General features: G+C 44.6%; 1 protein-coding gene and 1 long non-coding RNA gene across 3 annotated transcripts; one reads left to right on the top strand and one right to left on the bottom strand.

The window, feature by feature from the left end:
* Window positions 1–664: 664 nt before the first annotated feature.
* On the top strand, window positions 665–46,003 carry UPF3A (UPF3A regulator of nonsense mediated mRNA decay). Of its 2 annotated transcripts, none has more exons than XM_075918168.1 (10): window positions 665–916; window positions 2,361–2,467; window positions 10,592–10,698; window positions 16,238–16,336; window positions 16,467–16,577; window positions 22,214–22,269; window positions 22,365–22,523; window positions 27,428–27,588; window positions 41,161–41,455; window positions 44,688–46,003. In XM_075918168.1, the coding sequence occupies exons 1-10, from the start codon at window positions 731–733 to the stop codon at window positions 44,859–44,861; spliced, it is 1,455 nt and encodes a 484-aa protein (XP_075774283.1). In that variant the 5' UTR covers window positions 665–730; the 3' UTR covers window positions 44,862–46,003. The 2 variants fall into 2 exon arrangements, with proteins under 2 accessions (XP_075774283.1, XP_075774293.1); XM_075918178.1 differs by having other exon boundaries at window positions 667–916; window positions 41,161–41,399.
* LOC112544351 (uncharacterized) lies at window positions 36,999–53,598 on the bottom strand. The gene is made up of 4 exons (XR_012900251.1): window positions 51,683–53,598; window positions 44,669–44,791; window positions 39,530–39,678; window positions 36,999–37,358 (listed from the first exon to the last, which is right to left on the bottom strand). It is a non-coding gene; the product is annotated as an uncharacterized LOC112544351 (long non-coding RNA).
* Window positions 53,599–60,948: the final 7,350 nt, after the last annotated feature.

Genomic DNA, 60,948 nt, shown 5'->3' with positions numbered 1-60,948 from the left:
GTTTGCCAGACACAGCAGGGGAAAAATGTCCAGCTGGCCTTACATCCGAGGAAAACAGAAAATAGTGAACATTTTACATGTCTGGTATTTTTTGTTTGTCTGGTTTTTTTTTTACCAGAGGGAAGGTGCAATTACTGAACTGTCTCTGAGTGAAAACCGGACACCTGGCAACCCTACTGATGATATGATTATGAAAACATTGCTGGCCATTTTATGTTTTTACAGTTTGCTTTCTGAATCCGCAAGTGCCGCTGATGATCTATGTAATGAGCTATTTAAAACGGAGAACACTTGGTAGCTTGTGAATCCTCATCCCTGAGGGTGCTGCCATTTACATAATCCCATGCAAGCGAGACAAACAGGTCCATGCCATGGCAGCATTGCTTTGCTTCCTCTGCCACTGGGCTCTGGCTGCGCCAGCCATTGCCCCAGCTGAGAGAAACCAGCCCGGGGAGGACTCCTTCAGCCTGGGGGGCGCGGTGCGGTGCCGCCCCGGCGAGAGGCAGCGTGGCAGACACGTGGAGCAAGGGCCGAGCGGGACAGGTCTGTGGCCGCGCACGCGGCGAAGGCGGCTCGAGGGCGCACAGAACGTGGGAGGACCCGGCTCCGGCGGCCCGCAGCGCTTCTCCAGCCAGGGGGCAAATCTCGCGAGACGCGGCTCGGCGCCGGTGCGGTGGCTGGGCGGGCGCGGGTCTCGCGAGGTGTCGTTGCGCCGGGCGGCGTCGGTTGCATGAGGTCGGAGCGGGAGGCCGGGCCGGGGCTGGCGCGCGGGGGCGGGCGGGAGAAGCGGCCCATGGAGACCCCGCTCCGGCGGGAGTCGCCGCGCCGGGAGCCCGAGACGCCCCCGCCGGCCCCGGGGCCGCCGCACCCGGGCCTGGGCCGGCAGCGGGAGGAGAAGCGAGCGGCGCTGAGCAAGGTGAGCGGCCGGCGCGTCAGCACCAGGGACAGCGCGCGCCGGGGGGGGGGGGGAGGTTTGTCTGAGGGGACGGAGCGGAGGGCGGGGATTCGGCCCTGGGAACGAAGAGTGGAGCGGGGGGGGGGGTGAAGGGGGTTTTCCCTGGGGGAGGGGGAGGGATTTGGGGCCGTGCAGCGGGGGCGCACTATAGCCCGGGGACTCGGGTTTCTACCCAGGGACTTAGCAGCTGTTTACTAGGCAGCGTGGTTTGCGCTTGGAGCTCCCTGCCTCAAGTTGCCCATCGCCAGAACAAGAATAAGGATATTTATCCATCTTCGTAAAATGATGTGAATTGTCAGAGATTATTACTGCAACTCCGCTGGCCAGTTAAAAATCAAGGATGACAAATGCTGTGGCAGAGGACTGGGGAATTTGCCTATGCAGATGTGCCTATGCCACAACATGAACTTTGCTTTTTTATATTTATAGCAAACATCTTTCATCTAAGCATTTTACAAGCAATTCTCACAAAAGTCCTTCCCTATTGGGAAACTGAGGCCCAGACAGGCAGTGTGACTTGCTTAAAGTGAGAGCTGGGAGCAACACAGAAATGCTGACCTCGCGTTTCTCTGCTCTACCATTTGACAGCTCTCCAGCCACATGTTTTCATGCAAATTGTGTTCCTAACTATTTTATGGAATTAAATGGTGCCAGACAGTAGGCCACATATGAATGTATTTATTTTATTCTTTCAACAAAAGTGAGAGAGAGAGAATGTATTTTGTGTATTTAGTCATTTAATTTAATCTTACATAATTTTAACATTTTTATATGCAGTTTAACTATAGTTGCTTCTAAACTCTCTGTTAAAAGATTTGTTATCCTGTAATTATGTTTCACGTGTTAGCTATCATTCCTTCATCTGTATGACAGAAACTGTGTCCCAGTCCCTGACTACAGGTGGCACCTCTATAAACCGAAACTCTCTGGTCTGGCAACATCCGTGGTCTGGAGTCCCTGTATGAGGTGGGGGTGGGGACCAGGAGCCCTGCGCAATGTGGTGGGGGGAGAAGTGTACAGCTCAGGTAGCTGTGGACGTCCGGGAACTTGCACATGACTCAGCTGATCAGTGGGAGAGATAGGGAGTGAGAAGTTTGCAGGAGGGAGGGAGGCGGGGGGCGGAAGGGAGTTGGGAGGGGAGACAGGGCAGGAGGTGGAGCTGGCAGCAGGGGAGCCAGAAATGATCTCCCCTGGTCTGGCAAAATCCCTCATCTGGGACCAGTCAGGTCTCCAGGTTGCAGGACCAGGGAGGTCCAGGCTGTGTTTGGTAAAATTGTATCCCTTAGTTCTAGGGAGTTTTTCAGAAAGATGCAATATAATTTGTTTACTATTTTGACAACATTTAAATATTGAATTAGTACTAAATTAATCTTAAATTTTAAATTTTAACTACGTTGTTTTACAGGTAGTCATTCGCCGGCTTCCTCCTTGTCTAACCAAGGAGCAACTAGAAGAGCAGCTACATCCACTACCTGCACATGATTATTTTGAATTTTGTACTGCTGATCCCAGGTGAGGAGGTGCTGTTTATCTGCACTAAGAAGGAACGAGGTATTTTCTATGCGTTTGTAAGCAACCTACCTCACTAAGATACACTGGGCATAGTCGCATAACAAATTTATATTAGGGATGTAAGCAACTAGTCAACTATCTGATAAGAAAATGCTTATCAGGTAGTTGACTAGGAACTCAACTAGTCACTTCCCCTCCACTCACTTGCTGCCCCCCCGCCCCAAACACCATCTCATACTGGGTCAGACCAAAGGTCCGTCTAGCTCAGTATTCTGTCTGCTGACAGTGGCTAGTACCAGGTGCCCCAGAGGGGGTAGGCCGAAGACAATGATCAAGCAAATTGTTTCCTGCCATCCTTCTCCAGCCTTTGACAAACAGAGGCCAGGGGCATCATTCCTTATGCTCTGACTAATAGCCATTTATGGACCTAACTTCCATGAATTTATCTAGCTCTTTTTTAAACTCTGTTATAGTCCTAGCCTTCACAGCCTCCTCTGTGTGCTGTGTGAAGAAGAACTTTCTTTTATTAGTTGTAACCTGCTACCCATTAATTTCATTTGGGGTGTGTCTAAACTACAAGATTTTTTCAAAAAAAGTGGCCTTTTTTCGAAAAAACTTCCCCTACCTCTAGGCTGCTGCCGCGTTCTTTCGAAATTAAATCAAAAGAACGCAGCAGGTTTTTCGACCACAGTAAACCTCATTTTACCAGGAAGAACACCTTTTTTCGAAAGTACTCTTTCGAAAAAAGGCGTTCTTGAATGCAAACAGGGCTTTTTCAAAAGAGAGCATCCAGACTGCCGCTGCACACTGTGTGGACGTTTTCAGAGAACTATCCACGATAACTCCAAGATCTCTTTCCTGATTAGTTGTATCTAAATTAGCCCCCATCATATTGTATGTATAGTTGGGGTTATTTTTTCCAATGTGCATTACTTTATACTTTTCCACATTCAATTTCATTTGCTATTTTGTTGCCCAATCACTCAGTTTGGTGAGAGCTTTCTGAAGTTCTTCACAGTCTGCTTTGGTCTTGACTATCTTGAACAGTTTAGTATCGTCCACAAACTTAGCCACCTCACTGCTTACCCCTTTTTCTAGATCGTTTATAAATAAGTTGAATAGGATTGGTCCTAGGACTGACCCTTGGGGAACACCTCTAGTTACCCGTCTCCATTCTGAAAATTTACCATTTATTCATACCCTTTGTTTCCTGTCTTTTAACCAGTTTTCAATCCATGAAAGGATCTTCCCTCTTATCCCATGACAACCTAATTTACGCAAGAGCCTTTGGTGAGGGACCTTGTCAAAGACTTTCTGGAAATCTAAGTACACTATATCTACTGGATCCCCTTTGTCCACGTGTTTGTTAACCCCTCCAAAGAACTTGAATAGATTAGTAAGACATGATTTCCCTTTACAGAAACCATGTTGACTTTTGCCCAACAAATTATGTTCTTCTATGTGTCTGACAATTTTATTCTTTACTGTTGTTTCAACTCATTTGCCTGGTACTGACGTTAGACTTACTGGTCTGTAATTGCCAGGGTCACCACTAGAGACCTTTTTAAATATTGGCGTTATATTAATCAGTGGTCCCCAACATTTTGGGGCTGCCGGGGGCGGGGCCGCGCCTGCGCCCGGGGGTGGGGCCACCCATGCGCTGCGCACCTGGGGCCGGCACCACTCCTGTGCCACGTGCCCAGGGCTGGGGACGCCCATACACCGTGCGCCCAGGGCCGGCACAGCCCTTGCTCCATGCACCCAGGGGCGGAGCCACCCATACGCCGCGTGCCTGGTGCTGACACAGCCCTTGCACTGTGCACCCAGGGGTGTGGCCACCCATACGCTGTGCACCCAGGGGCCAGCACCGCCCATGCACCACGTTCCCAGCGGCGGGGACGCCCATACACCGCACGCCCAGGGCCAGCACAGTCCTTGCGCCATGCACCTGGGGGCGGGGCCACCCATACGCCGCACGCCTGGGGCCAGCACAGCCCTTGCGCCATGCACCCAGGGGCGGGGCCACCCAGACACTGCGTGCCCAGGGGCCGACACCGCACATGCACCACTCGGCGGGCGCACAGAAATGGCCTGGCAGGCGCCATGGCGCCTCTGGGCACCGCGTTGGGGACCACTGCTGTTTTCCAGTCCTTGGGTACAGAAGCTGATTTAAAGGATAGGTTACAAACCACAGTTAATAGTTCCACAATTTCCCATTTGAGTTCTTTCAGAACCCTTGGGTGAATGCCATCCGGTCCTGGTGATTTGTTACTGTTAAGTTTTTCAGTTTGTTCCAAAACCTCCTCTAATGACACTTCAATCCGAGACAGTTCCTCAGATTCATCACCCACAAAGGATGGTGCAGGTTTGGGAATCTCCCTAACATCCTCAGCCATGAAGACTGAAGCAAAGAAATCATTTAGTCTCTCCACAATGGCTTCATCATCCTTGATTGCTCCTTTCATATCTCGATCATCCAGGAGCCCCACTGTTTTTTTAGCAGGCTTCCTGCTTCTAATGTACTTAAAAAACATTTTGCTATTATTTTTTGAGTTTTTGGCTAGCTGTTCCTCTACATCTTTTTTGGCTTTTCTGATTACATTTTTACACTTAATTTGGCAGTGTGTATGTTCCTTTCTATTAACCTCACTTGGATTGCTCGCACCGGTCTGACTGCTGTTCCTCTCCCTTTAAAATGTACAAGAGATGCCGGTGGCTCTTGTACATTTCAAAGGAAAAGGCACAGAGGGGAACCCGCACCAGCTTGGATTGTTTTGCTCTTGGGGCAGGTCCCTGCCTCCTCTCTCCCTTTAAAATATACAAGAGCTGTGGGTGGCTCTTGTACATTTCACAGGGAGAGGCACAGTGGGATAACAAGTGCCCCCCTTATTGACTAATCATTTGGGGAACAGCCCTGACAGCAGGATAGCTAATATTGGTACAGTAACTGCTTTATTGTTTCTCTGTTCTCCTAGCAACTGGAATGGCCCACATAAAGAGGAACGTTGTCTGTAGCTGAGTGCCTGGCCAACCTCAGAGGAGAGAGGAAGAGGAAGAGGGAGGAGATGTTTGCTGACCTCATTAATAGGTTCCAGCAGAAAGCAAAAAACCCAAAGGATTGGAGGCGGGGGTGGGGGGCACACTTCCATGACAGCAGCCCCAAGAGTTGATTTTACCAACATTGAGCTAATTAGTTATCGACCAGTAGCAACTGGATTTCCAGACAGCAGTGGCTACATACTTCTCTACACTTAGAGGAATTGTCATATTATTTATTTGGCACTGGTGATCTTAGGTGAAGTCTGTGTAGGTTGCAGGGAACTGACCTTCCACTTCTGGTTATATCAAGACTGCAGCTAGTGCTGGCTGGCCAAGTCCAGAAATGGTGCTCTATTGAGTGAACCAATCCAGTAAAATGTACCGTATTTTCCGGCGTATAGGGCGACTGGGCGTATAAGACGACCCCCTATCTTTTTAATTAAAAGATAGGGTTTCATCTTATACCCCAGCGCCCCTCCGCCTCCTTTGCTCCCGGTGTCCCTGGTCTGCTGGAGATGGTCCCCAGCAGACCAGAGGCACCGGGAGCAAAGCCGCCAGGAGCGCCTGGGCTCCCCCCCCCCCCCCCCGCCGGAGCCCCTCCGCGGCTTTGAAAGCCTCGGGGGAAGCCGGCGGGGGGGCATCCCAGGCGCGCATGGGCTGCCCCCCCGCCGGAGCCCCTCCGCGGCTTTGAAAGCCTCGGGGGAAGCCGGCGGGGGGGCATCCCAGGCGCGCATGGGCTGCCCCCCCGCCGGAGCCCCTCCGCGGCTTTGAAAGCCTCGGGGGAAGCCGGCGGGGGGGCATCCCAGGCGCACATGGGCTGCCCGCCCGCCGGAGCCCCTCCGCGGCTTTGAAAGCCTCGGGGGAAGCCGGCGGCGGGGCATCCCAGGCGCGCATGGGCTGCCCGCCCGCCGGAGCCCCTCCGCGGCTTTGAAAGCCTCGGGGGAAGCCGGCGGCGGGGCATCCCAGGTGCGCATGGGCTGCCCGCCCGGCAGGGGGGCAGCCCATGCGCGCCTGGGATGCCCCCCCGCCGGCTTCCCCCGAGGCTTTCAAAGCCGCGGAGGGGCTCCGGCGGTGGGGCATCCGGCGTACAAGACGACCCCCGATTTTTGGGGGATGTTTTTTAACTTCAGAGGTCGTCTTGTACGCCGGAATATACGGTAATACTGAAGTATCTGCTTGGTTTCATTCTCCTTCTCCTCCTCCTCTGCAGTAGCCAGGTGAAATCTTAGAGGTTATAGAGATAGGTTTCTTCCTTCTCCTAAAATGCTACTTGCCTGTATGATTACCAGTACATCTAAGTACTTTGTTTTTTTATTAATCAGTGTTTGGATCATGGCGTTCCAGTCTCCCTAATAGCAGTTTGAAAATTTGTGTGCAACTGAAACAGTCGAAAATGACCAGCTAGTGAAAACCAGACCAATTTTGGGATACTGTGGAAGCAATCATGGGAATTTGATACCAAGTCCCAGAAGCCCAATAACTGTCCCATAGTGCACTAAGTATAGAACAGTGAATCTTGGGATACTTGCCCAGAATGCTGTTCACTTATTTCAAAATGTCATACTGTGTGGATGCTATATTTCATGAAAGAAGTAGTTTAAATCACTTCACACAAAACAATGTTGATGCACTCCTTTAGTTTAGTTATAACTGTATAATCATGGAGAAAACTATATTGAAAAAACTTCCCCTATACATGGGGCCTAAAGGCTCAATCCTGTGGGATTTTGATTCTCTTGAAAAGCACCTGAGACCCTTAGGCTATGTCTTCACTGCCCCCATTTTGCGTAAAAAATATGCAAATGAGGCATGTGGAATATTGCTGTGCCTCATTTGCATAATTAATTAGGCTCCATTTTTACACAAGAGGCTTTTGCACAAAACCCCCCTCTTGCTTCTGCATTTTTTCAGGAAGAACAGCTTCTGCGCAGGAGGGGAGTTTTGCACAAAAGCCTCTTGCGCAAAAACAGAGCTAATTAATTATGCAAATTAGGTGCAGCAATATTCCACGCTTTGCCTCATTTGCATATTTTTTGAGCAAAACGGGGGCAGTGTAGACATTTTGTAGAGCTTCCAAAGGACAGTGGCTCATATGGAAGTTGATAATATACCTGATTCTTCACTGTCTTTCACCTTGTGTGGTCATTTTTATGTATGTAAAATGAAGGTTGTACAGGTTGTACCTTTAAAATCCAGGACTCTCTGGTCTTGCAATATCCATGGTCCGCAGGACCATGAATATCGTTGGACCAGAGAGCCCCGAGCTGGGCTGGTGGTAAGGTGCCCACCCCCAATAGGGCCAACACGGACAGCACAGCCCTGACCAGGACTGGAGTCAGTGGGGCCAGGATTGCAGTCCTTGATGGGGCTGGCACAGTGGAAACACAGTCCTAGCTGGGGCTGGTGGTGGGAGCACAGTCCAACCAGGGCTGGAGTCAGGTGGGTGCTCATCCTGGGCCTGCACTGTGGTGGGAGTGCAGCCCTGATTGGGGCTGGAGGCAGCGGGGCTGGTTCCTGTCCGGGGCTGACAAAGTAGGAGATGTAGCCCTGGCCAGGCTTGGCGCAGTGGGGGGGTTAGAAGCAACAGGGCAGGCGGCAGGGAGCACAGCTCCAGCTTGGAGAAGAGCCTACAGCTGGGAGGGAGCCTTGACCTCTCCTCATCTGGCCTACTCCATGGTTTGAGACCACTCAGGTCCTGAGGGTACAGAACCAGGGAGGTCCAACCTGTATAAGCTGTATATTGCTATCAATTTTGAATTACCAACATTTTTATCTCCTTTTCACTTAATCACTTTACAGATTATGAATAACCACACAAAGTACAAGGCAGCAGAGAATCCAGTTCAGTATATTTTTGCTTGACCTCAGAGTGTTTGTGCACAATTGTCAAGTTTTGTTCCTCAGCTATATTTAGTATGTGACTAGATGAGGGAATTTATTTCATGCTCTAAAATGTGTATGGGAGGAGTGAGAAAAATGGGGTTCACAAAAGCAGAAATGCAAGAACAATGATAGTTAAATGTTTCTATCAAATCAAGGAACAAGGAGGAACCCTTCATTTTCTGACTAATGTCTGTGGTAAAATTCTTGCAGAAATCTTAGCTGTGAGTCTTTTCACTTCTCACTGGTATTGTATTATTTCACTGTAGGTTGTATGTGTGTTTTTGTTTGGGGGTTGGTGGTAAAATATACAAACCAAATGTTTCCTTTCTCCCACTACTCTTGTAAACACCAATCTGCGATCCTCACAGCAGCCTCATATACTCCATAGTGTCCATCCATCCGTTTCTAATGCCTTCTGAGCTGGCCCCTCATGCACTGTGCGATGAGGAACACAGCCTCTTCTTTTCCCTATCTGCAGCTGGGATTGGCCCTGGAGCAGCTGCTCTCTGTTCTCTTGCCACAGTGGCCGTGATGGGTGAAAGGCATAAGTGCAGCATCTTTCCAGCAGAAATATTTTCTGCAGGGAAAAAAATTCTGCATAGCACATAAATTCTGCATGTGAACTGTGGCACAGAATTTCCACAGTAGTAACCATTAGGTACTTAAAAAAGTGAATATAAAATAGAAACCTTGCTATCTTTCACACCTCTCATATTTCCCAAAGTACAACAGTCATCCAAAACTGGCTGGCCATATCTCTCTGATTCACCTCCTAGAAATTATGTATCTTGGATTTGTCTATGGAACTGGCTTCATCTGAAGGATGAACCCACAATTGCTAAGTACTTCATAGCCATACCTATTTATTGTGATAAATCTAGTACAGCTAGGAGAGAATTCCACTTCAGTAGTGCAACTTTGCACTCACATGTTTTTGCATTTTTGTGTGCTGTAAGTGGTGATTTTGGTCCATCATATTTAAAAAAATTTATTAATGTACATCTTGTGGCTACATTAATGTACATCCCTTCAAAATATACAAGATAATTTTTGAAGACTGTATTTTCCAGAATATACTAGTTGTCTTACATTTAACTGCTGCTAATAACAATAATACATGCTTAATGTAAATAAAATTCACTGCTTTAAGTGTTTTACTTCAGTGTGAAGTGTATTCACTCTTACAAAATATAAATGTAAAAAGGCAGAAAAATATTGCTGTTTATGTGTTGGGGAAAAATAGATTGTGGTGCCAACCCAGGGGTAAAAGATCTGTTATTGAAATATTAGATTTTTAGAAATGTTTCTGAGGAAATAAATCATTTAAATTTTCTTCTCTCTTTTCACATAGTAATTGCTACCTCCATATAGTATACTCAGTGCCATCCACTTGCATAGAAATATTGACACTTTCATGAATATATTCAATTAATGTTTATTTTTATAGATACATATATTTATATCTGTTAAATGTATTATGTCATTAACACAGTTAACTTTAAACTGATGTTTTTGTGAAGTTATATCTATAGCATTTTCATTTTTTAATTTATATATAAATTGAGAAATTTCTCAATTTAAGTTCCCGTATTTGCAAACATGAGTGAATAACTTTCTGCTTGCTTCTACACATTTATTCACTCACGTAAGTATTTACAGAAGCAGAGTTATCTCATTATTTATCACTAACCAATATGCTGTGCTCCGTTCTGCATTCCCACAGTATCTAGTGAAAGAAGGTTTCACCAGGCACTGAGAGACGCACCAGTCTGTCGATGCGAGAGCTAAAAATGTGGCCATGATGTGTCAAATAAGGGAGCCAGTACGCTTTGGCGACTTTTGGGGGGCGATCTTTGTCAACATTAATTTCATCACCAAAACTTTTGAGTGTACATATACCCTAAGGGGGCACAGAATGTAAACATGCATTCCAAGATTTGAAAAAGAGTTAGTTGTCTCCTAATTCAGAATTAAACTCCATAATTGTCAGGATATGGGATACCCTGGCAATAAGTTGCATTTTGCTGGGATGGAGGGAGAGAGAGAGAGAGAGAGAGAAATTGCATTCTGTGATATTCAAGGTTAGAGCAATCATTTCACAAGAGGGATGAGAATGATGATAGGATAATTCTAATTTTGCTTCTTTCTTCATTCCTGAACATGACAATAAATAACAGAAAACAAAATTGTTTCTTGTTGCAGTCTTTATCCTCATCTCTACTCAAGAGCATACATTAATTTTAGAAATCCTGATGACATCCTTCTTTTTAGAGATCGCTTTGATGGCTATGTCTTCATTGATAATAAAGGTTGGACCACTTACATTTTTAAAAAATCTTAGTGCAACCTATTTATTACATGTTTGATTTTTCTGGAATTAACTTTTATAAACCTTTATCTTTTGTAGGACTTCAGAAGAGTAAGTATTTTTGGAAGTCTTTATTTAATATATAGTATTAATGTATTAAAATAGTTAAACTAATAGTACCTTATTAAAATAGTTAAAAGAGCATCAAGACTGTAAAGTCAAGCACTCAAAAGTTAAGATATATCAAATTTAAATATGCCTGGGCAGTCTTCATTTTGCTTCTTTGTGCATTTGATATTGACTTTATTTACAGGGTCACATAGGATGTGTCTGCACTGCAGGGCTTAACTCAAGATAAGCTACACAAATTGAATTACATTAATTGCATAGTTTATTTCAAAATAGCTTATTTCAAAATTGGGAGTGTCTACACAGCACTTATTTCAAAATAGAGCACTCTTCCTCTGACTTCTTCCCTTTACTCCTCGTACAATGAGGGTTACATGAGTCAAAGTAAGAAGTCCTCCAGCTTGACAGTAGTTCAACATTATTTCAAAATAACTGCCTGCTGTGTACACGCGGACTAAGTTCGAAATAACGTTGCTGTGTAGACGTACGCAAACTGTTTTTTCCACATGACTTCTGCCTCATTTGATACTTAAGATGGTGGTGCTCACCGAGTAGTTTTTTGTATCCTTATCATTCAGCATATAGTCACGTGCCTTATTTAACACACCATCCAAACCCATTAATTTCCTGTTGGGCTTGTCTGTGGAGCTCACCACCATACTATGTGAGTGCTTCACAGACACTCATGAATTGATCTTTATAACATGGCTGAGAGAGAAAGTGGTATTGTTTTCCCATTTTATGCATGGAAAATGAAGGCCAAAATTCTCAAGTCTCCACTGTTTTTGGATGCCAAATTGGAGGTGCTTATGGCATTACTTTTCAGAGTACTTAGATTTTATTGTGCTTTATACATCCAGAACACAATTGCTATTGGCTTAAGTTGCAGTTGTAACTGATTAGCACTTTTGCAAGTCAGATCCTATGTGTCTCAAGGTGAGTATCAAGAAAGTGAGGGGCACACAGTGGATACCTGTGAAAAGCTCAGTTTATGTCCGTGGTCACCAACCAGTCGATTGCGATTGACTAGTCAATCACGGGGGCACTGCCAGTCAATCACGAGGCAGTGTTTCCAGCTTCCTCTTTGTTCCCCCCACCCGAAACAAGAAGCCCATGCTGGTGCTACAACCTCCTGCCCCTTGCAAAACTGGAGCTAGATCCAGCTTCCTGTGGTATGAGGGGGAAAGTTTTGAGGCTCCACACCAGAGCTGGCTTCTCAGGAAGCTTGCGCGCTGCTCCTCCCCTCCCCACAGCAGCACGTGCACTTTCTTGTCTTGCCTTCCCTCCCCTGTGCACCAGGGAGGCAGGTTTGGAGGGGGAGTTAAGATAGCAGCAGACAGGAGTGGTCTGAGGTGGGCTGTGGCAGCTGGCGCACCAGGCAGAAAGTGTAATCGGCACCCCTTCCTGCATAGCTGTCAATGGGCCGACATCATCATCGGGCGCCCTGTGACATCATCATTGGGCGCCATTGAAGGTTGGGCCCTAGGCGACGGCCGAGGCGTTCTATAGTCACGGGCCACCCCTGGCGGCAGAGGATCCGGAGTGGCTGGATTTCTTAAAGGAGCTGCATGTGCACTTCTTCCAGCGCTGCCTGCAGAACCTTCCCGAGACATAGTTGTCCCTAGAAACCCCCAGCTACTGGCCAAGCTGACCCTACCCCCTCTCTCCTAGCCAGACCCCGACCAGCACTCTGCCCCCTGGCCAGACACCCACCAGCACCCTGCTCCTGCTCTCTGATCAGACACACCCACCAGTACCCTTCTCCTGCCCCCTTCCTCCTGGCCAGAGACCTACCCCCAGCTTGTTCCCGTACCCTGCTTCCCACCCAGAGTCTGCCCCCTCATCCCTATTCCACTCATTGGCAGTTCTGTCCCACACAAAGAACTCCTCATTTTTGGCCCCACCTCAGATTCTAGGGGACCGCACAAAATCCACTAACCCTGGAATCCCAGAAGAGGTAATCTGGCCTGAGGCCTTGAACCTCAGTCCTACCTACTCTTCCTCCCCCCCCCACCATCAGGCCTGGGGTGCCAGGGGAGTGAAGTGTCTCAGTTGGGGCCACATCAGTAAGGATGTTAAAATGTGGGTAGTTGACTAGTCGATGGAATTTCTGTCAGCTAGTCAATAGACACTTCTGTATTCCTCCTTTGATATGTACAAAGGAGCTCTTGTACATTTCAAAGAAGGAATGTGGAACTCTGCGTACAGCCCATGGCCAGTGGGAAGTCCCGCTGACTCCGGGCTGCACATGGCGTGCCTGCTTTGAAATGCACAAGTGTCCCCAGCTGATCCCGGGTTCTGGGAAAGTGCCGTGTGGAACCCTGGATCAGCTGGGGAGTCCCCAGCTGACCCCGGGCTCCACTGTGCCTTTGAAAGGCACAGAGGCAGCTGACCCTGGGATTCCCACGGCATTTCCCTGGAACCTGGGATCAGCTGAGGACTGATCTGGGTTCCGGGGAAATGCTGCGGGGAGCCCAGGATCAGCTGGGGAGTCCCCAGCTGACCCCTGGCTCCATGGCTGCCCCTTTGAAACGCTACCTTGGGCCACTTTAAAGTACCCCTTCTCCCCCCCCCCTTTTCTGCCTCCATCAGATAGAGGCAGCAAAGGGAGGGGGGAATTGACTAGTCGACTAGTCAAAATACTATCCGATAAGCAAATGCTTATTGGATAGTTGACTAGTCGACTAGTCTTTTACATCCTTAGTCCTGAGCTCCTCACATCCCTAAAGTCCTGCACCCTCACATCCCAGTCTTGTTCCACAACACTCCTACACCACTCGCACACCGCAAAACTGTGCCCTAAGCCCATTATGCACCCAACCCCCCAGCTCTGAGCCCCTCATATAGCCCAACCCAATCTCCTGAGCCACCATATCCACAAGCCTGTGGCTTGCTCAGCATCCCAACCCTCCACCTGACCCCAACACTCTCCAGCCTGGAGCTCCCTCCCCAAGCCAGCATCCCCTTCGCTTCCTCCTCCTGCACCCAAATTGCCTCCCAGAGCTTGCACTTTTCATCCCTTCCCACACCCAAATCCCTCATTCCCACCACAGATCCCACCCCTCCTGTCTCAATCAAGTGAGAGTGAGTAAGGGCTGGGGATAGCAAGTAATGGAGAGTAGAGGAATGGAGAGGACGGGGACTCAAGGAAGGGCTGGGGTCTTGGGGAAGGGATGGGGTAGAACTTGGCTTGCCTTGACATTTAAAATGTGATTTTGGGTATAAAAAGCTGTAGAACACTGGTTTAAATAATTTGCCCAGTATTACATAGGAGCTTTGTGGCAGAGGCAGGAATAGAATTTATTTCTACAACTTCTTGAACTATAAGACCTTCCTTTCTCTTCCTTCAATCTCTTTCAGTACACTCCTTCCAAATTCAGTAACAAATAAGATGAATCATACAGACAACAACCTCAGTCACTGCACATCTCTTATCCATTCAATAATTTCATCCTGCAAACAATGAGGCTGGTGGCCTGCTTATAGAATAGTATGTCATCCCATTATTGAAGATTATAATGAGGTCAAATTAATGTTGTACAGATAACTTCGATTCTAGCATTTCCTAACTTTTGAGTGCTTGATTGCAATCTTAATGATCTTGTAATTTAGTGTATATCTACATGACAGTTGGTAGTGTGTATCTTCACCAGTACTCCCCTCTCCTCAAGTGTTAATCTTTCTATTCTCCAGTTCCTGTCCCACCTGATAGTCTTTCTGGCTATTGCCACTCTCTCCCTTGCTCCCGTTTCCCCCCAGACACAATCTGCATCTATCTGCTCCTCCCCAGCTCCTGTCCTTGCCCCATCTTGATTCCTTTTCCCTACCTACCCTGCTGCATTACATGAAGTTTTTTCCTCCTCATCCTTGCTGATGTCAGGTGGAACACTCAGAACACCAGAGAGACCATCTCCCTGCTCTCAATTCTGATGCTTGGTTACACATCTGCCCTGTAGGGAAAGACCTTTTCCACCCCTGCAGTCTTGGGATAGAGCATGCTCACGTTTTTTGTGGAATGGTAGGTTAGCCTTTAGGAGCCCTCAGGGATAGGTCATAATCAGTGGAGATAGAATCTTCAAAGAAATTAGCTGCCAAACTCTGACAATTCTCTAGTGAGCACATACCAACTGAGGTATTTGAGAGACATAATTTTGCCAAATTTTGGGGATTTTTTACAGGGATGGGAAAAAGCACATTTCTGACATGAGGTTAAACACCTTTCCAAATTTCAAATCCCTGCTCCACAGTTGGGAGGTGTTACAGCTTCTCAACAAAAAAAAGTTGTAAGAATATTTTTTTAAATGACAAAAATTATATTTTTCCCTCAAGCCAGGTTTACCAACTACGTTACCTCAACCTAGTTTCTAGTGAATTTAGGCAACTTTTGAGTGAAGTTGGGCAAATTTAGGTGAACTTGGACTGATTTATTTTTTTAAGTGAAAAACAGGCAACAATCATAAGTTTTATATGGTTTGGACTCCAAATATATTCCATCCGTTTCATCAATTTTTCTGTGAGGTTTTTGAGTTTGTTCTAACCCCAGAAGTAGAGCAAAATGTATAGACTGAGAACCCATGCATGTAAAAATAAGATGGCTTGCACAAACCCATATATATTAAAATGGCTGCATTTCACATAGCTTTTCATGTTGCTATATTAAAATGGAGATGTCATCCCCTTTTTTCATCAACAAAACTTTATAAAATATCTCAGTTGTTTTATCCAGTGTTCAAGCCTTCTTGATCCCAGGATATTAAGCAGTCAAGGTGGGTGAGGTAATATCTTTTATTGGACCAATTTCTGTTATTGAAAGAGATTATCTTTGCAATTACACAGAGCTCTTTTTAAGGTCTTGTCAAATTCTTCACCAATAGAATTTTGTCCCGACTAAGATATTATCTCACCCACCTTGTCTTTCAATTGTTTTATATTTATTTCCAGAATAACAAATTGATTAGTGTGCTATGTTTGTTGGGCTGAACTCTCATATGCCAGTTTGTTAATTCAGTGTAAATCTTCATAGAGTTATAGTCAAGCTATGAATGGTAAAAGAATGGGTTGATATGCAATTGCTGATCTATTTATTTCTCACAATTCTGATAGGGATATCAAAATAATTAGGCACCAATTTTTGTTCTGATACTTGTGGCAACAGTATCTGAAATCAAAGTGTGTAATTCCAATACACATTTATTTATGTTAATCTGTAGATATTTCATGGTACTACATGTTATTTATCCCTAATACTAGAGTCATTTCATTAGCAATTTAGCATGTTTTTTTTCAAAAGCACTCCTCGCTGACTTCAGTGGAAACCGAGTTAGGCAAGTACTCTATGCTGTTGAAAATCTCACTGTTAAATTACTAATATTTTCCTATCAAGAAATTGAGCATTTGGTCTCTCTCTTAAGGCTTGGAATATCCTGCTGTGGTGGAATTTGCTCCGTTCCAAAAGATTTCAAAAAAGAAGCTAAAGAAAAAAGATGCAAAAGCTGGAAGCATTGAAGATGGTAAACACATTTTCTTGATCTCATGATGAAAAAGATGCTTAGTTTATTGTTAATAATATAAGATACTAATTTCTGTTTAGTGTTGTGAAGTATAAATAGCTTATTAATATTTTTTACAATATTTTCACAGATCCAGAATATAGGAAATTTTTAGAAAGTTACTGTGCTGATGAAGAGAAAATCTGTGCTAACCCTGAGATTCTGTTGGGAGAGATTGAAGCAAAAACAAGGGAACTCATTGGTCTGTTTTATTTGTCTTTTTTCCTCATTACTGATAATTTTAAGATTATTCTTTTCATATTTTTGGGATACTACCAGCAGGATCTCCCCCATTCAGTCTGGCAGTAATTGAGAGTATATTTTCTTATTCTCCATTGGGGTAATGCTTACAACCACGTCATATGGTACACTTCTGCTTCTGAATGCATTGAACTCATATGTTCCGTATATTCAATGTCTTCAAAAATTGGTCCTTAGTATTTATAAAGGAATAATATATGTTTACTGTTGAAAGATGGTTAGAAAGGCTAAAATGAAAACGTAAAATGAAAGAATGGTCAAGAGCCTCAATACTGCATTCAAGCTCGTTCATAATCCTGGGTGTCTGCACAGTGAAAGGTGAAATACCCTATCAAGATCATCTCAGGGAAGGCTGAAAAAATAATCAAATATTGAATTAAACTGTGTTTATATAGGCAGCATGTCTCTCATATTCTAGAGCAGGATCAGTACACATCAGATCAAGATTGAGCTCTTCAGGATTAAAATATATTGGGTTTCATTGTTCAGGATTCAACAGTGTGAACATTATAAATAATACATATATTTAAAGCTCATGAGGGTACTACAAAGCAAAAAAATTGTATGCATGGTCTTTCCTGCTCTGTTATGCAATCTATTTTTTTCCCAACTCAGCTTTTGAAAAAAAAAAAAAAACGGTTGTACTTACCCTAGAAATTAACCTTTTGATTAGTACTTTTCACTGCTATGCTGAAAACCAAGATTTCATAGTATCATAGAATACTAGAACTGGAAGGGATTTTGAGAGGTCATTGAGTCCAGTCCCCTGCCCTCATGGCAGGACTAATCACCATTGAGAATTCTAGATCATCCCTGATAGATGTCTATCCAACCTGCTCTTAAATATCTCCAGTGATGAAGTTTCTATAACCTCCCAAGGCAATTTATTCCAGTGTTTAAGCACCTTGACAAGAAAATTTCCCTAATGTCCAACCTAAACCTCCCTGGCTGCAGTTTAAGCCCATTGCTTCTTGTCCTATCCTCAGAGGCTAAGGAGAACAATTTTTCTCCCTCCTCCTTGTAACACCCTTTTAGATACTTGAAAACCTCTATCATGTCCCCTCTCAGTCTTCTCTTTTCTAAACTATACAAGCCCAATTCTTTCAGTCTTCTAGACCTTTAATCATTTGTGTTGCTCGTCTCTGGACCGTCTCCAATTTCTCCACATCTTGCTTGAAATGTGGTGCCCAGAACAGAACACAATACTCCATCTGAGGCCTAATCACTGTAGAGTAGAGCAGAAGTATTGCTCCTTGTGTCTTGCTCACAATACTCCTGTTAATACATCCCAGAATCATGTTTGCTTTTTTTTTCAACAGCATCACGCTGTTGACCCATATTAACTTGTGGTCCACTTTGACCCCTAGATCCCTTTCAGCAGTACTGCTTCCTAAACAATCACTTCCCATTCTGTATGTGTGAAACTGATTGTTCCTTCCTAAGTGGAGTACTTTTCATTTGTCCTTAGTAAACTTCATCCTGCTTATTTCAGACCATTTCTCCAGTTTGTCCAGATCATTTTGAATTATGACCCTATCCTCCAAAGCTTTTGCAATCCCCCCGGCTTGTTATCATCTGCAGACTTAATAAGGGTACTCTCTATGCCAATATCTAAATTGTTGATGAAGATATTGAACAGAACCAGTCCCAAAACCGACCCCCTTTGGATACCCAGCTTTTCATTAGTTTATGTCCTTCCACTGTGACTGTGAACCATTAATAACTATTCTCTGAGAACTATTATCCAGCCAGTTATATTCCTACTTTATAATAGTTTAGGTATACTACGTCCACCACTTCTCTCTTATCCACAAGACTTGTTATCCTATCAAAGAAAGCTATTGGACTGGTTTGACGTGATTTGTTCTTCACAAATCCATTCTGGTTGTTACCTGTCAACTTCTTATCTCCAGATTTTTGCAAATGGATTCCCTTTTTATTTGCTCCATTATCTTCCCTGGCACAGAAATTAAACTAACTGGTCTGTAGCTTCCTGAGTTGTTCTTATTTACCTTTTTATAGATGGGCACTATATTTGCCCGTTTCCGGTCTTTTAGAAACTCTCCTGACTTCTGTGATTTTTTCAAAGATGATAGCTAATTCTCAGATACCTCCTCTATTAGCTCCTTGAGTATTCTAGGATGCATTTCATCAGGCCCTGGTGACTTGAAGACATCTAACTTTTCTAAATAATTTTTAACATGTTCTTTTTTTACTTCTAAACATTACCTCATTTCCATGAACATTCACTATGTTAAGCATCCCGTTACCATCAAACTGAAACAGTCATTAAGCACCTTTGCTGTTTCCAAGTTCTTCTTCGAGTGGTCCCCGTGGATGTTCCACTCGTGGTGTCGGGCTCATCCCGGCGCCGCGGATCGGAGATTTACAAAGTCATGCTCCAAGTTTCTGTTGTTGTTTCTCCCTCTTCACTGAGCAAGGGGCCTACCTTCTCCTTGGTCATCTTCTTGCTTTTAATATATTTGTAGAACATCTTCTTGTTACCCTTTGTGTCTCTAGCTGGATTTAGCTCGTTTTGTGCCTTTGCCTTTCTAATCTTGACCCTGCATACCTGCGGCGTTTGCTCATATTCATCCTTTGTAATTTACCTAGTTTCCAATTTTGATATGATTCCTTTTTGATTTTTAGATCATATAAGAGCTCCTGATTGATTCAAGGTGGTCTCTTGCCATACTTTCTTTCTTTCCTACGCAGTGGAATATTTTGCTATTGGGACCTTAATAATGTCCTTTTAAAAAACTGCCAACTCCAATCGGTAGTTTTTCCTCTTAGTTTTGCTTCTCATGGGACGTTACCTACCAGCTGAGTTTACTAAAAACTACCTTCCTGAAATCCACTGTCTCTATTTTGCTGTTCTCCCTTCTAACATTCCTTAGAATCATGAACTCTATGATTTAATGATCATTTTCACCCAAGCTGCCTTCCACTTTCAATTCTCACCCTTAGTTTCTGGTCCTAGGAGGGGATAGTTGTTAAGTAATGCAAGGTATTCCAAATCCTTAGCAGAGGGTTGGGCAATAAATGGAAAGGGTTTGCCAGGGTCAGCTCCTGCCAGGCTGCCAGATGCTTTATTTACCAGGTACTGCCTCTCATAGCTCCCATTGGCCACCGTTTGCCATTCCCAGTCAGTGGAAGCTGTGGGAAGTGGTGGTCCAGCCTTGGCACACTCACACTGCAGCATGGACCTTGGTACTTGCTTATTTAGTAGGTGTGTGAGTTAACAATTAGTGAAGAGTTATTTTGAGCATAGCAAAGAGTAAGGATAAATCAGTGGTGAGGTGGGAAGAATATTACTAAGAATAGTAAATAACTCTATCATTAACAAAGCTTGAAAATGTGGGATTGTTATAGATGTGGAAGTTCCCCAAATGCGTATCCGTACTTGGCCAGAAGGTTTCCCTAGATATTTCACAGCAGTGTGAAAATGACTAAGTTTCTCAGTATCTTAATAAAAAATTTTGTAACTCCATTTTTTGAGCTATTAAAGTAAAAGGGATAGCCTTAAAGTTGCAAATTCAGTGTTGACAGTATCTCAGCTGAGGGAGGTTCTGCAGAATGGCTTTTTAATGTTTTGTTTCTATGAAGTCTATTCACAGCAGATCAAATTAAATTATCCTATATTTATTTTGAGTTATTTTTTTTAAATGTTTTTTTTAAGTTGCAACCATGTTTTATCAATGTCAAAACCAAGAAGAACTTAGTACCATAGCTCTACCTAGGGATGTGATATTGTAAATGCGTAAATGGGTAACCGATTACCCTAAAAGCTGGCACCCCACCAGCACCTCACTCCCTGATGCTTCTACCTCTGATAAAAAGGCAACAGTGCAGAGTGGGGCAGGCAGCTCCATGGGAGCTGCCTTCCCCCATATGTAAACATGTAACCACTGAATTTTTCAGCAGTCACAAGTTTAATTAAACAAACATATTTCAACATCCCTAGCTGTAGGTGAATCGTACAAGGGCCCAGCTGTGCTTCAGAAACGAGTGTAACTCTCATTGAAGTTAGTGAAAGATATGGCCATGTATCGGAGAGCAGAACTGAGCCTCAAATTCTCAAAGGATTCCAAATGTGCCTCCAGGTCATGTTAGCTCAAATGAGCATATTTGATAGCTCCTTTCAGGTGCTCTAGTCTAGCTTATCAATTTCAGTGTGACAGAGTAATGTAATACAGAATTAAAAAGCAGAATTTCTTTAACAACATTAACATAGGCTCAGTGGTCCTTTTGGCCATGTTTTTAGAAAAGAAAGACACAAATTCAAAGCTGTTGCTTGCATAGAGATCCCCATTTCTTCTTAAATTTTCATCTGATTTCTTTTTAAGGGTTCATTCATGTTTTTTAAAAAGGCTTTTAAGTTTGCATTTAAGATTTTGTAACTAAATAATTTAAGAATAATTGTATCACAATAACTAGTAACGTCTTAAATTAGGATATTTTTAGAACATGAATTTAGGCCAGGTTTAAGTCATGTTTTAAATGTTAAAGGTCAGATCAAGGAAATCACAGCTTCAAGAAAATGACCTTTTACAACTTTGTTTTGTTGTGGTGGCTTCAAAATTATATCATACACCCTAATGGCAATTCCACTCTCCCTCCTTTCCCTTTGTGTTTGCTCGTCTTCTTTTGGATTTAGTGAGAGCCCTTTACATGCATCCAAAGCAGTCTTTAGTCCTAAATATTGTGCTTTGTTACAGTTCTGTTCTTGTACATCTAAAACTGACAGAGGAGCTAAAACATGTTTATACCTACTTACATCTGTATCTATAGTATTGGAAGTTTCAGCCCTCAATTAAAGTTTCAGCCCAGAAAATTCAGAGTTGTAATTAGAAGTGGCATGCAAGCCGCAAAGCTTGGATTTAACTCCAAATTTCTATAAAGTCTGATGTTTCAATCTGCGGATTTAGCTTGGATTTAATTCTAGTTGGAAGCAGTGTCAGACCCATATTGTAAGAAAGAAAGTTTAATGTAGTAAATATTGGGACTCAGAAGAGCTGTTATTTTCCTGGTTCTTCTATAGCCTGCTGTGTTATCTTAGACTAATCATTTCACATCTGTGTGTCTATCAGTAAAATGAGGATGATACCACCTTTGTAAGTGCTTTGAGATCTGTGGATGAAAAGTGCTGTATATGACCACGGTAATGGTAGTTAAAGAATAGCTGCACAGCCAGGTACTGGTATACCAGTGTTAAAATTTAGGAATACATTTTGAATATATTGGTTTCCTTTTTGTAAATAATATTTTCATGAACAACAGGAAAATTCTTTCCTGAAAATTGAAGTATCTGATTATGAGTCAAACATTAAATAATCACAGAAAATATCTCTGGCTCTCTTACTTCTAGGCTCCTTAGTGATGAAGAGCCAGGGATCCTTTCTGAATGGAGAGATGGGGACATTTTCCAACATATATACATCGCTTGAAATAAAGTGTTATATGTCACCTACCTCCCTTACAGTTAAAGCTTAAAAGAAAGGGTAAATACTTTTTTAAAAAGAAACAAGTACATATTTTAGGAGTTGAACACTACATTACACATTTTTTGTATTTTAGCTAGAAGAACAACACCTCTTTTGGAATATATTAAAAATAGAAAATTAGAAAAGCAGGTAGGTCCAGTCTTTTAACTGAAGCTCAACTTTTATGTTTCAAGTATGTTTTACATTTGAAAAAAAATTATATAAACAATTTTCCAATTCTTCAGAGGATACGAGAAGAAAAAAGGGAAGAACGAAGGAGGAGAGAATTGGAAAAGAAACGTCTGCGAGAGGAAGAGAAAAGAAAGCGCAGAGAGGAAGAAAGACGTAAAAGAAAAGAAGCAGAGAAGCAAAAGAAAATTGCTGAAAAAGAAATAAGGATCAAGGTACTTTTAAGAAAAAATTTAAATTATTTTTCATTTGAAACTATTCAGAATTTGTTTCTCTGTCTCCCATTAACTTCCTAAGTACTCATATCAATTGGGCAGAATGAAGGAAAATCTAACTCAGCTCCCCATGATTAGAAGTTTGTCAAGGAGTCAGGAAGAGTAGGGATTCTAGGATTTTTTAATATCCCTTTTAACTATTTTTCTGTTTTTGTTACTCTAACTTTTCTTTTTGCTCATGAGGTAGCCATTTTGTGAAACCCCAACATGAAGGCTGAAAGATTTCTGGATTACTGTATATCTTCTACATTTTCCACTACATAGTGCTTGTACTTGTAATATACCACACCTTTTTTTCTGTCATTCATAAGCTATAAGTTCTTTACCACCTTTTATTGACTTGGGATCTCTCCATTGGCCTTAGTGGAGTTACACATTGGCTGAGCTTGGCCAGCATTCTCATTAGTTTAAAATTTGAGTCTCCCCTATGATAGCAATATGATCCATTATGTTTGCCCTCTTGACCACTCTTTACACTTCTGGAGAAGTTCCTTATTTCCTATACAAGATCCATATTCTAGTTTTATTATATTGTATTGGCTCTATTTTTAAAAATGTATTTTAATACGAAGAAAGTTTTTTACATATCTCTCAACGTGACATCATTGTCTCATTAACTACATGGTATTCATCAAATGGAATGCATGAAATATGGCATTAATTATAACCTACACAGTAGAGATTTGATTCCAATTATAAGCAGAGAAATTAGGGACATATACTTTACATGTACAGAAAATATATATTTAAATTTAATTCTATGAACTTACATATGCTGACTTACAACTCTTTGTACTAGTACAATATTCTGATTTACTGTATTTTCCGGCGTATAAGACGACTTTTGATGCTAAAAAACATCCCCCAAAAATCGGGGGTCGTCTTATATGCCGGGTATACAGGCGGCAGGGCATCCCAGGCGCGCCTGGGATGCCCCACCGCCGGCTTCCCCCGAGGCTTTGCAAAGCCGCGGAGGGGCTCCGGCGGCGGGGCAGCCCAGGCGCGCCTGGGATGCCCTGCCGCCTGTATACCCGGCATATAAGACGACCCCCGATTTTTGGGGGATGTTTTTTTAGCATCAAAAGTCGTCTTATACGCCGGAAAATACAGTATGCCCCGCCGCCGGCTTCCCCCGAGGCTTTGCAAAGCCGCGGAGGGGCTCCGGCGGCGGGGCAGCCCAGGTGTGCCGGGGCTGTCCCGCTGCCGGGGCGTCCTCAGAGGCTTTGCTCCCGGTGTCCCTGGTCTGCTGGAGACGGTCCCCAGCAGACCAGAGGCACCGGGAGCAAAGCCGAAGCGGTGGCGGGGTGCCGCGCTTCTGAGGCTTTGCTCTGGCAAAGCCTCAGAGGCGTGGGACCCCGCCGCTGCTGCAGCTTTGCTCCCGGTGCCTCTGGTCTGCTGGGGACCGTCTTCAGCAGACCAGGGACACCGGGAGCAAAGCCGGGGAGGCAGAGGGGCGCTGGGGTATAAGATGAAAACCTATCTTTTAACTAAAAAATTAGGGGGTCGTCTTATACGCCCAGTAGCCTTATACACCGGAAAATATGGTAATATAAATATACAAGTAACCTGTTAAGACTGTACCTATATTTTAAAATGATTTTTTTACAAAAATTTTAAGAAAAATACATTACAACAATATGAGCCTAAAATTGTAAAATAAAATTTGTGGTTACCAGATTGCACTGTTCTTTCTACTATATGTTTAACATTAATAGATAGTGGTTACATTTATATTTTATGCAATTAATCAGTTCAGTTACACAAAGCCTCATTTCTAAAAATTAAAGGTAAGGGAAAGAACTATTCACTTGATTAAGGTTTGCAGGATTGAGCCTCAAAGTTTATAGAGTGCTTGGAAGATGTAAATTGGTGTACAGTAATGATATGCTGTGTACCAGTATTGCTAATTGTGCATGTGCAGGCAACAAGACAAGAAACATTCTACATCTTCACATGGCAAGAAAAGAAAAATAACTATGCACTTCAAAATGTGCTGTACGGAAAGTATATCTTAATCTGCTCATGTGTTACCAGTTTTTATAAATTACGTAGAGAAGTGAGGAGTGATTCTGCATTCTTTGAAGTATTATGGTAGTTTTGCTATTCATTTAAATGATAATAAGATTGGGCCCACAGACATAGGCTTATTGGGTAGATGAGTCACTACTCAACTAGTCACTTCTCCCCCTCTTTCTGCCTCTGTATCAGAGGCAGCAAGGGGCAGGAGAGCAGGAGCCGGTACTCGGGGGAGCTAGCTGAAAAGCCGGTTTCCCCCAGCACCATCTTCGCAGGGGTGGGTGGCACAGTGGGGAAACATTGTGAGAGGGGAGTGAAGCAGTCCCTGCTCATACCAGTCCAACTGCTGTGTCTCTGCCTCCTTGTTATCTAGAATCATAGAATAGAATCATAGAATTCTACAACTGGAAGGGACCTCAAGGTCATTGAGTCCATTCCCCTGCCCTTGTGGCAGGACCAAATATTATCTAGATCATCCCTAATAGATGTCTATTCAACCTGCTCTTAAATACCTCCGGTGATGGAGATTCCACAACCTCCGTAAGCAATTTGTTCCAGTGTTTAACCACCTTGACCGTTAGGAAGTTTTTCCTAATGTCTAGTCCTAAACCTCCCTTGCTGCAATTTAAACCCATTGCTTCTTGTCCTATCATCAGAGGCAAAAGAGAATAATTTTTCTCCCTCCTCCTTGTAACACCCTTTTAGATACTTGAAAACCACTATCATGTCCCCTCTCAGTCTTCTCTTTTCTAAACTAAACAAGCCCAATTCTATAGGTCATGTTTTCTAGATCTTTAATCATTTTTGTTGCTCTTCCCTGGACCTTCCAATTTCTCCACATCTTTCATGAAATGTAGTGCCCAGAACTTGACACAATACTCCAATTGAAGCCTAATCAGCACAGAGTAGAACGGAAGAATGACTTCTTGTGTCTTGCTCACAACACTCCTGTTAATGTGATTCTGGGATGTATTTGCTTTTTTTGCAACAGTGTCACACTGTTGACGCATGTTTAACTTGTGGTCCACTGTGATACCTCAATCCCTTTCAGCAGTACTCCTTCCCGTTCTGTATATGTGAAACTGATTGTTCCTTCCTAAGTGGAGTACTTTGGATTTGTCCTTGTTAAACTTCATCCTGTTTATTTCAGACCATTTTTCTAGTTCGTCCAGATCATTTTGAATTATGATTCTATCTTCCAAAGCACTTGCAACTCCTCCCAGTTTGGTATCATCTGAAAACTTAATAAGCATACTCTCTATGCCATCATCTAAATCATTGATTAAGATATTGAACAGAACTGGTCCGAAAACAAACCCCTGTGGAACCCCATTTGTTATGCCCTTCCAGTATGTTTGTGAACTGTTAATAACTACTCTCTGAAAAGGGTTATCCAGCCAGTTATGCACCCACCTTATAGTAGCCCCATTTAGGTTGCATTTCCCTAGTTTATTGATAAGAGGGTCATGCGAGACCATGTCAGATTCCTTACTAAAGTCTAGGTATACCACGTCCACCACATCTCCTTTATCCACAAAACTTGTTTTCCTATAAAAGCTATCGGACTGGTTTGACATGATTTGTTCTTTACAAATCCATGCTGGCTGTTACCTATCAACTTATTATCTTCCAGATGTTTGCAGATGGATTCCTCAATTACTTGTGCCATTATCTTCCCTGGCAAAGAAGTTAAACTGGCTGGTCTGTAGTTTTCTGGGTTGTTCTTATTTACCTTTTTATAGATGGGCACTATATTTGCCCATTTCTGGTCTTCTAGAATCTCTCCTGACTTCCATGATTTTTTGAAGATGATTTTTCAAAGTTAAAGGCTCAGAGATCTCCTCTCTCAGCTCCTTATTATAGGATGCGTTTCATTAGGCCCTGGTGACTTGAAGACTTCTAACTTTTCTAAGTAATTTTAACTTGTTCTTTTTTTATTTTAACTACCCAATTTCCACTAGCATTCACTATGGTAGGCATCCCATCATCATCAAACTTAAACAAAGAAGTCATTAAGCACCTTTGCTATTTCCAAGTTTCCTGTTATTGTTTTTCCCTCTTCACGGAGCAATGGGCCTACCCTGTCCTTGGTCTTCCTCTTGCTTCTAATATATTTGTAGAACATCTTATTGTTACCCTTTGTATGTCTAGCTAGATTTAGCTCCTTTTTGGCCTTTGCCTTTCTAATCTTGCTCCTGCATACCCGTGTTGTTTTCTCATAGTTCATCCTTTGTAATTTGATCTAGTTTCCACTTTTTATATGACTCCTTTTTGATTTTTAGATCATATAAGATCTTCTGGTTGATTTAAAGTGGTCTCTTGCCACACTTTCTATCTTTCCTACACAGAGAAATTGTTTGGTTTTGTGCCCTTAATAATGTCCCTTTAAAAAGCTGCCAGCTCTGTTCAGTTGTTTTTCCTCTTAGTCTATTGACTACTCAATTAGCTGATTAATTGAAATTTAACATCCCTAATTTCAACACATACAATCTTTTGCCTGTCTCTGAGATACACAGTAATTATTTATAGCTAATACCCAGGAGAATAAAGTAGGTAAGCATATATTTTCAAGTATTTTTTATTAAATCATATTTTTAAGGTTGCAGCTGCATGATTTGTATTGTACTTTAGTCATCTATTAATATAGGTAAACTGCATTTTAAATGTCTGTTTTAATGATCTTTGAAAAAAATTAAATCACTAAAATAAAATCTGAATGAAATAGGTTTTGCTAATTAGCATTAGCTGGTATACATTAGAATAATAAGTTGCTGAAATGTCTTAGGGTACATTAACACTTATACATTAACATAAACTTTATTTCATAGCTTCTTAAAAAGCCTGAAAAAGGTGATGATCTGATCGGTGAAATGAATAAGGAAAAAGGAGAAGAAGCTGATATTGAAGAAAGCAAATGGGAAAAATCACCTGGATCAGGGAGTATAAAACCCAAGCCATTGGAAGGTTCACCAAAGGAACCTAAGGAAAAGTAAGTACTGTTTATCTTGTAAGGTTGCAACTTGGATCCCAAGTAGCCCTATTTTGACATCTTAAGTGATGCGTTATTCTTGTGCTGGGTCTCAGTACAGGAATGGATTTTGCTCTGTGAATGTGGCCATCTACTTCTTTTTCTCTTAGTTTTCCTATTTGTAAAATGGGTGTAGTAACAACTTACGTCCCTGACAGGCTTAAGGCAAGGCTAAATTAATTAATGTAGATAAAGTGCTTTTAATATATAGGAATTTAAAATGCTTTCAATGTATATTTGTAAGTTGGTTGTTTGGAACTCGGACACATTTTCCCATAGAAAGAATGTTATAAATGGTGGTTAGGTTCCCAAGCTAGCCCACAAGAGCCTATTTAACCCATAAAGTAGCTGAGATACCGTATATTTGCAATGAAAAATAGTAGAAAATCATACTGTTGCAATTGTAGTAATTAAACAAAACAGAAAAATTGTAACGACTACACAGCACTCTAAACTCAAAATAAGATCTGCAATTTGTGCTACACATTGCGTATCTTATCTCGAATCTATTTCGAAATAGCTTATTTTGAAATTTGGCGCATCTACACAATGCCAAATTTTGAAATAACATGCTAATTCGAGCCAACCCTTATCCTTCATGCACCGAGGTTTACCAGGAGGGTGAAATAGCGTGCCTGTTATTTTGAAATATTTCATGGGTGGCTTGTGTACACATGGGGTAACTATTTCAGGATACCTCCAGTATCCCAAAATAGTATTGCAGTGTAGACATACCCTAAGAAATAGTCTTTTTATTTAATATTGAATGCTGGTTGGTGCTTGAGGAAAGGCAGGTTTCATTAGAGAAAGATGAGAAAGCAGGTGGAGAGTCTGAAGCAATATTATAATCCCACAGGGTTAGATTAACTCTTCTGGGTGCCTGGGTCTATTAGAGTTTTAGGGGCCCTCTAGACTCTGTGTTTGGTCCAAAAATTAGAGATTCAGAGTAGAAGAGGAGACTGTGGGCTGAGGCAGGAGGCTGTGTGTGAGGGAGGATGAGGGCTCCGATTGGGGGAGTGGGCTCTGGGGTATAGCTGAGGATGAGGCATTTGGAATGTAGGAAGGGGTTCCATGCTGGGCCCAGTTATTTGGAAGGGCTCAGGGCAGGAGATTGGTGTACGGTGTCTGGGTGGGAGTTAGGATGTGGGAGGGGATTTAGGGCTGTTGTAGAGGGTTGAGGGGGGGAGCTTACCTTTGGTGGTACAGGTCGGGGTGGTGGAGGGGGAGGCAAGTGGCTTTGTGTACAGCACCACCCCCTACAACTCCCACTTCTGCAGTGCTTTTCAGTCAAGGATCTGAGTGTTTTGCAAGCATGAAAAAACGAGTCTCAGAACATCTTTATGTAAGTAAGCTGTTAAGTCTATTTTATGGATGGACACACTGGAGCACAGAGTGCTTAAGGTGTCACTGTGAGTCAGTTGAAGAATGAAAATTAAATTCTAGGAGTCGTGACTCCCACTTCCCTGCTCTAGTCAAATAACAGATGTATTGCTCTTTCCCATATGGGGGCCTTTCTAAATTTCTTCAAGTGATTGCTCATATTGATTCCAAATAGGTTTGCATACATTGTGTGTAAAGTTGGTAGCTTTCCCCCTAGCCTAGTAGCACCCTTCAGAGCATCTTTGGAGCTCCTGGCTGTCATATCTTCATGGTGGTGAATATAGGTAACTGCCAACCCACCACCTCTTCAGTTCCTTCTTATTGCCAGTGAGGGTGGATGGAGCTGTGTGTCTCGCTTGCCTCTACAAGCACTTCCCCAAGTGATTGAACTTTGAGTGTTCTGTAAATAGTTAATTAGTTTTTTTCTCCATCCTATTTTTCCCTTCTGAGAGTTTGGGAAATTCCTTGATCCCAAAGGTTTAAGCCATGCGGGACCTGACACAAGCGCAGCCAATGGACTACCCCCATGACTCCTGCCTGAAGTGTTTGGGGGAGGTGCACCAAACAGATCTCAGCAAGATCTGCATAGGGTTCCAATTGAGGACAAAAAGGAAAGAGACTACAGGTGGAAACCTCTACTTATGGAGCCAGCCCTCTGTCCCCAGCAGCTCTGGCCTGGCAAGATTTGTCATAGAGCACCTGTGTAATGCACCGGGCTCTAGGATTCTGAGCATAGATACCCTTGACACTGACACTCCCCAGCGCTGAAGCCTGCAGAGGTAACACGTCACGGCTTGTGCTCTCTGGTGTCCCATAAGCAGTACAAGAAGGTGGACAGAATTGAGGGGGGCGCTTGTCCACAACTAAAACAGCTGGGTCTGACAGTGCAACCATGGTGCTACACAGGGACACCTGGTGCTAGTATTGGTGAAGCCAGCACCATTGACTTTGGGCCTGCAGAGGGATCTGTTGAGTATGTTGCCATTGGATTTTTGTGCTAGAGAGTGACAGATGGAGGACCTTAGTCTCCCTTCCACCCCCAAAAACGTTTGAGGGAGGCAGGGACTTGATCAGGGTTCCCTCTAAGCTGTGTGAGAGCACGACACCACAGCTGCTTAATCAGCCCCACCCAGCCAGGGGCTCAAGGCTCTGTGCATGGAGCTGCCAGGCTGGGGAAGGGGCATTTCTCCCTCAGTGACAGCAGTAGCTCCCTGCTGTGGACGGAGCAGAGAGTCTCTCCTAGCCGGTAGGGACAGTCCCCTCTCTTAGGGAACTCCACTCTGCCAACTTCATTCCTGCAACACTTCTAATTGATGCTTTTTCTGTGCTTGGTAGCAGACAGAGTAGGAAGCAGAGAGACAAGCAGGTACTGCAGGATCTAACCTGAAAGTGTTCTTTCAGTTTATGCAGGCACATATGTGGGAAGAGGGGGGTGTGAAGGGTGTCACTGCACCCCCATGTCTCCCAAGGGGCTAATTCTGGCCACCCAGGGGAAGGCTGGAGTGGCACGCTGCCTGAGCCTCCTTCCTTCCATGAGGAGTACCGGTAGTTCGAATTAGAGATCCTAATTTGAACTACCTACTCCATGCCGCATGTAACCGTGGGCACGGAGTTCGGACTAAGGGACATTTAAAAATGGCGGCGCCCGGGAAGATGCAAATGAAGCCCGGGATATTTAAATCCCGGGCTTCATTTGCAACTTCGAATGCCTACATTAGCCTCCCTAGTTCGAACTAGGGGGCTAGTGTAGACATATCCTCTCTTACAACCCCTTCCCCAGGCCAAAATCCTCTCCTACACCCATACCACTTACTGGACCGTGCACCCCAAACCCCTGCCCCGATCACAGCCCCCTCCTTCACGTACACTTTCTCTTAGACCCCTCACCCTCTCCTGTACTCCCCTCAGGCCCTTCAACCCCTCCTGTACTCTAGTCCTTTCTCTCAAGTCCCCTTCTGCACCCAACCTCCATCCCTGACTGCATACCCCATCATACAAGGGTGGCCCTTGACCATTTGCCAAAATTGTGGAGTGGCCCCCCATTAAAAATTATTGCCCGCCTGTGAGCTGGAGGATGTTGACAGTGTGGCCCCCACTGCTCGGCGCACACCTCCTTTGCATGCCGAGTGAAAACAGAGAGGATGGGACATATTTGTGAAAGTTTGGATAAATGCTGAGAGCGGATTGCAAACGCCTCCCTTTCCGTCTTCCTCCGGCCGCACTTTCATTGCTTTGCAGCCTGACTTGGGGCTCCATTCTCAAATACCTAATCCCATGCTTAAGCTTTGGCAGAATTGAACCTGGAAATATGGGACCACTGCTCAGAGTCAGAGTTTCATGTTAGAAGGGACCACCAGATTATCTAGTTCAGGAGTTCTTAAAGTCAGGAGCAGGCCTATCAAACGATATTTTTTTTCTTTTAAAGAGCTCTGTCTGTTAGCTCCCGGTAGCTGGTGCCCCTGCAGAAGCCTGGGAGGTGGAAATAAAGGGGAAAGTCAGAGCCCTGCCATTTGGATTCAGGCTGTCCTTCCTTCCCATTCTTCTGCCAGTCCCCCATCTTGTTGCTACCTCAGGGGGCTGACAGGCTCAGGCTGCCAGCTACCTGGGGAAGCAGCAATAGCGCGCAGGCAATGGAGCATTACATCTGCTGCGAACTGAAAAGTGACATTGACAAATATCACTGTTCACAGTGCCGACCTTATTTCTGTATTGTTGCTGCTCCTGGGCTGCCTTCAGAGCTAGGTGGCAGTATATGAGGGGCATAAATGACTACGGGAGAGAGGGGAGGGGCTTGATCAAATATGTTTTAAAACCACTAATCTTATCTAAGTAGTATCACAGAACACCATCAACCTAAAGCGATGTTTACAGGACTAAGTTTACAGGAGGCTAAACTATTATGTAGCAGGCAAACAATAGAAGATTCTTCTTTGAGTGCTTGCTCATGTCCATTCTGATTAGGTGTACGCACGCCGCGTTCACGGATTCCGGAGCTTTTTTCCCTTAGCAGTATCCATAGGGCCAGCAGGGAAGCCCCTGGAGTGGCGCCAGTATACCAGTGCATATATATCCCTGCTGGCCCCTCCACCCCCTCAGTTCCTTCTTACCGCCCATGACGGTAGCTGGAGAATGCTTCAGGCTGAAAGCTGCTCTCTGTAAGAGCTTTAAACCCCGGACCAAAAAGGAGAGAGACTCCCGGCTGAAACTCCTACTAATGGAGTCGGCACTGCAGCCTCAGAGCGAGGAGCAGCCTCACTCTGTCCGCAGCGCACCATCGGCGGCACCCCCGTCGGACAAACACCGCCTTGAGACCGACAAGGCACCGAGGCACAGATCGCAGTCCCCGGTGCCGAGGGCCCCCAAGAGCTCGAGGGGACACTTGGCAGAGAGGAGTGCCCAGAAGGTGCGCCCTAAGGAGGGGCACCTTTCGTCTAAGGCCTCCAAAAAGGCGCAGCCCGGACAAGGGCAAGAGCCCGGGGCAGCCCGTGGGGCTAGGAGAGGTCCGTCGGCCCTCCACCCTAGAAACTTTTGAGGCAGCCTAGGACCTCATTCACATGGCTGTGGATGAAGGAGAGGGCCCGGTGCCGCAGGAGCGGACCGTGCCGGCACCGGCCTTAAGTGCCCCCCAGCAGGCTATGGCCGGGTCATGGGACCCTCTGGGCGAAGGGCAGGCCTCGGCCCAGCAGCAGTTTTTCCTGGTGCCGGGAAGAACACCGGCACCGGAGCCGGGACGAACGCTGGCACCGACCCCGGGCACCTTCCCGACGGCACCGGCAGCGGCACCGGGAGCGAGTGCACTTGCGGCGCCGACGGCACCGGTGCAGGGCCCGGTGCCGCAGACGGCCCCGCACCGTTCTATGCGCCATCTGCGGTGCCACAGCAGGCGCCCTGCACGGCACCGATGCTGATGCCTCTCCCGGCACCGATCCCTGCTCACACCTTGGGAGCGACAACCCAGCAGCAGGGTGTGGCGCCGCTGCACATGACGGCACCGGAGGGTTATTTACCGGCCTTTCAGATGCAGCTGGGCACGGTACCGCTACAGCAAGGACCTCCACTTATGCCCCCACCGGCACCGTGTGCGGTGCACAGGGGCAAGCCATCGGCCATGGCAGCGCAGCGTAAGGTGCAGGCTTCCTCGGCCCCTCCCTGGTCAGCATCAGAATACTCTTCGGAGTCTGAGGCCAAATCGGTGGCATCGGCCAGGTCATCATACAGGTCACGGCCCCGTCATAGGTCTCGCTCATCGGTCAGATCATCTCACCGGGAGCTGGTGGACCAGCAGCAGTGGCAGGGGCAACCTCAATGGGCATTCTGGACGCTCTGGGCATGCCACCAGGCCCAGGGGCCTCCCCCTATGGGGCCGGCAGCGGGGTCGTCCCGAAGGAGCAGCACCCCATCTGCCAACCCTTTGACAGCCCCCCCGCCTGGAGACAGCTCGTCTATAGTGGCGATGCCAAGACGCCCGGTTATTGGTCAGGGGCAGGGGGCTATGTCCCAGCCGGGCTCAACCTATATGGACATCTCTGCCCAGGGGGAACCAGGGGCACAGCTCGGCGAGGAGGAGGCAGTCTCCTCAAGGGAGTTCTCATCATCTTCACCAGACGAGGCCCTGGCCGACCCTGCGCCCCAGCCCCCGTCAATGGACTCCAGGGTGTACCAGGAGCTGTTCCTAAGACTGGCGGTCAATCTTGCAGTCCAACACGAGGAGGTTCACGAGGACCTAGATCCTATGGTGGACATCATAGCAGCAGCAGGCCCTGGTCGAGTGGCGCTCCCGCTGAATAAAACGGTGGACAAATTGTCCAAAACTCTGTGGCAGACGCCGGCTTCTATTGCACTGACCCAGAAGGGGGTCGAGAGAAGGTACTATGTGCCCCAAGCGGGGCACGAGCATCTTTTTAACCACCTGGCTCCGGGTTCCATAGTGGTTCAGGCCGCAGGGCAGAAGGAGCGCCAAGGGCCTCCAGGTCCTACTCCGAAGGCGAAGGAGCCCAGGAGATTGCACCTGCTTGGCCGGAAGGCCTACGCCACGGGGGGCCTCCAGCTACGTATAGCTAACCAGCAACTAATGCTGGGGCGTTATGCCTTTAACACATGGGCATCTATGCAGAAATTTGCCAACCAGCTTCCTCCTGAATCCCGCCAGGAATTCGGGCCCTGACGGAAGAGGGACAAGCAGTGGCGCGTACCTCTCTCCAGGAGGCCTTGGATGCGGCCGATTTGGCAGCCTGCACTATGGCCACAGGGGTTGTTATGAGGCGTAGTGTGTGGCTGCAGGTGTCTGGCATCCCACCCGAGGTGCAGACCACCATTCAGGACCTGCCCTTTGAGGGGCCAGCCTTGTTCTCAGAGCAGACTGATTCCAAGCTTCATAGCTTGAAGGACTCAAGAGCAACCCTGAAGTCGCTAGGGATACATACCCCGGCGCCTCAGAGGCGCTCCTTCCAGACTAGACCCTACCCTAGAAGGGGGCAAAACAATGATAGGGGTCGCAGGAGGGGCCGTAACAATAGCCGCCCTGACCTCTTCAGAGGCAGGCGTAGGGGCCCTCGGTCAGACTCCGAGAGAGGCTCAGGCCCGTCACCCGGTCACCAAACTAAGCCCTCATTTTGAAGGTACTCCAGAGAACAGAGTACCAGTAGCACCTACCTGTCCACCCTTTGGGGACCGTCTTTCCCTCTTTTACCTCTTTTACCAGGGTTTCTACTCCCGCTACTTCCTAGTACCCAAGGCGAAAGGGGGCATGCGTCCCATACTAGACCTCCGAAACCTGAACACCTTTATAAGGAAGGCAAAGTTCAGGATGGTGACGCTAGCCTGCATCATCCCATCACTCAGAAAGGGGGACTGGTATGCTGCTCTCGATTTGAAGGATGCGTACTTCCACATTTCAATTTTTCCGAGTCACAGAAAATTCCTACGGTTCACAGTGGGACAGGACCACTTCCAGCTTACGGTCCTCCCGTTTGGACTGTGTACAGCCCAGAGAGTCTTTACCAAATGTATGACGGTGGTAGCTGCGTTTCTGTGGTGGCACAGGGTCCAAGTGTTTCCATATCTGGACGATTGGCTCATAAGGGGCAAGTCTCGAGAACAGGTGTTGGATCATGTCTCAAGGACCAGGGTTTTGTTCGAGAGTCTTGGCCTCCTCATAAACGAGGCCAAGTCATTGCTAGATCCCACGCAAGTCATAGACTTTGTGGGGGCCCATCTGGACTCGCCTTTGGGCAAGGCGTCCCTACCGAGAGACAGATTCATGGCTATTCACTCGCTGGTAGTGGGGCTGCAGGAGTTCCCGACTACGACGGCGAGGACCTGTATGAGGCTCCTAGGCCACATGGCAGCGTGCACTTACGTGGTCCAACACGCCAGGCTGCGCATGCGCCCATTGCAGGGGTGGCTCAAGGTAGCACACAACCCCTTGAGGTCGCCGCTAGATGCGGTAGTGACTATCCCTCAGGACATTCTTCGTTCGCTGGACTGGTGGAAGGACGTGGGCACGGTGTGTGCGGGGGTCCGATTCACCAAACCGTCCCCGTCAGTGCAGCTGGTCACGGACGCTTCGGACGTGGGATGGGGCGCTCACCTAGGCAACCTCAGGATGCAAGGTACGTGGTCAACAGAGGAGGTTCACCTCCATATAAATATCAAGGATTTGCGGGCGGTCAGGTTGGCCTGCAGGGCGTTCCTTCCCCACTTGCAGAACAGAGTGGTGGCGGTGCTGACAGACAACACTATGGCCATGTTCTATATCAACAAGCAGGGTGGGGCGCGTTCCTCTCCCCTGTGCCGGGAAGCCCTAGATCTATGGGAACTGTGTATAGCCCACGGTATTTACCTGGAGGCATCTCACCTTCCGGGAACCAGGAACGGGCTAGCGGACAGGCTCAGCCGTTCGATCCAGGCACACGAGTGGGTGCTAAGGTGGGATGTACTTCACGGGGTCTTCCAAAGGTGGAGGTTTCCCCACCTGGACCTGTTTGCAACTCTGAGCAACGCCAAGTGCAGGGAGTTCTGTTCGTACATGGGGCACGGTCTGGGCTCTCTGGGAGATGCACTGCAGGTCAGCTGGCCCGGGGCCTACTCTATGCCTTCCCCCCGTTCCCTCTGATCCACGATACACTCCTCAGAGTGCAAAGGTTCAGGGCCCAGATCATCCTGATAGCGCCAGTATGGCCTCGGCAGTACTGGTTCACCACCCTGCTGGATCTGACTGTGGAGGGCCCGCTCAGGCTACCCCTAGTGCCAGATCTAATCACTCAGAGCTGCGAGGCCGGGGTAGCACTCCACCCGAGCCTACCATCTCTGCACCTAGCAGCGTGGCTCCTCAGTGGCTCTCAGTGACGGAGTGAGCCTGCTCCAGAGCAGTCCAGGAGGTCCTCCTAGAAAGCAGTACACTAGAGTCCTCGACAAGGCTAAGTGGAAGAGGTTTACTTTGTGGTTGGAGGGCAGGACGCTCTCTCCAGGTGAAGGGGCGGTTCAGACTGTCTTGGAATTCCTTCTCCACCTGCGGAAACAGGGCCTGGCCACAGCCTCCCTAAGGGTACACCTGGCGGCCATAGTGGCTTTCCATGCCGGGGGGGGCCAAAGGTCTATCTTTGCCAATCCCTTGGTTAAAAGATTTCTAAAGGGAATTGACAGAATGATGCCATATGAGAGACCTCCGGTCCCGGCTTGGGACCTTAACCTGGTCCTGACTGCCCTTATGAAGCCCCCGTTCGAGCCTCTGGCTTCATGCTCTTTGATGCACCTGTCCTATAAGGTAGCTTTCCTTGTGGCCATTACCTCGGCCAGGAGGGTGTCAGAGCTTAGGGCTCTCACCTCAGAACCACCCTACACGGTGTTTTTTAAAGATAAGGTGAGGTTGCGTCCACACCCGGGGTTTCTTCCCAAGGTTGTCTCGCACTTCCATATGTCCCAGGATATTTACCTGCCAGTGTTTTACCCCAAGCCACACGCGTCGCCCAGGGAACAGGCTCTGCACTGCCTGGATGTTAGGAGGGCATTGGCTTTTTATATAGATAGGACACGAGAGTTCCATATGTCAACTCAATTGTTTATTTCAGTGGCGGACAGGATGTGTGGGCAGCCAGTCTCGGCGCAGCGTATATCCTCGTGGATTACTTCCTGCATTCGACTGTGCTACAAGGGCGCGGGTAGACCACTGCTGTGCATAACAGCACATTCCACTAGAGCCCAGGCAACGTCGGCGGCGTTCCTGGCCTGCGTGCCAATCTTGGAAAGCTGCAGAGCAGCAACCTGGTCATTGGTGCACACTTTTGCAGACCATTATGCAATCACGCAACTGGCCAGGGAGGATGCTGCCGTCGGGAGGGCAGTTCTGGGCTCTGCAGAATAATAAGAGAGTAGTTAGTCACCTTCCGACCCCGCCTCCGGAGGGGGGACACGGCTAGGGACTCACTTAATCAGAATGGACACGAGCAAGCACTCAAAGAAGAAGAAGAGGTTACTTACCTCGTAACTGTAGTTCTTCGAGATGTGTTGCTCATGTCCATTCTGCATCCCACCCACCTCCCCGTGTCGGAAGGAGCCGGCAAGAAGGAACTGAAGGGGTGGAGGGGCCAGCTGGGATATATAAAAGCGACGAGGAGTCCTGTGGCACCTATAGACTAACTGAAGTGTAGGAGCATAAGCTACTGAAGTGTAGGTGCCACAGGACTCCTCGTCGCTTTTGCAGATTCAGACTAACACGGCTACCCCTCTGATACTGGGATATATATGCACCTGTATACCGGCGCCACTCCAGGGGGCTCCCTGCCGGCCCTATGGATACTGCTAAGGGAAAAAAGCTCCGGAATCCGTGCACGCGGCGCGCGTACACCTAATCAGAAAGGACATGAGCAACACATCTCGAAGAACTACAGTTACGAGGTAAGTAACCTCTTCATTTGAGGACTATCAGTAGTGCCTGAGACCTTCACTATGGCAGGGAAATGATTGAGAGATACCCAGAAGAGCCCAGTGAGTGACCTGCACCCACTCACTGAAGAGGAAGGCCTCTAAGGTCACTGCCAATATGATTGGGGGAAAATTTCACCTTGACTTACGTGGTGATCATGTGAGCAAAGACTCAGAGTCCTAACCCTCCTATATCTCATTTCAGCCATGGCTATTCCTGATGCTTGGATGAGGATTTTTAAAACAAAAACAGCACCCCACAGAATATTCCCTTCCTGACCCCTGCAAGTAGCCATCTGGAAACCTGAAGCATGAACTTTTAGGGAGCTATGCCATAAACAAAGTGAGATCCAGGATTGGTAAGCCTTGGCTGCTACCATCACAAGCAACCCACTCATACAACTGCACTCAGAAATTTGTCCATCTCTCTTGAAATTATTTTTTTTGTCCTCACAACTCTTATTGCATGAATCTCACCCCTTTGATGGTGAGAAACTTTCTAATTTCCAGCCAAAATTTGTTCATGGCCAGTGCATATCCATTTGTTCTTGTGCACACATTATTCTTTAGCATACATAGTTTTCACCCTCCATGGTATTTATCTTGGTATCTTATTTATTGAGAGTAGCAATATCCCCTCTCAGCCTTCTTTTTGGATAGACTAAACAAGCCAGACTTTTCTAGTATCCTCTCATAAGATAGATCCTCAATTCCCAGATCATCCTACTTAACTCTTCTCTGCCCCTATTTTTACAGTGGTACACAGTATTTCATGTGTGGTCTTAGCAATGCCTTTTGTAGTAATTTTATATAGTATCGAATACTATAGTATATAGTATAGTAATTCTGTATAGTATAGCATATACTATAATAATTCTGTATGGCTGTTAGAAATGCCTCACCTGACACATCCTAGGATCCCATTTGTCTTTTTCAGAGCACCATCACATTGGTGGCTCATAGCCATCATGTGATCAACCCACTTCCAGCTTTCTCTTCTCTGCTATTACGTTCAACTAACGAAGCCTTAGTTTGTAACAGAAATTCTTAGTAGAATATAAGTGCATGACTTTGCACTTTATACCATTGAATTTTATCCTACTCTCCATTTTCTTTAGAACATAAGAATAGCCATATTGGGTCAGACCAAAGGTCCATCTAGCTCAGTGTCCTGTCTTCCAACAGTGGCCAATTCCAGATGCCCCAGAGGGAGAGAACAGAACAGGAAATCATCAAGTGATCCTTCCCCTGTCACCCATTCCCAGCTTCTGACAAACAGAAGCTCAGGGACACCATTCCTGCCCATCCTTTCTAATAAGTATTGATGGATCTAACCTCCATGAATTTATCTAGTTCGTTTTCAAATTCTGTCTTCACAACATCCTTTGGCAAGGAGTTCCACAGACTGACTGTGCACTCATGAAGAAAAACTTCCTTTAGTTGATTTTAAACCTGCTACCTATTAATTTCATTTGGTGACCCCTAGATCTTATGTTATGGGAACAAGTAAATTAACTTTTCCTTTTTCACTTTTCCAACCTGTCATGATTATATAGACCTCTATCATATCCCCCCAGTCTCCTCTCCAGAGCACGCTTACTCAGGTGATTATGGAGGTGTGCGTTTGTACCCTTGCAGTCTATATTTACAAAATTCTTGCATATGGGTCCTGTTATGGTAAAGTCATGCACATTCTTCAAAACATTGGTGAGAGTTCAGGCTCTGCAGTTACACATTTATACTTAAAAGCTGAAAAGGTAGAGGAAAACAAAATGGTCATAGTTAGTCATATCCTGAAGAGCTAAAGTAATATTTACAAGTAATATACATATTTAGAAGCATATACCATGTTTTAGTATCTCTGTAGTTGTGAAAGGTTCTGGTATGACTCAATGAGAGCTGCCATTTTCCTTCTACTCAAGAAGTGCAATACATACTGACACAGGGTCCAGTCTTGTGAACCGCTAAGCAATTTCAATTCACATTGACTTTCTATTGTTATCGGCGCTCAGCTATTTGCAGATATGGGAAACCCTTCGCCCCATTTTTTTAAATAAAGGAAGTGCCAATCAGCAGATAACTACATGACAGAGGCTGTACACTTTCACTATTCCATGATTTACAAGGAAAAATTGTGTGGAAAACATAGAAAAATTGTTCATATTCAAGCAAGTTAATGAACAAACAGGTGTTAATAAACAATTTAAGTGACAAACCTCCAGACTCTTTCGTCCATTTTGTCTGCTGATTAGCATTTCCTTTGTCACAAGCTAAAATGTCAAAAGCTGGCAAAACTGTAGATTCCCATTTCAATTTGAATGATTCACTTTTCATCTAATAAAAATTTGAAATAACTACTATCTATTTACTCCCTTTTTTTAGCACTAGATGAAATTATTCTGCATTCTTTTCCATAATTTACTGTTTCATTTTACAAAGGAGCCATCTGGTTACTGAACAAGAGCAATGAAATGAATAAAAGTACAGAGAATTATATCATCTTAACAGCAAAATGTTGCAAATAGTTTATTTTATAATATAAATTATTTAGTATATAATATAAATTAATTACCATGAGTGACAAGATAATGGTTTTCCAAAACTTAGTCACCTAAATAAAAATGTACTAGCAGGCTACATCATCTAGACACATAATTGTAAGTGAAGAGTGGAGCAGCAGCATTAATTCTGTCTTCTTTAATGCCTCCCATCTGTTGCAAAAGATGTGAATAATTTCTGTTAAATGGAGCCATAAAGTCAAGGTCTTGAACTTGCAAAGTTATTTTATGTCATTAATGCTTCCACGGAAGTCTGTGATATTACTCACATGCTAAGTCTTTGGACCTAATCCTGTAACCCTTTCTTATCTGTAAGATCAAGACCGCTATTTAAACGGTAATTTCAAATATGAAAAATAGTTGCAGGATGATTTTCAAAGCAGTTCTAAAGTAAATCTGATTCTCTTTTCAAGCCAGTGGAGACCTCAGTTTGCAAAATATTTTCCTGCTTCTATTTCAACTGAATGCACAATAGGGAGTTGAATTTATGATGTACAAAATTGCATCTCATTTTTTTTAATTAAGAAGAAAATATGGCATAATTGTGGGCCTAATCTAAAACCTGTTGAAGCCAGTTGGAGTCTTTCTATTTTACTTCAGGGACCTTTGAATCAAGACCTGTGATTTTTGTCTAAATTAATTATTCAGGTTTTTCTTGTTTAAACACACACAGGTCACAAAATGATAGTGATAAAGAGCAAATGGATTTGGAGAGAAGATTTCGAGAAAAAGAACTTGAAAGACAAAGATACCGGTTGGATGATGGCAGAAAGCATAGAGCTCACTATGAGTTTGACAAGTTTATGAGACGGAATGAAGAAGAGCTGAAATGGGGGAAAGGATACAGCCAAGAGAGAGGGAAGAAAGGGAACCACAACTACAGCTTCACTGTGGAGGCCGTAGACAAACTGGGTAAAGAGGACAAGTGTGATGACATGGCATCCAAAAAGGAGCGCATAAGAAATAAGGTTCTTTTATTCATTTAGGATAATCTTTCATTAGTAAAATATACCTCAAGGCCACAGGTTTTCCTTTTGCAGTCTCGGCATAAAGATGCTTTTTTTTCAAGAAAATCAATTCTCTATTTGATTTTCAGTAAAACCCAGACTTTTTTTTTTTTAAGACAATAGGATTTGTTTTCTTAGAACATTATTCTTGGAAGCCCAACATTTTTTGAGCATTTTAAAAGTTTTATATCACAGGTGATTTATAAGAGAGTTTGAAAACTTTGGCCCAGTAGTCTTTTAAAAGTGAATTTATTCTAAGTAAAATTTTTACAGACAGATTATTAGCTGTCTTACAATTATTCAGATTTTAAAGTAAAAGTGAATAAATAAATATTTTATCCAGAAGTTATCATATTTAGAATTTTTCAATACAGAAGATAGGAAAGTAGATCTTGTAGTTTTCATTCACTCTGCCCATAGGTAAAGGCTCTTTCTAGTGGAGGGTAAGTCACCCCATTGTAAAGTGTCAAATCTAGGGAAAGAGCCTTCTTAAAAAATAGCCACAGTTGGGCAGTTTCTTGAATGGGAGCCACACACAGAAAACCATTTTCCAGTCTTCACCTGTGGAGTTCACTTTCTGAAGGTTTTAGGCTTTGAGATTTCAGAGGACATGTCAAAGCATTTCTAAGAGATGGCTGCTGTTAGAGGCCTCATCCATTTTAATCATGTAGTTTTCCATACAAGATGGTTGCCACTGCTTTGCATGGAATTCATCTCTGTAACGTGCACCTTTTCTGAAGAGAGTTTTCACAGCAGGTGCAGGTAAGGTCTCCATGACAGTGTGCCTCTTGATGCAGTGGTGCTGTTTCTAGAAGTAGGACAGGCAAGCAGCAGCCCTGTTCTTTTTTCTCTGCCCCTTTAGCAACTGTCTGAATTTCTGTCTGAATATATTAAAAATATTAAATTGATTTAAACCATTTAATAAAAAATGAAAGGTCCAATTGACCTAACTCTGTTCATGCAAGTTTTAGTCTGATGAACATTGAAACTGGTGGTTAACTCAAAACACTTAAAACAATGTGTTTCTAAACATCCTAAATAAAAAGTCAGATATCTAATCTAAAGAAATGGGAAAGTAAGGTGAAACAAGACTGAAATTCAAGGGGGAAGAGAAGAGCTGATAATGGAGGATGTATCAGTGAAGGGGGGAAAGAATGAAGGAAAAAAACAAGATCAAAGGAATTGAAAATTGTGAGGGAGAGGTGAAAGGAAATTAAGATGGAACAGAATTCAGTGCTCTGCAGTTTTCTTAAAATGGCCTATTCCATGTATTTTTCTAGGTGAACCCTATACTTTAATACAGATGTTAAATAGGATCTCTCCATAGCATCAGTCTAATACAGGCTGCACCTCTCTAGTCTGTTGCTCTCTGGTCAGGCAGCATCCGTGGTCCGGCATGATCTTAGTTAGTCAGATGTCCACTGTTCGCAGGAGTGGCTAAGTTTCCTTCGGTCCCATAAAGTTTGCTTATAGTCTCCAGTCCTGGTTCTCAGTATTCTGTGATGTTATTTAGTTCTAATTTACCCCTAAATGTCTTCTAAGAGATCAGTAAGCAGTTGAAGTGTTGGTAATGTTGCTAGACAGGATTGACCTCCTGTGGTTCAGCAAATTCTCTCGTTCAGCACCAATCAGGTCGGGTCCCAAGGGTGCCAGACTAGAGAGGTTTCACCCCTATTTGTGATAGTTAAAATAAATAGCCTCAGTAGGCAGAGGCTTTTAAACAGTAACCATTCACAATAAGTTTCAGTTGCATTTTTCCTAGGAACTAGCTGCACTTTGGTATTCAGATCCACAAATTTCTGATGGTTTCAGTCATGGGTAGTGGGTATCATAGGCAGTGGAAGGCATTGCATTCTCAAACTGCTTGACCTGGCCCTGCCCATGCTCCACCAGAGTCCCCCAGACTCTCTTCCCCAGCCTGCTGTTGTGGTATCAGAGGCAGAGGCTGGGGCTGGCATCAGGCTGTGCCGCATCATCTGCTCTCCTCTCCAGTGTTTGGGGACCAGGAAAAGCTGGGACCATGCTGCCCATTGGAGCTCTGGGGCTGGAACAGGCTGCAGCTACCAGCTCTCCCAAGGTCTAGGGCTAAGGCAGGTGCAGTCTCTCTAAAGCAGGTTGGGGACGTGTGCTGCCTGCTGGCTCTCTGGAGCTCTGGGGCAGGCTGGAACTGCATCACCTCCCAGCTCTCTAGAGCTCTGGGAGAGACTGCAGCCGTGCCACACACCAGGGCTGCAGAGCTCTGGAGGGGGTGGGCAGGTTACAGGTACAGTGTCCACCAGCTCTCTGAAGTAGACTGGGGGTGCTACTATGGGGCAGAGATCATAGGCCAGTGAACACATTGGCGGGGGGTTGTACAGGTGCCAGCAGCAGACAGAGTGGGGGGAGAGCTGGGCTCTAGTGGACATTGAAAAGGCAGGGCTTTGGCCGGAAAGGGCAGGGCTGGGGGCTTGCCTCCCCAAGCTATGGGGTCACCCACTGCCCGTGGTTTCAGTGACTATGCCTGTAAAAATAGTCATTTTTCTTTGTGCTCATTTTGTTTCCTGATTCATGTTGGTTGGTATCCATCTATTCATAAAGAACATGAATATGAGAGTGGGGTATGCTAGGTATGACCATTGGATGGATGACTAACATTTTGCATCCCATGTTTAAATGTATTAATGGTTCATAGGTCAATATGGCTCTGCACACACGTCAATGAGAGAGAAACAACAGGAGCTTATATACTGAATTTCATTTGAAATTCACTATACCCTCATTGTTCTGGTTTCTTCCAATGAGTATTATTTTATTATATTTGTATTTATTATCTAACATTCGTGTATAAAGCCGTAAGTGTGCGTGGCACCAGTTACTGTCCTCCCCAACTTGAACTGTAAATAGTATCAAAATTTACTACAGAATTCTTTTGGCCTTTGTTATATCATTCTGTCAGAGTCATCCTTTGATTACCACTGTTTTATTTTACTCAAAATTCTTGGATCCCAAAAATAGTGTTATAAAAGAGGTGGATAATAAATGCAAAATCTGTTTTCATTATGTTCAAGCTTTTTCCTAGTTCTCATTAAATGCAAAATAATTTTAACACAAAAATCCAGTATCTACATAAACTCAAGTTAGTCACTTTCACGCTCACATATGTTAATAAACAATAGTTTTCTCAAAAAAATTAACCTTATGCACTTCTTTCTAGGATCGTCCAGCCATGCAGTTATACCAGCCAGGAGCTCGCATTCGAACACATACGGGATCTACAAGTAAAATCTCTGACTGCCCTGGAAAGTCCTCTGAAGATGCCTGTGATAGAAAGTATGAGGTAGATAATTCAACTGGAGGGGGTTCTGAGAAGAGTGAAGAAGCAGAATGAAATAATGGGTAGAAAACTTGTGAAAAAATGAATTTAAGATTTAATTTTCGCACAAAATACATAAGACCACTTCAGAATTCCACAGGTTGGACCAACAAAATTTGAATACATCTATTCTTGTTCTTTAAAATGAATAAAATGATGATCAGAGGCATAAAAACAATGTAAAAGAAATTCAGTTGCTTTTCTACAAAAAATAGATGCAAGCACTGTTTAACTAGTTTAGTATTGATCCAGTATTTTAGGAAATTTACGTTTAGCTAGAAAACCTCTATTAGTTTTAAACCAATATTTATACAAAACTTGCCAGAAAATATTTCACTTACTCTTGCCTATTAAATTGAGACAAATAAAGAAATGTAGAATTGCATCAGTGTAAAATCTGAGGCACTTTAAATGGGTTCTGTTAATGGCATTGACTACCTAGGACCCAATCCTGCAAACACCACTAGGCATAATGCTTACTACAGAGACTAGTACTGTTGAAGTCAAAGGGACAAAACCCAGCATAAGCACTGTCACCAGTAATATTTATAGGATCAGGCCCATAGTTTGCCATTGTTTGTTGGTATCCATACCTCATTATGTTTACATTGTTTTTCAATTAACTATAGTGTCAGATAAGTGTGAGTAAATGCTACAATATGTTATAACATTGGTCATTCTCTTAACCACTTTTGCCTTTATGTCTAATATATTCCTGTGTTTAAAACCGAAAAAATAACACAAATCTCTGCACTTAAACACAATATGTGGTTTTACTAAAATTGCATTTTTTTAGTTTTGTTTCCAGTATTGACTTTTTAAAAAACAATTCTACGGTGATTACTTTTTATATGTTAAATGTTTCACATAAATTGCATTTGCAGGATTTGGAATATGTATGATATATATGTTATAAAATATAATTTGTTTGGGGGGAACCCCCCCCCCACACACACAGCAGTTCCAACTTTTCATTTTGCAGACCTAAGCCAAATTCCGGCCTCTGATGCATGCTTATCGCTTCCAGTGCCGTCAGAGACAGATATATGTCCATCCAAGAACAAAATATGTCTCATTATTAGTTGTCTTTTCAACTGATGCACTTTTCAGTTGTTTGAAACCAAGATCTGCTTGATCAATAAAGTTAAATATTAGGATGTTTGTTTAATTTTTGACATCCCAGTTTGAAGATTTTATTATGAAGCGTAACATCTGATTGTTCTAAACTAAAAAAAATTGTATTTTCCCAAACATTAAACATAATAAAAAGTAAAAATACTTTGACTGTGAACTGAGAAATAATCTTCCACAACTCTTTTGCTTAGTAAAGATACTAAGAAACCTAATATGCTAATTAGTAGTATTAAATGGCCGATTAAAATATAATTGAAGTGTTTTAATTTTAAGTTACATATAAGATGTTTTATAAGCAAGAGAATTAAGCATTTTTACTGACAAACTACTTAGCAGTAGGACATTTTTAATCTTAAATAAGACATCACAGGATGGGCTGAGTTGGGTTCTATTCCACTTGTGCTGGGGCTGGGCTGGTGGTTGGGTCAGGTAATCAGACTTGCATGACAATATCTCAAGGGTGAAGCTTCCTATAAATGGAAGCCTATATAGCATGAAGGGAGGGACTAGTAAGGAGCAAGAATACTGGATAAAATAGAGCCAGCTCAGTGGCAGAAAATGTTAGATGGCTCTCCACAGTTTTGCTGTACTCTTTGTTAACCTGAAAAGAATGTACTGTAATGACCTATCCAGAGGGCTTATCACCTTAGTGATCCAATAGCTCTAGATTGCTGGACAGTATCAGAGAGACAGTGAGTTGACTAGGGTAGGGAAACTGAGGCAGGAAGGTTCCTGGAAGTCAAGGGAGATAAAGGGATTTCGTCACAACTGTCCACACACAAATTTACACCAAAATAAGGAAAGATGCTAATTCGAACCAAATTAGTTATTTAGGTGCATCTTTGTGTGTAGGTAAACCACAAAACTCCATAGGATCAAGGCCCAAATGAGACCAAATATTTCCAGCCCATTTAAATTATAGGAGGTGATGACTAGAGTCCAGACTAAAGAGCAACCACTTTGGATGTGGGAGTCACCAGAAGACCCAGAATGCCTGTAATTCTTCTTCAAGATATGTTGTTCATGTACACTCCCCAGCCTGGAACCCTCTCCCAGAGCCAGCATCCCCTTCTCCTGCATCCTGATTTCCTCCCAGAGCTTGCACTTCTCACCCCTTCCCACATCCAAATCCCTCATTCCCACCCCAGAGCCTGCACCTCCTCTCTCAACCAAGTGAGAGCGTATAATGGCTGAGGATAGCAAGTGATGGAGAGGAGGGGAACAGAGAGGATGGGACCTCAAAAGGGTGGAGTCTTGGGGAAGGAATGTGATTTTAATGTATTGGTATTGGAAGTGGGTTCCTTTTTTCTTTTTTTTGTTTTTGTTTGACAAACCTTGGCATAGGGGTACCAGTTTAATAATTCTGCGTAGGGCACCATAAATCCTAAGGATGGCCCTGCTAGGTAGAAAGGCCTTTTAATTGGCACATCTGCAATTCCACACAGCAAACTATCAGGTTCTTCTTTGAGGAGTGTCTCCGTGGGTACTCCACCTTCAGGTGCATCAGCACCTCTGTGCTCTTGATCGGGGATTTATGATAGCAGTGCCCTGTGGCTGGCTGCGCATGCAGAGTGCTGGCGCATCAGGGATTTCCCTACACCCCCCCTATGGAGGTGTATATACCTCCCTGAATTTCCCCAACACCCCCCCACTTTTGTGAACTATGGTGCCATACAGCCCACCTTCACCCTCATGGTCTCATCCCTCATCAGCCCTGATACCCCCTCCCCTTGTAAATTCTAACACCCCCCCTAATTTCATTCCTGGGGAGGCTACTGCGTCATATGCAATCTGGAATGACTACTGCACTCACACAGCTGGCCACCTTCTCAGTTCCTTCTCAACCGCCGTCGGCTTCAGTCACAGCTCAGCAGTTCCCCTATACTATGGGTAGTTTTAGTGTGTTCTCATAGTGATTTAGTTACTAATTAGATATGCCCCAAGTTTCCTTTTTCTTAAAAAATTATTTGATTTAGGGTCTCTTTGTGGACACCACAGTTCCACTTAAAACCTCTTCTGCTCTCCATGATATGCCTGGCTTGCCTGGTTTTAAAAAGTGTACAGACTATCTTTCTCTATATCTGATGGGAACAACCGTTGTTTTGGGAAAGAGCACCCCATAGAGCACTGTCCTCATTGTCAAAAATTAACAATGCATACCAGAAAGGCCAAGAAGCTACAAGTAAAAATGAGTCAACTCTAGAAAAAAGCTCAATCTGGGTCTGACCCCAAGCAGAATACCCCTCCCAGTCAGAAATCACCTGGGATGGGGTCAGAGAGAGTGGCTCCTTCTGAAACAAGTCCGAAAGACCAGGGCAATCCTCATCCCAAGAAGAGGTCCTACACCTCCTATGGGACTGACTCTCCCATGAGGAAATGTCTTCTCTACAAGAATGCTGCACATCCACCCCAGCACAAAAGGGGTTGAAGAAGCAGCCTGTAAGCAGGGCCAGCAGCACTAAGAGCCGTGACCCCAATTAAAAAGAACAAGAATATGCCTCCACTAAGGAGCCCTCTGAGGCAAATTGCAAACCCTCCCTGCCGGCACTGGCAAAAACAGCTGTGGTACCAGCTGCAGATCGCGACCAACAGCACAGCCAAGCCACAAGTACAAGTGTTTTGCCTCAGGTGGCAGTAACAGCACCATCAGAGCGCTCAGCACCGGCCACACAAGGGGCAACTGGCACTGCAAACAACCCCGCTGAGCATGCCACACATAGCTCAGCCCCTAATACTACCTCCCCCTCCACTGGTACCACATTTTACAGTGGCGACAGAGCTAGATGTTAGTTCAGTGCCAAGTACTCCTCTTTTTGGTGCTAATGGCACGCCAAATTTCAAGATACAGTCTTTCCTCCACACCTGGCAATTCAACAGCCCCAGTGTTTAGCAACAATAAACAACACATCACATTTACCAAGACACTCCATATCCAAACACCAGCAACAATTATGATAGTAGCAACTTGCATGGTAGTTTCCTCCCACTCTCCCTCGCAACTGGCCATATTGTGACCTATGGACTGCATTTAGACCGCAACGGGCACCAACCTCAGTTGCTATCCCCTGCACCACGGTCTCAGGCACCAACACCCCATCTCCAAAACACTACAATTCAAAAACAGAAGACCAGGAGGTAGGCATTATCAGGGATGAGCACGCATCTTGCGCTCTTCTACCAACACATACCTCGTCTTCACCCCCGATGACATAATCATGCCTCCAACAATCGCCGGGAGTGATTTTAAGTCATTTCAAGACCTTTTTTAAAAAGTCGCCGAGACTTTAGAGATTTCATTGTCTGACATGCCTCAGACACAGCATAAACTGACAAATATATTGAATGCATATTCCCACATGAAACTGGCAATCTCCATGAATGAGTCGCTTATGAACCCTGCCAAAAAGATCTGGCAGACGTCCTCCACAATCACACCAACCTCCAAAAGAACCTCTAAGAAATGCTATGTTGCCTCTAATGGAACAGAATTTCTCTTCTCCCACCCCACACCAAACTCAGTGGTTGAAGCAGTAAACCAGAGAGAGAAGCAACAGGCCACTAGTACCATCTCTCATGTCAGGGATTGGAAGAGGTTGGACACAATGGGGAGAAAAGCATATTCCTCAGTGAGTCTTCAACTCAGAATAGCTAACTATGTGGCATTACTGACAAAATACACACATCACATCTTTGACTAGTTAACAGCTTTTATTGAATCATTACCAGACAATCAAAAGGAACAGTTTAAGGCCAACATCAAGGAGGGCACACTCATATCACATACAACCCTCCAGGCAGTGCATGATTCAGCAGATACAGCAGCTAGATCTCTGGTTTCCACCATAGTGATGAGATGGGCCTATTGGCTCCAACTCTCTGGCTTCCTGAGAGAGGTAAAATCCACAGTGGAGGATTTACCTTTCAAGGCCACCAAGCTTTTCACAGACTTCGCAAATGCTTATACACCTTGAAGGATTCCAGAATGACTCTAAAAACTTTAGGCATCCACATACTTGTCATGAAAAGAAAGCAAGGCAGGCCATTCACTCAGAGATACAGAACACAACCGTTCAACCAGCAGCAACGGCACTATGACAATAGACATCGGCCACGTCAAAACAGATGCAGAAAATCCAATAGTCATCAACTCAACAACTCTCAACATCTAGACAACAGTTTTGAAGTCCTGGTTGAGGGTTTGATCATCCCAGTATTTCCAAGGCAGCAATCAGAACCATCCACAATATTTGGCAGCAGACTAGCCACATTCTATCCAGCGTGGTCCCTCATGACCATCGACAAGTGGGTGTTGGAAATTATAAAAACCAGCTAAAGCATCCCCTTTTTAGATATCCCTCCATCCCACCCTCGCGTGCCCGTCACTCTTCACCCCTCTCACAAGCATGTGCTCGCACAAGAGGCAGAACACCTTCTAAAGCTGGGAGGGATAGAAGAGGTACCACAACATCACGGGCAGTGGTTTCTATTCCCATTACTGTCTCACCACCAAGAAGTCAGGCAGTTGGAGGCCTATTCTGGACCATCACAGGTTAAACCGCTTTGTCAGATATCAGTGCTTCAAGATAGTGACCCTTGCCACAATTATCCCTGCCTTGGAAAAAGGAGCTTGGCTGACTACTCTCGACCTCCAGGATGCTTATTTTCATATATCAATACACCCGTCACACAGGACATGCCTATGCTTCATAATACAAGACAGATACTTGCAGTACTGAGTGTTACCATTCAGACTCTTAACAACACGTCTCTGCCTTCAAATTCTGGGTCACGTAGTGGCGGCCACTTTCCTAGTACCCCACGCTTACCTACACTGCACTCGACGTACCACCTGTGAATCCACTCTCTGAACAAACAACTCTCCTTACGTACCAGAATAAAATGTTCTCTCACATAGTGGACCCAGCAGGGCAATGTATGTGTAGGCATCCCTTTCCAATGCAGCCCCCCCCTACCCCCCCGTCAGTCATAATTAGTACAAATGCATCACTGCTAGGCTGGGGAGCACACCTTGGCCTCAGGAGTCCAGGCCCAATGGACTCAGGATGAGTCCAGGCAACGCATCAACCAGTTAGAACTACGGGCGGTACAAAAGCTATGCTTTCACTTTCTCCCCCTAATATACAACAGTCAGTCCAAATTCTCATGGATAATGTTACCACAATGTACTACACCAACAGACAGGGAGGATCATGCTCCTCCCAGCTATATCAAAAAGCGGTCCTGCTGTGGAAATGGTGCATTACGCACAACATAGACCTGATTGCCGCTTACCTCCTGAGCAAGGACAACATACTTGTCAACACTCTGAGCAGGTAATTTCCACAGAACCATGAATGGGAACTAACCCGATCAATGCTGACCTACCTCTTCAAGAAGTGGGGATTCCCAACAATAGACCTATTCACCACATATGAGAATGCTCGCTGCCCACAATACTGTTTCAGGGCGGGCATAGGGCCCCACTCCCTAAGGGAAACCTTCAGCATCCAATGGACATCTACCCTAGCATACGCATTCCCCTCCTTCCCTCCAGTACAAAGGGTGATCCTCGAGATCAGACAGGACAGGGCCAGAATAATACTTGTAGTGTCCAACTGGTCCAGACAAACATGGTACCCATACCTTCTACAGATGAGCATCCTCCCACCACATCAATTTCTGCCAGTATACTCCTTACTTACACAGCGCAGGGGCCAGATACCCCATTCGACAGTCCACATGTTACATCTTCAGGCATGGATGCTTGTTGGCTAAACAATACGGAGAGAGCCTTCTCTGACTCAACACAGCTCATCCTCGCAAGCTTCAGGAGACCTACAATGAAGATGACATGTATGCAGAAATAGAAGTGCAAGACACACTCCTATGAACCCTCCCACACAGGAATCTCACAAATTTTACAATACCTACTGGACCTACATAATGTGGGTCTCTCCTTAAGTTCCATCAAAGTTAATCTCGCATCCATATCGGCCCTTCATGCTTTATTAGGAGGCTACACAACATGTTCCTCCCACATAAGGACCCAATTCCAGCATGGGACTTGAACCTCATGCTAAAAGTTCTCATGGGTAAGCCATTCGAGCCCATAGCAACATGTTCATTACTACATCTGTTCATGAAGGTAGCCTTCCTTGTAGCAATTACCTCTGTTAGAAGTGTCAGGGAAATGGCAGCCATAATAGCAGACCCCCCCCCTCCCATACACAATATTCCACAAGGACAGTGTGGTACTGCAGACCTATCCCGAATTCCTCCCCAAAGTACTTGCCTCATTCCACTGCAGTGAATCCATATACTTACCCGTCTTCTTCCCAAAGCCGCACAAGGACAATAAAGAGGCAACACTCATACCTTGGATGTCTGCAGGGCACTTGCTTTTTACCGGACACGAACAAAGCCCTTTTGCAAAACACCACAACTGTTTGTTTCATCCACAGAGAGGTCACAAAGGTTACCCACATCAAAACAAAGAATGTCAAAATGGGTATCCAGTTGCATCCATCTAGCATACACCTTAGACGGGAGACAGCCACCACCCTGTGTCAAGGCCCGCTCCACAAGAGCTATGGCAACTACTACTGCATTTCTTCATGGTATACCCACGGAACACATCTGCAAGGCCATCACATGAGCGTCCACGCACACCTTCACACAGCATTATGCAATCCAAACATTTGCAGATGCAGAGATGAGATTTGGCCACACAATATTCTCAGTCACAGACTCTCACCTGCCAAAGCTCCCTTTCCCATCTACGACTACTGCTTCAAAATCACCTGAAAGGTGGAGCACCCATGGGGACATTCCTCAAAGAAAAAGGGAAGGTTACTCACTAGGTGTAGTAACTGGAGTTTTTTGAGATGGTTGTTCCCGTGGATGCTCCACCACCCATTCTTCTCCCCACCGCTTCAGATTCCAGAATGTCCAGCTCAGAAAAGGAACTGAGGAGGTGGCCAGCTGCGCATGCACAGTAGTCGCTACAGATTGCATGCATTGATGCTCCGCGTGCACAGCTGGCCAAGGGCAAGGATATCTCAAATCTCCACTCAAGAGCACAGCGGCGCTGATGCACCTGAATGTGGAGCACCCTTGGGGACAACCATCTCGAAGAACTTCAGTTCCTGCACCTGGTGAGTAACCTTCCCGTTTCACTCATGATGACCAAGAACTTCTTCTATTGCTCCCAATTGTATAAAAGACCATATTCCTTGAAGCAACATGGCCTAATGAGATGGGTCTATGAAGAGCCAACATCAAAGGGTTTGGTGAAAAAGAAGGCAAGTGAACTAGCTAACAAATCCTTCCTTTACAGTGCTGGGCACCCACTTTTCCAGTGTTGTTCTGTCATTGCTCATGGAGTTAAAGAATAGGTGTCTTCTGAAAGTAGAAATAAGGTGGTGAGCTTGGAATGCTGTCTTCAATGAGGCAGTCACTTTATCTGTTCTCTACCCTCCACACTTATCAGAGACTTAAAATCACTACTAGCATCTAGAGCAGGGGTGGGAAAAGGGCCTCCGCGGGCTGCATTCGGCCCGCCAAACGGGTAGATCCGGCCCATGGAGGCCTGCCACTCTCCCGCCCTGCCAGAAGCATGTTACACTTGTAAGCACCATGTGCTGCTTGCAGGGCAGGAGCAGAGCGGAGTAGACTTGGCGTGCTCCCCCACCCCCACGCCAAGCCTCCTCCGCTCTGCCCCTGCCTTGCGAGCAGTTTGCAGCGCTTAAAAGCGCCACGTGCTCCTGGCAGGGTAGGAGAGGCTTTTAGGCGGGCTCCCTTCTACCCGGTTGCGCTGCCCTGGGAGAGGGTGTGTCTGGCGGGGGGAGGAGGGGCGGGAAGAGGGTCCTGGCCAGACAGATTGCCAGCATGGGGAAAGGGGCGCAGCCGCCAGTGGGCTTTGCGCACAGGGAGGGCTGGCGCACAGAGTTCTCCGCAGCAACAGGCGCAAATTCCCACATCTGTCTATGGAATGATTTCTCTGCCCAGGTTGTCCCTATTCATAAGAACCGACGTGCATCTGGTGCTGCTGTCCCCCCACCCCTGCACAGGGGCTCCCCCAGAGAGCGAGTCACCCTGGGGTGTGAGGTGTTTGTGGGGCACCTTTATGTCTGGTGTGGGGGTGATGATACAAAGCTGGGCAAGGAGCAAGACCGACAATGTCCACTCTGTATACGCGCAGCCTCTTCCCTTCTGGACGTTCCCTCTTTCTGGGATCCTAGGTCTGCACAAACCAAATGCAAAAAACCTTAGATCCTCTACTGAAAAGTCTTCTCCTCCTCGGACCATGCGGAGCGCTGGCTTGATCGAGCCCCCATTGCTTGATACACTCTGAGGACTGGGAAACCACTATACCTTCCTGTTTTCCAAAGGGATAGTCCCATGTTCCTTGCAGGCTCCTTGGTGGTGCTTCTTGTGTGTGGGGTGGGGGTTAACTCTTTCTTGGTTGAGCAGGGAGTGCATGTGGGACTGCCATGGCACATCTCAGTCCTGTTTGGACATGTCCCTCCTTAGCGAGTAGGCTAATGTTCACAGAGCTAAATGTTCTTAGCAAACTGCTGCCAGGACACATATTTGGTTCTGTGGCAGCATGAAGAACTAACAAGGTTACAGGGGAGATGCACCAGAAAAGCCATTAATCAGAGAATCTCTTAGCCTAGGAGAGAGGCTAATGGGATATAAGTGTGTGTGGGGGGGGGGGGGGGGGGGAGATAGTAAGTGGCTTATGGCACAGAACAAAGACAGATGAAGATTTAATAAGACGCAAGAGTCCCAATGGAATTAGGAAGACCGGTGATGACAAGGAAGAGATCACTGTAGGTCCACTGGTCACCTCCCTGATAGGATTCATTTTGTCAAGTCCCTATAAGCCAGTCCAGTGCGTTCACTCCCTCCCTAAGGTCACTCCCTCACCCCCAGACCAATCATTGTCTGGGGGTGGGGAACTCAGAAGTATCTTGGCCCAGGGACACTTGAAAAATTTCCAAAGTGGCATCCAGCAAAAAATTATTACCTACCCCTGATCTAGAGCAAATAGCTGTGCACAGACATGGATTAAGGTCTTCATAGTCCCTAGGCATCCTCATAATCTTAGGCTTTTAAATTAGATTATATATAAATATACAAGAGAGAAATGTCCTATTGCCTATATGCCTAACATCACCTACTTTAATTTCCACTCTTGAAAGTGATGCACTGTGTGCGCAATTCATGGTACTTCATTCTAAAATAACAGCCATTTTGATGTATACTACCATTATACTTATGATGCACCTGATAGTTAATCAGTTGATATGGGGAAGTGAAGCAATGTTGCCACTGTAAAATCAACAGAGCAATGCATCCCATTGATCCATCAACTTCAGACCTAGAAAACAAAGCTTCAGGACATGTTGAAACAGATATTATTGAGAATAGTGTTAACCTTCAAGGTCTAGTGAGGAACAAGCAAGGGTCAGTCACTCTGCTTCAGAAGTGGCAGTGACAATATCAGCAGATGTGATAAGAGAACAGATGCCAAAGAAAACAGCAGATTTTGTCACAACATTAAATATAGTTCTGATTCAGCTGAATGGGAAATAACTCCATATTTTATAAAATATTTTTGCAGAAAATATACCTTCCCAGAATTTGGATTCCACTTTTTCATTGATGGATAGACAGGTAAAAATAAAAGATATGCACACACAGAATTTTTTCAGGCAACTGGCAAATGGAGAAACTGTCCAAAGAGAATGGCTTCTTTTTTCTCCCTCAGTGGGTAAAGGGCATTGCTATGTATGCAAACTGTTCTGTGTCAATAACTACTCTAATCAATTTTGATGATTGGAAAAATGCAGTCACTAGAATTACTTCTCATGAGCAGTTGAAGGATCATCTTGGCAAACTGTCAACAATGCTCCAGCATCAGAAGTCTGCCTGAATTGATGCAGAACTGGAGAAGGTGAAGGAAAGATCATGTAGATACTGAATTGAAGTCCTAAAGGGAATAGTTGGTGTAATAAGAGTCCTTGCTGAATGAGGACTAGCCTTTTGTGGGGACACTGAAGTGCACATCTGCCCTAACACTGAAAACGACTTTGGTTGCACTGAACTTCTAGCTGAATTTGAACCATTTCTTTCAGAACACATGCAACAACATAGAAATGCAGGAAGAGAGAATGTGTCTTATCTTTCATCAGCTATATGTGATGAATGTATTGATACATTGAGATCCAAAGCCATGGTACAGAATAATATCTGAAATAAAGAAGACCAAGTATTATGGAATCAATATCAATTAATCTGATATTAGTCACACTCATGGTGGCGGGTAATGTAGGCAAAGGATGGCATTGCCTTCCCAAAACTGCATAAATTCCCACGGCAATCCAACTCCCCAGCCACCCAGGAAGACATGGGCTGCAGTGCAGCAGCCTGGCTCCCTCACCACTGGGGAAGGCTGGGGCTGCAGCTAGGGCCACAGTGCAGCAGCCCCAGCCCTCCAAAGGGCCAGGAAGGATCGGACTGGGGTTTGGTGAGGCTTGGCGGCACAGGTGGGGAAAGGTTGCGGAAGGGGAGAGGCTGTGGCTTGCCTTCCCTAGCTGGACCCTCATACAGCACCCATGGTCACACTGATCAGCTTAAAGGGGTTTTTTTGTTATGTATTCAGTGATGGAAATGTGTTTAAGTGATCTTTTGCAGGATATTCTCCAATCTTATGGCATTGATATTGTAAGCTGCATGTCACAATCATATGATAATGCCAGCAATATGAGTGGCATTTATTCAGGGGTTCAAGCTAGGTTTCATGAAGTTTAACAGTTTGGCTGACTAGGTTCCATGCACTGCACATAGTCTGAATGTGTTTGGATCAGCTGCAATGAAATGTTGCTCTGCAGCAGTCAGGTTTTTGGGGATTTTGTAGTCACGCTTCTCAGTTCTTCTCAGCTTCACCCCAAAGATGGTCTAAATTAGTAAAGAACAGGAAGTAAAATCCCTATGTTGTACAAAGCATATCAGAAACAAAATGGTCAGCACAGAGTGATGCCTCCAGAGCACTTTATGTGAACTATTCTGTATCCGTCAGACTTTGATAGACATAGCTGAAAGTGATCAACAACCACCAGCAGCTGTCCATGAGGCAGTCACTGACTAAGAAGCTGGATCAGTTTGAGACAGCTTTGATGTATGTCATATGGAACAACATACTACAAAAATTTATTCTCATGAATTAAGCTCTACAGGAAGCTGACATTGAGTCGTGCACTGTCATTAATTCACACTTTCTTCATGCTAATGATAAATTCAATGTTTGAGGCAACTGCAAAAGATCTCACACCATCCAACTATAAGAGACCACACAATGCAAACAGCTGAGAAAGCAATTTTTTATAAAGTGTGTATGGATAATACTGTCTTGGATTTGAGTGCCAGTGCCAAATTTCACATACATTATTCTATCCTATCATGTAAACTTACCCTTGAGATGGTCAGAGGATGAATAACATATGCCTAATTGAATGAAGGGTTCTGTTTTCTTGTTGATAGATCAATGTTCAGTGTTGAAGTTGCCTCTAGAACAAGGGCATTGATAAATATCTATCCAGCAGATTTTGAACATGCATTTACAGATGAATTTCTATTGTTCTCGTGTGTATGTATGCAGAGAAGAAATCTGTGGCAGAATTGATCAGCGCACAAATAGCAGACAAATTGATGATGTACGATAAAAATTTCTGAGGCACGCTATGATATTGTTAAGAACTCCTATTCTAAATTTGGAGTCTGGGACTGGCACACAAACACAGTACATTTGTACATTTTACATCTGTAAAAGCATTTGCACAAGAGGGCTTTTGCTCGAATGGGAGCAGCATAGCATTTCCGCAAGAAGCACTGATTTCAGACAGTAGGAAGTCAGTGTTCTTGCGGAAATTCAAGCGGCCAGTGTAGACAGCTGGCAAGTTTTTCCGCAAAAGCATTTGCTTTTGCGGAAAAACTTGCCAGTCTAGACGCAGCCTGTAACTTTATATTATTGCTCTTATTTTGCCTCACAATTAGCACCTATCCGGGTTTCAGGATCTTACCCCCACCAATCACTTTGGTCTGCCCATTAAGCATCCTATATAATTAATTGTAATCTATGGTCTGGCAGTGTTCAGTGAGCCCTAACAAGTGATGTGACACTCTGCCATCACTGTGTGTGTAATAAACTCTCCTGATTGCTTCACATAGGGTGTCCAGATTCTGTTCCTTCAGTGACAGGTTTTCCAAATGTCACCTTTGCTTTCAGGATATATCTTGCCATCTTGGGAACAAACTGTGAAGGGAGTGCTTTTTTTCAAAGTTAAAAAAATATAAAGATTGGTCTTCGGTCTATTATGGGACAGAAATTACCATTTTCACTTGCACTACTTCCAAACAAGAAAGAACTTTTGAAAAAAAATACATTTGGTAATGTAATCAGTGATTTTGCTAACAAAGAATCCCAAAGTAAATATTGTATGTTATACCTGTATGCTGTTTTTGACTAAAAAAAGTGAATTATTAAGTTTGATTTAGCCATTTTCTTACTAAAGTCAATTATGAATTTTTTAGGCTCTAAACTTTTTCTTGGGCCATAGGTACTGTCTATTTTGCCTAATAGATAAACTGGCCAAGGCTGTGCTCATCACTCTGCTCACTGCACCACTTTGATGGGGTGCAGTCACAGAAGACCCCTTGAGATTGTTCCCTGATGTTCTGATTATGCCACTGATACCTGCTTTCTTGTTCTCTGGGGCTCTCCACTACCCTGTCCCATTGGGCCAGATCCTCTGTTCTCCCCTAGATAAGGCAGAGTGTTGTGATTACTACCCCCCTGAAGTACAGTGCAGACACTGAACCATTTCAGCTCTGGGAGAATGCAGTTCTAGGTCACACCATCCAGGAAACCAACCCCCAAAAGAGATCAAAACCCCAGATAAATCCATCTTTGTTTAAAAGTTTTACACAAGGAAAGCTCATGAGGATGTTCACGCTCTTCATCAATGAAAGAGAGATATGCACACTAGTCATTCCCCTAGGCAGCAATTATTTACACTGGGCCTGATACCAAATTAAAGTGTTTTTATTAAGGACAAACAGTAGGATTTACGTGGTTGCAAGTGAAAACGGACACGTCAAAGTAAGTTACTAAGTTAAAAATAAAGTGCATAGCTAGTGCTAATTCACTAAAAAACGTATTGCGAGCACATTCTTACCCTTATAAGCTGTTCATATTTAGGCATAATCTTCAGGTCAGAGACATTTTACCCTGACCTGGTTCCCAGCCCCTTGTATCTTTCAGGAGTTTCCAGACTAGCCAAAGACAAAGGGCTCATTGATTAAATAGTCTTTCCCTCAGAACAGGAAACTTTTGTTCAACACTCCCCGTTCCCCACTTTCCATGGAAAACTACCAAAGTAAGGCTACGTTTAGACTACGAGGTTTTTTCAGGATATCCCGAAAAACCCCACCGCATCCAGGGAATGCGTTTGCACTTTTTTTTTTGCGGAAGTGCAAATGCACTCTTTCGGAAGCCCCAGTATTCCTCCTTCCACCAGGAAGAAGGGGGCTTCTGAAAGAGGGTTTTTTCCCAACATTTGGCCTAGTCTAGACAGGCTAAAAGTCGGAAAAGTCTCTTCCGACAAAAGAATCAGAAAAAGCTACACAAAATGCGGAGTGCATTTTGTGCAGCTTTTTCCGACAAAACTTTGTTGTCTAGACCTAGCCCCAAAGTGGAATCCCAGTACCAGATGGTATGGTCACGTGTCTTACTAGTCCAATCAATTTTGGACTTACAAGACAAACAAGGCCATTTACAAGTCGTTAAGTTGATCACCAAGTCATTAAGGCTTGAGGGAGAGGTAATGGCTCTCATTAGCACATTTGAAACTATAAGCAGTCTCATGCTATGTATTTCTAACTTTACATACAGGAACGATACATGCACTGAAATAGAATTTGTTGATTATGTGAGGCATTTCTTCAAAGCATCTCTGAGTTATGCATATTAATATAAACCAATTTTCATTAAGCATGGGGGGACCTCTTTATTGCCTAGTAGTACTGCTGATACAAAAGTCCAATACAAGCGCATTGGAAGCATGTACACCTGCAGTATTTGTACACAATCACTTGAAAGAGAAACAAGATACTCTACTATGTAGCTAGTTGTATTAATGTGTAGTATTATTGTGTATTAAGACTCACCAATTTTGCAAACCCCTCTAAAGTAAAAGATAAGACTTTCTGAACACAGAGTTTTCCTTTTAATAGACACAAATAGGCTATGTCTAGACTGGCATGATTTTCCAGAAATGCTTTTAATGGAAAAGTTTTCCGTTAAAAGCATTTTCGGAACAGAGCATCTAGATTGGCACGGACGCTTTTCCGCAAAAGCACTTTTTGCGGAAAAGCATCCGTGCCAATCTAGACGCGCTTTTTCGCAAAAAAGCCCCGATCGCCATTTTCGCGATCGGGGCTTTTTTGCGGAAAACAAATCTGGGCTGTCTACACTGGCCCTTTTGTGCAAAAGTTTTGCGCAAAAGGACTTTTGCCCGAACGGGAGCAGCATAGTATTTCTGCAAGAACACTGACAATCTTACATGAGATCGTCAGTGCTTTTGCGGAAATTCAAGCAGCCAGTGTAGACAGCTGGCAGGTTTTTCCGGAAAAGTCGCTGATTTTCCGGAAAAACTGGCCAGTCTAGACACAGCCATAAAGAATAATTTTTTAAACTTCTATTCATACATCATGATAAAAGTAGACTTCAAGTCTAGGCTGCTGCTTTTGATTGACCAACCACTAGAGGGAGACTACAGCAAACCAGCGTTACAACACTTCAGGAATGGAGATTGTAATTCTGAAATGTTCTTAACTCTAAATAAAACATTATGGTTTCTTCGCACTGAACATTAACAATACAGTTTTGAAACTTAATTAGGCA

This window comes from Pelodiscus sinensis, chromosome 1, assembly GCF_049634645.1.
Source record: "Pelodiscus sinensis isolate JC-2024 chromosome 1, ASM4963464v1, whole genome shotgun sequence".
Lineage (NCBI taxonomy): Eukaryota > Metazoa > Chordata > Testudines > Trionychidae > Pelodiscus > Pelodiscus sinensis.
The sequence above is the reverse complement of the archived record's forward strand: the minus strand, read 5'-3'. Positions and strand labels throughout refer to the sequence as shown.

Bases quoted from the DNA above. Each gene is read 5' to 3' on its own strand.
- UPF3A (XM_075918168.1), top strand. From the start codon at position 731: ATGAGGTCGGAGCGGGAGGCCGGGCCGGGGCTGGCGCGCGGGGGCGGG. The intron at 10,699-16,237 runs GTTGGACCACTT...CTCTCTCTTAAG, and splicing joins TGTCTTCATTGATAATAAAG to GCTTGGAATATCCTGCTGTG. The intron at 16,578-22,213 runs GTCTGTTTTATT...TTTGTATTTTAG, and splicing joins AAAAACAAGGGAACTCATTG to CTAGAAGAACAACACCTCTT.